Below are 70,648 nucleotides of genomic sequence, written 5' to 3'. Positions count from 1 at the left end.
CAAAGTGAACACATTCTCCAAACATTCCACAAAGACGAAAGTTCAGACTTACAGTCTGTTCAGAGGTGAAGAAGAAGAATCTCCACTCCACAGATGGACACACAGTCCACAGAAACACTTGACCCAGTCCACAGAAACACTTACCACACAGGTGAGCTGTACTCTGCAATAAGTAAGTTTTCTACCTGTTGTGGGGGATGGACAGGTAGGAGGAGCAAAATCAAACCTTCCTTCTCTCTTGAACAGCAGTTTGCAGCCTCATCTGAACACTGATAATGATTTACAGTCAGTTTTACAGTGTCAAACAAAACTAAAATTGTGTCAAATTAGTTATTGAACTTTTAGTGGCTCAGGGTTTGAAAATGTGACTTTTTTCAGGACTGACTTGCACATGCATGTGTATGGTGTATGATGTATGACACGGCCATTGTGGGGTGGGTGGGGAGTACAGGAAGTTAGTCAACTTCTATGGGAAGTGGTGAGGGCAGAACCACTTACAACTGAATATAGTGAAGACATAAGAGATGGTGGTGGACTTTAAGTAAGAAGAACAAGCCCCTAACCTCTCCTGTCTGCACTGGGGGTGACAGATGTGGATCTTGTGGACTCATACAAGTACCTGGATTTAATTTTGGACAATAAACAAGACTGGTTCACCAACACAGAGGCCATCTACAAGAAATGCATGAGCTGGTTTTTCTTCCTGAGGAGGCTCAGGTTGTTTTATGTCTGCAAAAAACAAAAAAAATGGTGCAGATCAGTCTGTTGTGGAAAGCACCATCTTTTATGCTGTGGTGTCCTGGGGTGTGAGCATCAAAGCAAAGGATGCAAACACTGAACAAATTGATCAGGAAGGCACAATCTGTTGTTGGCTCTAAACACCCTGGAATAGGTGGTAGAGGAGAGGATGATGGCAACACTGCTGACAATTAGACAATCTTTCTCACCCCTCCACAATAAACTGAACAAGCTAAACAGCAGCTTCAGTAACAGACTCATTGAACACCACTGGTCAAAGGAACAGTACAGGAAATTCTTCCTACCTTCTGTAACCAGACTTTAAAACTCCTCTACCTCTGTCAGAATCACCATGACACACCTGGTCTAACTCTGTCACTTTTTGCACATACCCATCACATTGCAGTTGATGTGTCTTTGCACATGCTAAATATATATAGATAATGTATATATAGGAAAAATGTATATGTGTGTGTATATATTATTATGCTCTTTATAACTATTAATATTGTTATTATTAATAGTAATAAAATGATTACTTCTGTAAACATTATTGCTGTTACCTTGCGTGTGTTACCTTGTGTTACTATCATTAAGTCTGGGCGCTAATTTGTATTGTGTATAAATTTTGAACTGTACCAGGATTGGGATCTAACACATCTATCACAATAAAAATGTGGAGCCTAAAGGCAAGACACGTTTTTTAAATCATATGTTATGTAGAAAAAGGTGGTGAGATGTAAAACCAATAAAAAGTACATAAGAAACAAAATTTTAACAAAAAAGAAATAAAAGAAATGAAATATAAACAGAACAAGTTAAAACAGAATCAGGTCAAATTAAAAATAAAAAGAAGCTCCGGTGTGAAGAATTAACAGGTCTAATTAAAGTAGGCAAATATTGATTTTTTTTTTTTTTTTAACCTGATTTCAAGCAACAGGGTTTTAGCAGACTTGCAGGTTTATCAAAGTTTGCTCCCCAAACTGAACACTTCCTCTCCCTGTTTAGTCCCAACTTTGGGAACAAGAAGTGGATATGACCCTGATGACCTGAGGGTTCTGGTTGCTTCATAAGAAATCAGAAAATCCTGATTTTGGTCCTAAATTGTAGCCATCCAGCTTAGTCCTAGAAGGCCGCAATTCTGCAGGTTTTAGTTATCTCGCTGATCCAAAAACCAGTGGATTTAAATTAAACAGATCTCTTCAACAGCTTTTGTCAAAGTTAGTTCAGGTGTACTTCAGCAGGAAACATCCAAGAACTGCAGAACAGCGGCCTTCCAGGTCTTACTTTGGACACACTTGACCTAAATCAACCAGTGCAGACCAGGAGTAAAGATCCCTTAATAAAGATAGTGAAGTTAAGTTCTACGATACACTTTCCTAATCAGGACTGGATCATCAGGGTTCTGCACTAACTGCAGATGTCCGGGGAACTTTAGGTAGACTTGAAAGGACGGCGATCTCGTAGTCAAGTCTGCAAAAGATAAATGCATAAGTCTGCTGAGTCATCTGTCCTTTAATACTCAACAAGTCCTTTGAATGTAGGAGCCATAAATTTAGTTTTGATGGGGAATTATCACTGGGTGGATGGTTCGCGTTACATTGTTGTCATGGTGATGTGGAGTGGGGTCATGTGGATGGGAATCAGTGCAAGTCTGACTAGTTAAAAAGGCGTTGTCAGCCACTCACTGCAGTTTTTTTCTGAAGAGGGGGGCTGGGTAGCTGTAGTGTTTGTTAACCGTCCTAGTTCATAAATGTTATACTCTCTAAATTACATCTCACCTAGAACGTCAGGCAGTGGATGTACTTCAGATAGTCAATAAATGAGCCTACAAAATATGTGGCCTATGTGCGTCATTTGCAGAACTAACAGCACATCAAGCAAGACTGGACCCAGTCGTTTCCTCATTAGCTACTGTGGAAGTCGCTACATTAAGTGATAAAAGGCGATTTCACCTCTGTCTCAAAGGTATAGTTGTTAATCTTGCTTAGAGACATTTTTTTTTACTCTGGGTGAAGTGGTAGGAGTCGATACATTGTGTAATCACAAACAATAAGAAATATAGTTAGACCCCTCAGTTTCCTGTAAATCTGTAAAAACTCTGACCAATCAAAACGTTCGGGCCAAATTGAAGTTGTTAATTTCTTATATTTCGTAAGCTTCTTCTCCATCCTGTGATTTGGATCTGAATCAAACTCTTTGACTACTCTGGCTTTTTCAACATGGCTGTTTCTTTTGTTATGGATTCAGGATATGGATCTTGCTTTGAACTGTGGCTTACTGGATACTTCCCATCTCCCCTACACCATCATTAGTCATTATCTTCCACTTCTGACTGACTACATTACTCACCATCCCCTGTGCCTGCTCGCATCTGGAGTAAACTCCTACCTGCTCTAGCTACAACATCACAACCCTGCTGTTGCAGCTTCTTATATCATATGCTTAGTTCTTCACAAATCATCTTTAAAAGCGAGTCCCTGCTAGACATTCTTGTGTAATGAAGAGGCTTTCTTTACTGCATCTCAGTTCTTAGATATCAGCCACCACCCAGTAGGTTTCTAAACCAATTAAAACCTTTTCCTTTTCATTATCATTGGCCCTTTTCTGAGTCCAGCAAATGCAATTGTTATATAAGTGAATAAATAACTAAAAATTAAATAAATAAAACTGAATGCACCAAAGTCATTTACACAAAGAGTAAAAGTGTGAAAATGTATCCTAGTTGAGTATCTTAGTCACAGTTTAGTGTTGAAAGGATTAAATGTCTCTAGACTGGGTCCCTCTTTTTTTAAACTTTATAAAAAGCTGAACCTGAGATTTTGGGCTAGAAAATTACTCTTGCCAGCACAAATAAATCCACACCTCGTTTCTCGATGAAATCATAACATAGTCAAAACTGCACATACTGTGGTCCGACAGTCCTTATGATTGACTATTTCACCGGTTGCTGTCAGTAGCAGAGTGGCGCAGCGGAAGCGTGCTGGGCCCATAACCCAGAGGTCGATGGATCGAAACCATCCTCTGCTATGAGTTTTTGGCGCCCCCTTTTTTTCTTTTGTCTTGAATATGGTAATAACAAAATTAACATATGATAAAATATATATGGTACTAATTATAATGCAAGTTAAATAACTTATCACTTTGGAGGAAATGAGCTACAAGTTAAAACCTTCCCTAAACTACATGAAGCCACAATCTTTGCAATCATAGATGACTTTATTATGAAAACGTTATTTTAAATGATTTACATAAACTTTGAAATTATTCTGAAAGAAAAAAACAGGACTAAACCCCGGACATTTTCCTATTAAGCCGCTAGATGGCACTGTGACACTACAGACAGTAAATATTACATTCTGAGACATCTCACCGTAATGAGGGACATTGTGGTAATAATGTATAAAGCACTAGTTCATTCAATTACAGTTTCCTCAGTCTAACCATCACATTGTGTGTTTCAGAATGCCAACTGCGATAATGTAAAAGTTTCACAACATCAAGATATAAACAGTAAAGTGAGACTTTTTAAAAAGTTTTCCTCAGTAAGACTTCCATAGACGTAGCAGTTTTTCCTGGTCTTAGTGGAACAAGACACAGGCACCTTTTCCAGAATCTTATCTTCATTATCCAATATTTAATGGTCAGATTTTTAATGACAATTAAGTTGCCAAGCAATACAAAAAGCCTCCTACCATCTCTTTTCTCATGGATGGACATAAACTAAGAATGCAGGTGATTTTTATTAAATAAAACATTTAGAAAATACCTGTACTGGAGGCAGCTAGGTGGCTCTGGTGTTTTGTTTTAGCATTAGCATCTCCAACAACACAAAACGCTCACGAGTTGGAATAAATCAACTATGGTAGCTTTAGCACAAGAATGCATAGCAAAGCAATATAACTAAAGCATGACAGCCCCATAACCTAAATGTTTATGTCCTGAAGGCAAACAACTGCTGGAGTATTCAGCTTAAAAAGGGTAACCTATTTATTTTAACCCCAAATTATTTAATTCTACTGAACACAGATCAAAACACAGAGGAGATGATGTAAAGAGACAGCAGTGTCTTTATAACCCTACTAAATACAACACTATGTCTTTAAGGATGCAACAAAGTCTTTTGTAATCCTAACAGAGGGAAATGCAACTAGAAATTAAAAAGAAAAAAGTCCTTATTGAGCCTTATGCATGTTAGCTACAGATGACCTGTGATGGGTCAAGTTATTGAGGACACAACTGTTTGTCAGTATTGAAAGCTTAGAGTTCAGAGTCTCTTTACTCCTTTCCCAATAGTAGTCTCCTCCTTGATCTATATTTTCCTCCCCTGCTTTATACTCCTCCTCCTCTTCAGCTTCACTTTCTTCATCACTGCGTTCATCTTTTTCCAGCTGCAGGAAGAAAACATGCAAATAGTTTAAACCGAATGACAAACGACAGGAGCTGGTGGACTCTTGGATGATGAGTCTAAATGAGAAGTAAACAAACCAGATTTGGCTCAATCCCAGATGCAATTTGGTTAAATTAGACTCACTGCTCCTTTTAATTTCACCTCATAGATATGTTGATGCTTTGTTCTGTGGTTGTTATTGTTATTGGATGAGCTATGATGAATTTGAAATGTTCACAAGAAAAATGAGAAATAGGATTTTGGCTTATAATGAAAAAAAAAAAAAAACAAAGCTGAAAAGAAATTAAACGAGTGTCCATTTCTCACTCACCTTGCCTTTCAAGAATTTATAAACCATGCGCAGAATTAAGCCTGCCCAGAAGATGTGGAGAGCTTGCAGCACCATCAACAGGATGTTAAAAAAGTAGTAGCCAGCAAAGGGCTCAAACACCTCCATGGACAGAAGCAGGGTGGTACGAATGATTCTGTAAGTAATCAAAGAGCTGGAGTCAAGCTTCCTACAACAGGCCCACAAGTTCCTTAGGTGAAATATTAAACAGTTTATTGATTAAAAAAAGAAAAAGAAAGAAAGGTGAAAGAAAAAAAAAGGAAAAGCGTTCTTACTTGCTGGGAAAAATCACCAGTCGAGTCACAAGGAAGACCACAGCGAACACAACAAACAACGAGTCACATGTCTTCCTCCAGCCAGCGCCGTAGTTAAACATCTTGGCAGACTGCAGAATTAATTAGGATTAATGCAATGCAAGTATCAATGATTATTTAGTTCCTCATGAGCATTCGGTCTAAGCTTTTTGTAAAAAAAGAAAAAAAAGTAAACAGCTCCATGGCCATGGAGGATTAGGGAAGAATCAACACTGAAAAATAAACATGAGCCCTTCAATGTAACAGGTGCACAAATACATAGTTCAGACCAGTGCAACATTGGTTTATTTTTACCTTATATTTTCATATCTATAATTCAAGTACTGGTCAGATTTGGATGTTTACTATACAAGCATTCCTTTTGTAAAGGAAAACAAAAGGTCACATCACAGTGCTTTGTAGACATCAGGATCACAAGATCCTTCTGTGGAAGTGAGTCCTGAGGGTAAATGAGTTTTCTTAGAAAAGCCTGCAGTGCTGTTTGAACCTCTCACTTTGGTAAGACTGCAGAGGCAGCAAACTAGCTGACATGCAGAGGAAATCTGTAATGAGTCGCTGTAAAGAGGCATATTGTGTTTAGAAAGCCGTTACCTCCAGCAGGATGTCAGAGGAGTCATGAAGCAGCATGACCAAGGTGCCGATGCGAATGTAGTTGGCACAGTAGGAGAAACTGAGCAGGAAGATGGTAGCCAAATGATGAATCACTTGTTCCTTAAAATCCTGCCAAAGCAAACATATATGTTATGTGTATCTAAGATGTGAAACAAAACTAACCTTTACATGTCAGCAGAAGAATTTTAGTCTTCTAGTCACTCATTAACGTTTGGCTGAAGTTTTCCATTAAAGCAGAAGTGAAGTGAGTGAAGCATGAAATATGACCACGCTGAAGCAAACACAATTCTTTTCAAGCACTTCTCTAAAAGGGCAAACGTAACATTCATCACATGGAGGAATGTTGACAGCTTCACCTTCCTTTTGATGTCCACAGAGATCCGAAGCAGCAGAGAGCCATAAAACCCCAGCTCCAGCATGTAGTACCAGAAATGAGCTCTTTCCATGGGCTGAGGAGGAAATCAGGAGCAAAAACCCGTCAGCTGATACATAAAGGGCCGTCTAGTTTTAAAAGCAGAGGAGCAGGTCTTATAGTTTGTAGGAGTGGGTCATTCTTTCAATTCATATTTGTAATTTAATCTGTATAGAAAGTACTTTTATATAAAAGAAGGGCAGACAATATATAATAAAGCTGGAAGCTGAAAGTCAAAAGGCAGAAAGCAAAGAGATATACGGATGATTGTCTAAAACTTAAAGCAATAAAACCATAATCTTCCAATTCATTGACATTAAGCTAAATATATTAATTCTATGTTGATCAGCCCAAATTAGAGATCTGAAGATTTTCTAAACTCTAAAATACGTTGTTTTTTTTTTACATTACTCTTGTGGATTGTAACTACACAGGTAGTCCACACTGCGATAGCAACATCAGCCAGATGCTGAACATGAATCTTTCTCCTCCCCTGCAGCTGCAGCAGCCCCAGTGGCCTCATGGATAACCTCACAGCCTTTGTGGATAAGAGGGGATTGGTGCTAGATTGGATCAGCTTCGCCATCTGACCCAACCTGCTGTGACCCAAAAAATTGCAGCCTCCGTGAGTGATTGTGCTGGACTCCCTCCAAATGTAGGAATCAGACTGAAAGTTCCAGGACACATAACCATCCAGACTGATGGACTGAAACTCAGCTCGGATACGACTAAAAATGTATGTCTACAGGTTTTTGTAAAAGGAATTTTATTATATAAAGCTCATAAACACCATCTCTTTCACCTAACAGTCTGTATACAAAAAAAAGTAAGGCATGAAGCTAACAGGGAAGTTATATGTACTAGTAAATGTTTTCACCTGAACTGGATACTGCCTCCAACACTCCCTGTGGTCCCAGAACCAGGGTCTCTGACCAGACAAGGACAGAAAGATTCAACAGGAAACCACAACAAGTTGAAATGTACAAAAAGGACAACAATAATGTCCAATTTTCAGACTGCATATTTGCTTTGATTGACTCACAAATCATGTTTTTATTGTTTTGATAATCTGTGCTCACATCAATTAGGCTGGTCAATCCAGCTGTGAACGCTGTGAGGTAAAAGAAGAATCTCCATCTGGAAAACAACACGGTGTCAGACCAAACAAAGACACTTCTCTAAGTGTCTTTGCCTTTGTAGCCATAACACGTGCAACATCACCATCATTCTCATGAGGACTTCCGGTTCTGTCTGTGGATTTTGAGGTAAACCGGAAAGCTTTAGAGAAAGAAAACACTCACGCGGCTTCTCCAAACTTCTTGGTTTGACTGGGTCTGTCCTGATTCCTGCGGAGTCTGAACCAGGTCTCGATCTGTCTCTGCGTTTTGCCGCACGACATAATCAAACTTACAATTTCACTCTGGAACAAGAAGAAAAGGAGTGAATGAGAGAGGAAGAGACGGATCTCAGTTATGTCGGCAAAGTCTTTGGAAACAAGAAAGACAGGAAAGAGAAGATGATAGACAAAGGCTGTTTCCATCAGATATCACCACACCACTCTGCTGGTGTTTTTGATGTAATTTTATGTTTATTAAAACTTTGCAAACAGAAAAGAGAAATCAGAAATTAGTCTTGTGGAATCAGAAATTGAAGTAAATCCAAATGCTTTGTGATGTGATGATATACATCAGCATGGATGACTGCAGTTCATGTATTCAGATTTAGATATTCAGATATCCAAATTCAGATTAGAGAAGGGTGAAAACAATGGAGCGGAATCCGGTCCATCAGCTTTGTTTATTTGGAAAACAGAAAAAAAGATATTTGAAACATATTTTTCAGCTTTTTAATCATAACATGTCAGTACCAAGTTGTTGCAGGTCACTGAGACAGAACTGATGTAACACTGAAGGGTTATGACATTATTAAAATAAAATTCCTTTAAATAAAATATTTACTATTTTCATGAAGTATTACAGTATTAAAAAAGTTTTTTTTCCACACGTTGCAGGTTTTCTATGTTTTTATTGTTGTGAAGCACTTTGTGACCTTGTGTCTATGAAAAGCACTATATAAATAAAGTTTATCTTATCTTATCATATCGTAAAAAATTATGTGATTTCAAAAAATGTTCAGTCACTGAAGACCTAAAATACAAAAAGGTTTTTTATACTCACAAACAAAAATACAAACACAAAGTTCCTCCGTATCTTAGTATTATCTAAAAATATTCATGTGTATTTATTTCTGAGGATATTTTAAATAACTTACTAACATTTCAGGAAAAGGACTGAGTTTGTCTGGTTTCAAACACCATGTTGACGTGCAGTCAGAGACCTTTTCAGACTCACCTGCGTTGGCTGCCTGCTCCTCTGGGTGTAAAATGACTCCAGCTGCGGGGAGGGGGCAGCGATCACTTGCAATCTATTCTTCACCCCTAGACATCTGCCCATGGGTGGAGCCAAAAACCTGGGGAGTGAAAAGAAAATAGACATTTCACACAAATGATGTGGGCCGGTGTGAGTAAATGCTTTTTTTAAGCTGTAAATACTTTGCACATCAATCCAAATGACAGCTGCTTGAGTTTGTGCTCATGTATTTATTTCTTAAAAAGACATTAGACCATGTTATAACACATCACCATAAAGTACGAAACAACATTAATAACAGTTATATGACCTTCAAGCTAATCCAATGAGTTACTGGATCATGGTGATTTTTTCCTTCCTGATATTGCTACAACACAAATATTGTGAGGATGTTTTAAGTCATCACAAAGTGTGAGTAAGTGTTAGTGCAAATGATTGTGAGGTTTATTGTGCACTTGTCTGTGCTTCATTGATATATGATAAAAAGTAAAGTAAGGATTAATGCATGAACTCTCTTCCTTCATGTCTGTCTTTCTCTCCCTCACTCCCAAAGGTTTTATGTTCTGATGAAAACCATTTCTGTTCCGCTGTCCCAGTTATCTGATGATATCCCCTTACAAAGCCCTCCATGAACTGCTGTATGGCATTGCTGTCACCCACAATGTATTATCTGCTTCAGTGAAGATAAACTTTCACTTTTATCATTTCATAAACTGGCCTTTTTCCAACTGAGACGACAACAGATCCCCCACTGTAAGGCCTGCGCCCCAACCCTGACTCTCCTAAGGTTTCCAGACCAAAGAGTTCAGGTGCACTGTACCTCTCAAAGACATAGCGCAGGGCGACAAAGCCCAGAGCGAGGGGCAGAGCTATGAAGAGGTCCTGAGGTAGTGGGCGCTCAGAGTTGGCCAGCTGCTCCATGTCTTTCCAGGTCACACCAGGAGGAAGCCAGTAGTCCTGCCTCCAAAAGTCTGGCAGCAGGTCCATTTTTTTTCTGAGGATGGACAAAGACAAGGGATGAAGGAGTGAAAGTGCTGAGCAGCAACAGAAGTCAGCCTGGCACGCGCAACCTGGAGGCTGGTTTGCTTTGATAGGAGGTATCAGAGGCCACCTCTCCTGCGCACAAGCTCAGGTAGGGTGTCACGTGTGGGGACAGGAACAATGCTGTTATGGCACATTAGAAACATGCTGACAAGTTTATCCACAACTGTTTTTTGACATTTACTAGAAATAGCAGCTTTCTCCATCTCAAATGCAAAATGTCATCCAAAAACCAATCTCAGAGATTTACTCCCATCCCACAGTGATCAAAAGGCAGCCTTGAAAACACAAGCAATAAATGATAAATAACAGCATACACAAGGATTTGGCATATTCTAAACAAAGTGCGGCGGAGCTGCTGGACTAGAGTGGATTCATCTCCTCCGCGAGGAGGCACGAGCCCTGCAGCAGAAACATACCTCTCAACAGCTCTGAGGCAACGATGTTGTGGTCAATCCGACGAACAGAGGCGCAGAAATACGCTAAAAACAGAGGAAAGGCTGCGAGGATGCGCCTGCGTGCCGCTGTATCCTGACGACGACAGCAGGAGCGCCGAGCCGCGCGAGAGCACCAGTTAAGCTGGGCAACGTAACCGGAAGTTGTTTGCACAGTTTCCAACATAAAGCAGCAGATGACTTGAGTGATTCGTGTCAGTTTTACCGTCCACAAATTTCCTAATGAAGTGAGACTACAGCAACATGTGAAGCAGGAAATATCTGGAAGAGTTAGAGATATTCAAGCCATGTTTCTTCAGCAGCTAAAGCACAGTGATGCTTTATTATGAAGACTTCCGGTGAGGGCCGTCCTTCATCTAATTTCTGTTACATTTCTGTAATGGGCTTTGGGTTGCATTTTATGTTATTGGATCATTTTATCAGAAAATTTCAAGTATATATTTACATAATTTATCAATAATTTTTTTTATTAATTGGGTGGTCAATGGGATGTTCACTTTTTAGTGGTACTGCTACTAATTCATGTATATTTTAAACATGACCCCTGCTACTCAGGACTTTTATTTATATATAAATTTGAATCTATACATTAGAAGCCAAAACTATTGAAAACTATCAGTTACACATGTTGTATTTCATTCCCTTATCAATTGCAGATTATCCTCATAACAAAACTTCTCTGGATTACTACTTTCTAGAAAAGCAGCTCAAAGTGTCCAGGTAGACACGCCTCTTTCACTGTTTACATAGTCTACCTGTGAAACCTCCTATCCCAAAAAAATATGTCTGCTATCCCTGAATGATCTGCTTTAATACAACTTTAATTGTCACACACAGCTTTAAAACACTGACTTGCTTCTTCCTCACTCAGACAATACACAGATTGACTCATCCCTTATACCTCCACTCTCATTCAGCTGACAACAATTAACCTGCTTATCTTCCTGGGCTAATAGATAACATCACTTCTTTTATTTGACTGGGCTCATCTTTTCAGTCTTGGATGTTAGTGTTACACAGCTGTGGGTGCTATGTGTCAAGATGAGGTGTAAATTCTGCTCACATGACTGTCTGTTCTTGGGAACTGTAAAACAAGTTAAGATTTTAAGACAAACAATGATTTACATATATCTGGGTGTGAACTGCACTGTGCCTGTGTGTATACTTGCATTTCTCATGTTGTAGAAAAACATTTGCTCACAGACTGTTCGAGTAAGCTTGCATCTTCAGGAAGATGCTTTTATTGTGGCCATTAGAACAGCAGTATTTGACCTTGATTTTGTCCACCCCGAAGAGAAAGAGCACAGGTGATTCGCTGCTGAGATATCAGATGTCAAATATATGAAAATCAGTCACTCATATCAACTGAGCCTTCAGCTCGTCTGAGGTCATGTTTTTTTTTTTTTTTTTCTGTGATCCAGCTTTATTTGCATATGTGTGTGCATGCTTTTGTGTGCACACAGCATGTGAAGAGCTGAAAGGAACTGAATGTCTTTTGTGTTGTGTTGTCAGGGAAGTAACTAGTCAGCACTCAGTGAAGCAAAATTTGTCCTATTAAATGGCAGACTAATGAGGAGGGGGTGCTATGCTGTGCTTCCAACCATCCAACGAACTGTGAGCTGTGGAGGGGTGATTTAGTGCAGTTAATGGAGTCTGGCTGCTCGCTTTGTGTAAACTGTGGCCTCATACATACTTCTATATAGATGTCTTCAGTCACCACTTATTATTTTAATATATGAGCAGGAAAACGGAAAATAGGTGCATCTATTTATTGAAACGTGCAAATAGAAGTGGAAACACACTACAGAAAGGCTTTTTTTTTGTTTTGTTTTTTTTGTTATTCCTGGAATTAGTCTTCAGAAAAAGGTTTCCAGGCTTTTTCAAAGCTGCTTTAATAAAATAGACATTTGGGTCTTGGGGAGAATTCATTACTTCATGAAACTTGTTGCTACTGATTTTCAGTCTTTTTTTTGGTCCTTTTCCTAACCTCACCTTTTTTCCCCTGTTCCCTTTTTCTTAACAATGGCTTCTATATCTGCACAGATATCTCAGGTCCATCACAGAGAGACAAACAACCATGCACACTCACAATCCCTCCAAAGGGACTATTTAAAATAACCAGGTAACCTAACATGCATGTCTTTGGAAGGAAGCTGGAGTACGTGGATAAAAACCACGCATACATGAGTAGAACATGCCAACTGCACACAGGAAGGTTACTGCTTGAGCCAGCGACCTTCTTGCTGTAAGGCCACAGTAATAACCATCCTCTCATTTTAGCAGATTAATTTCTGATACTGGAAAACAACATGAACATGAGCATCTTGATTTATTCACTTTTTCAGCCATGATGTTTACACACGTCCTGTAACAAGTTAGTCCTGGTCACAGTTAACTTATTAACAAAAGTACAATAATGACGTCTGCACATGGAGCGTGAAGACCAACGCTATCACTCTGATTTGCATGGATGTCTGCACCAAAGCCAGTTGTCACTCCTCAGGTTAAGATATTGATATTAAGCTTAATATGGATGTTTAACTTTATTATATTCTCTCATGATGGATGAGAGGAAACCTTGGGTACCCAATCTTTCATCACAATGATCCATCCCCTGAGCAACAGATCTGTCTTCCCCAAATTTCCCAACGTGGTTGTATTTTAAATGTTTTTTTGTTTTTTTTTGTTGTTTTTTTTTTTTATATGAATTTCCTGTAATTACAGAAACTGAATAAAACATCAATTTCCTCCATTGTTCACTTATCAGTCAGTTAATTTTTCGTAATTGTAATAAAATCCTCTCACTAGTGGATTAAATGTGTTTTGCCCCAAACCCTTTTCTAATATGAATCATCATGAGGAAGAAGCACACTTGAGTACTTGTTGTTCTCAAAGTTTCCAGAAGAGGTCGCAGTGATTCATATAGAAAAAGAGGGATTTCTGAATTCTGAATGAATAAGAGCTGAAATGAAGAAATATGGAGGCAAACTTACACTCTTCCAAGCTGCTGCGTACATGTTTGTCATCCTGTTAAGTGGAGTGTATGGCAGAATCTGGGGTTTCACATTGTGGGAGCTGACCCTCATAAATTACCTTAAAGTGTTTCTTTAAGAGCCCCCAGTTGATCGTTTGTCTTATCGGAATTGATCTGAATCTTGCTACTATTGATTGTCGGACAGTAGTGAGCGTCACCATGTGCATTAGCAGAGATGTGTTTGTGTGAGTTTTAGCAGGGATGCTCTGCAGGTCAATAAATTCATTAGATTTTCTGAACACAGGAGAAGAAAAAGCATTTATTCAATAAAAACAGAAAGCTGTTTGAAAAACATATTAGGAAAATATCTACTTTTTTTATGCATGCAAGTTTACTTTTGTCAGGTTGGATCACCAAGCAGCAGAATATCAATGCTAGTGTCTAAAAGTTTCCTTTCAGTCGTACTCTAAAGGACTTTACAATGATAATAAGAGCAGAAGCACTAAAAGAGGTTACAACCAGAGCAGAAACATTATTAGTATGGAATAAAAACCAGATTCACTCATTTTCTTGCAGGCACTGCAAAACAGATTTGGCTGGTGCACTGAATGGAGCTTAAAGGCCAAGCAGATTAAGGGGAAGGCATTGGTGTACACTCAGTACATAATCGTAAGTTAATGTGGTTGGTTCACTTTCAGAGCTATGGCCCTCCACATGAAGCCACCTAAGCCTCTTAAAGGGACATTGACATATAATACCCCCCAAACTGAATATGCTTTAATAGCGGTTATGCTTTGTAAAAAAAAAAAAAGACACAAATCACTGAAGTTCAATTTGTAGGATAGCTAGATCACATTACAAACCACATAAATTTTAATCAAAATCACATTAAGAACACATGAAAAACATCACTTTCTGTGAAATGATATATTTATATGTGTGTTATTGAATAGTCTAATATCCTTGAGAATGACCTGTAACAGTGTTTCCTGCAGAGGAGGCAGCAGCTGTTCCTCTGTTGCTTCAGGAATCTGTGGAGTTCAACAGCTTAACTCTCTTCTACAGGTCTCAGAGTTTCCAGTCCTGCCCAGCACTGGATCCCTTTTTAACCAGTGATTAAAAGGGCTGAATAAAACAGCAGAGACTTTGGTTATCTTATAATTAGTTCAGCTGAGGATTATCTCAGAGGTTTCATTCATACCAAACAATAAGCTCTAGGATTTACATGAGAACCCCATTTTTCTAAAATCTGGTTTTAGGTTTTATTTGAGTTATGAAATCTGTCTAATGTGCTTCAAGGCAAACCAACCCGACCAAGAACTGACAAATTATAAATGATGTCTTTACATTTTAACAGTGAAACAGCAGCTGAAGTCTGAGGTCTTGTCTCTTAATCAGCTGTTACGAAGGGCATTAGTTCTCTAAATGGCTGCCCTTAACTCACTTAATTTTTCTATGATCTAATAAAGACATCTCTCACAGCAGATCTCCTTTTCCTTAATCAGTCCTGGGGTCTTTAAATTATTATAATAGAATTATAAAATGAGATCATGTAGAAAAATAATAATGTAACGATATGGATCATTCTCATTCTCGATTTTGCAAACTACAAGCCTAATTTGTGCCTTCTTATATGTCCATACTTACATGTTTGGGACAGTTACTATTGAGTGATTTCATAGTATCATTTTTTATGAAAATGAACAACTTGATTTTTGTCTCTTTTACAAAACAAACAACAGTCATGCTTAACATTGCCGCTGGTTTTATTATCAGAGACGGATCATCTAAGGAGAGAATATCACAAAAATGAATAAATAAATGGTCTAAAGTCCTGCAGGAGAGCCTCTCCTCTAATCTTTAGATCAATATTCCTCATTTTCATTAGTCGCCTGTTCTCCTTACACCATTGCATAATCAAACTGTCCTTTGTCCAGACCATCCTTATGACTCATCCATGATGTTGATGGCATACTGCTGTAAGGATCTAACAAAATACGGACGCAGCGGACCACAAGAAAGAGCAAAAGTAGCACGAGGAGGCCCACGAAACACAGGGCTGTTCCTTGTTCTGGGTGTGCTGTGATGGGCTGCAGCGCCGTCTGGCCCTTGGGGAACCCAGGTGGAGCAGTAGAGGAGATATCATAGTCCGCAACCCAGTAGGTTGTGTCACTCATTTTGCAAGGGAGGGAAATCTTGCAGCTGTTTTGTTTTAAGTGCAGTGTTTCCCTGTTAACCACAAGGCAAACTGAAATGATGTGGTACAAATTAATGGTGGAAATGATTAAGCCCTTTGGTAACCTGAGCAGCAAGCTGAAACATGCTCACTGAGGTTTAATTAGATGTCACCGTTTGGTGCTAGGTGCTCCTCTGTGTCTCTTCTCCAACACATACTCCGGTGATCTCAGATGGACTTAAAAATACTCTATCTTTCAACTTCTCTGTTTCTTTAGTGTCACTGAACAGAAGGGATAGGAACGCCTTGACTGCAGTTACAAAGTGAAGTGTAAATCTTTATTGAATGACTCAAGGTGTTCCACATAAAGCCCTGTTTTTGCAGCTGTAAATAATCCAACTTGTAGCACTTTGAAGGAGGTTTTTATATTGAGATCATTACAGTGCTCTGGTCACTGAGTTGTTGATTTCCTGAAAAGATTCAATTTTTGCTTCCTCTTCTTCAACCTGAGTCACCAGTAAAATCTTCATTTCAGGACTTAGTCATCAGGAAACCTAAGAATGAGGGGAAAAAAAGAGAGGAGAAAAGTCAAGATAAGCATCAGAATGAAAGGTTTTAGTATTCAGAGTTGTGGAATAGATAGGAAAGGGTTGGAGATGTTCACAGTTTTAATTTCGTCATTACTGGACATAGGGATCCACCCAGAACTCATTGAGCAAATAGCAAAACTTGTGTGACGTCTCCTGTTTCATTTCATCGTTCTGCAGGTGAGAAAATATAACTGACACAAGGCAGAGGCACGGCTTTTCTCCTGAACTCAGGTACAACACAGTAAAAGATAAATGAATCAGTCTGATGACAGGGTAGAAAAATGTCAAGAAAACCCTTGGATAGCTCCTTCCCCACTCAGAAACTCTCTGCATGGCCTCTTTAATAGGCTGTGGAGTGGAAATACATTTCCTGTGGAAGGTGGTGGTTTCCCCAGTCAGCATTTTCTATTCCAGGAGACTTCACCTCCCTCCTTAACACTCTGCTGATCCTTGCAAAGACATGTTATACCTCTCTTGCTCTCGCTTGTGATGGGACTAAGAAGCCGACTGAAGCTTTGATAGGGAAATTAAAGGCGTAATGAAAGAAAGTGCCTGCATCAGTATCAATTATCAAATGGCCTGTGGTTACATCAGGGCTGGACTCTACACATGGCTCTATGTCAGGAAGCTAAATAAAATAAACACAGATGACAATCTACAGTCTATTAAATAATCTCCAGGACCTATATGCAGTCTATGACATAAAGAGGGAATAAAGTTTACACAACAGGACAATACACTGTTAATACAGAGGAAAACAAAAATAAACAAAATAAAGCCTGGCAGTGGTTTTTCCTGCACATTGAATAAGTTTATTATATTTGTTTACTGTGAAGCCAAACTGAGTGTTTCTCCTTTTAGAATAAATCAAGACAAACCTTTAGCATGTCATCGTCTCTGTTTTACTTATCAAACTTTTTTTTAATTGAAAAACACTTACAGATCAGACTGTCACAGTAACAACGTGACTAAATTATTTGAGTACCTTTTTTGTACTGAATGGGGGAAAAAACTTTTATTTTGATGTTCTGACAGCTTCACTGACATAAATACTTGCTTTTGAGAAATTAACTATCAATTTTTAGCAAGTGACTTGCTTTGTATCCATAGGTTCTGCAGTTTGGACTCTTTTGACAAACACACTAAGTGTTGTGCAAACGTTAATTCTGTTGTGAGAAATGCACCAAAGCAACTGAGAAAAACTGTAAAAACCTCCACAGTGGAAAACACTGATGTTGATTCATTTTACTTATCATTTCATCAAACCTCAAGTGTTACAGCAATGTTTGGTGGATTATTGTTGCAGCTTTCAAACACTGACCAGGGAAGTCAAAAAAATGTGTTTTGAGGTCACTCATCAGCTTTTCAGATCACGAAGACTGAGGATGTCACAAAACAAACAATAGATGCGGCTGAGTGAAAAGACTAATGAACCTGGGTTCAGTTGCATAACTTTATATAATCACTTTTAATTTATCCTGTTTAAATAAAACTACAACAAAATTAAATTAGATGTGGATGAAAGTCTCAGGAATACATTTTTTTTCAGAAAAAGAAAGAAAAGAAACAATAACAAAGTGGGGTCGAAGAAAAGTAAGCAAATATTAACAAGCAACCAAACCAATGAATGTCACATGTAGTGACATGTGGCATCCCTCATGCCCATAATACCTGTAGTACTTTTCATTTATTATTGAGGATTATATGTCAGCAGCTGTCAAACTGTCAAGGACTTCAATAATAAAGGAAGCGGTGTCTGAAAAGTCAAATAAAACCAAACAGTATGTTATGAAATAGAATAAATATACAGAATTTATACAATTCAGTGAATTCAGCTGTTGAATTACAACTAATTAGTTCATATTTTAAAGATAAATTCAGATATAAATTGATCTGTATTCTAGACAACCAGACTGCAGAAACTCTGGATTTAGTTAATAAAAACTGTCTCAGAGCCGAGAATAAATACAAGTTTCTGTACAAAAGCACGTGACATTAATGTCAATAATATGGAGCGTTTATGTCATATATTGACAAGGCACCTGAAGGCTCGTCACCTTTTCCCCTCACGTGAAGTATCCAGTAGTTTGCAAGTTGTGAGACTGATAAAGTTACATACAACACGATTCCAACTAAAGTTCACGTGCAGCTAACACACTGTCACATCATTCCAATGTCAAATAAGAAGAAGAGCCGACTGGATCTAAACTTACCCTCGGCTGGTGTGACAGGTGAGGACATGTCATCTGGAGCACGGTGCGGGGATTATCCTGCAGCGGCGGCGCTCAGCACCTCGGAAAGCTCCGGCGTCCCTCCCTCCGCTGCTCTGAACGTCCCGCAGCTCTTCTGCTGCTTTCACGCAGCCTTTAAAGTCTTCTCACTTTGCGGGATCCGCCCCACATCTCTCCATCCCTCCAACCGTGTGTAGCTTTTCCATTGTGCAAGAGAGCTGCGTGGGGCAGTGACAGTATGGGTGGGGAGATGGGAAACAAATACGCCAACTTAGGTGGTCAACCAGTCTTCTGGGGAGGTTTTACCAGTTACTCTCCCAACTTACGATACAGGCTGATGAGAGATCAGTGATCCCTCTCTGCTTCCATCCATACTCTAATAACTGGATGTGTGACAGCTAAAACACTGATAACAGATCATGTAAAGTATGCAGATCAGGTAAAACATGAACTGGCTGCATTCTTTCTTATATTTAGAGCTTAAGTGCATACACGTGGATTTTTTTTATTTTTATTTTTTTACAAATATCACACATTCTATTTTTTCTTTACTGTGTAGAATATATAGACAAATAAGTACAGTATATAAATGACCTTTTTGTGTTGAAAAAAGTAATGATCCCATTTTCACTTCCAGTTTTTGTTTGATCTATCTGTCATAGTACAAGTACAGTATTAAGAAAATGTTGGGGAGGACTTATTGAGTTACTTTACATACATAAAAAAGTCACTTTACATACATTATATGTAAAGTTACTTTGTGGACAAGAAAACCTATAAAGTTTCATTTCTGCAATGTAGTTTTAGATTTGAGATGTTTTAAGAACAATTACAAAGCTATATGAAACTAATGGGTTATAACGCAGTTCAATTAAGTCTGGAGATTTTAGCAAGCTTGAAAATGAGGGGAAAAAATAATAGCAGAAGTGGGTTTCTCTCACGAAAGAATGAATAAAATATAATATAGTACACCAGTTAATTTTGCGGGTCAGGAAACCATGAAAATGAGGGGCATTTTCAGCAGTGTTTTGCTGCTCTTAGGAAAACCATCCTGAGACCTTTAATCATGAATATACATTTACTGTTTCTGACAGCTTCTATTGACTTAAAAAAGAAAGAAAAAAGCAAGCTGTGTTTCAAACTGTTACAGCAACATAATTATATCACAGACCCCAAGTGACCTCCTCTCCAATCTTAGGTCCTTTTCTCTTTTTAATACTGAAAGGTAGATCTGAAAATATATTCGATTTTTAGATGGCGACATGACTAAAGTAATGAACTATAGAGTCACCAGGTTGTCAGAAAGTGAGCTGATCATTAAACGCCTAGAAGACCTGATTACAGTTACAAGTTTTGCTGAACTGCAAATATTATGTGATAAACGTGCTGCAAAACAAGGCTACCTGAATGCACCTGTGGCTTAGCTCCAGATACTCACTGTGAGATGTAATTAATTGGCACAATTAAAAATCTACACTGGGACAGACTGCAGTCCATACACATCCACATCTCCCCTGCCTGAGGCGGCGTGGGCTCTCCCAGTTGGTTTAATTAATAGTGAGTGGATTGTAGCACTGCCCTGAAGACTTCATAACAAAACCCCTCTGAAGGTGTCCTCCTGCGAGCCGCCCACTGTGGCCATAATTGATAAGAGTCTCCAGCCTCCATGGTTATGAATTCATTGTTTTCACTCTCATCCTTGTTTTAATGTACGACGCAGTCTGGGGTCGGGCTGTGGCTCAGTGACATAGATCTCTGCAGGAGGATTCTTGTGACCTATGAGTCTGAGTTGGGCTTGAGTCGTGTGCACATACTGACTTCTTCACAACAGAATACCTTCTCCTAAATCACCCATGATCTGAACCAAATCATTATTGATAAAAAAAAAAAAATAAAATAATTGAGGAAAATAGCTGCATGGCCTGCAGTTCCCTGAAATACCAGACATGCTTATTTTTGAGCAAAAGTTTATTTATATATATATATATATATATATATATATATATATATATATATATATATATTGAGCCTCAGGACCACCTAAGGACTAACTGAGCCTTTTTAATTCTGTTGAATTTGGAAATTTGACAGTGAACTCATTTTTTTAAACAAATGTGCAGCATTTCATAAACGAAATAAGGGACATCTCTAAATAAGCAACTCTAATAGCATATTTGCTATGTAAAACATCTGTTTACATAATGACCTTACTCCTCTCCACTCACCGCCGTACCATGAAAAAAAAAAAAAAAGTTCTTATGTAGGCTAAAGCACAGCTTGGTGTTTGCATGGCTGTGCTACTGTGAACACCGTCAGACAAAATGCCGCTGTGGCTCCAGCACCCTCACTGCACAGTTGTCACTTTGCCGCTGTTATTTTGAACTCTTTGCTAAATGATCTGAAGGACCATTCCCAGTTGGATCGTCTACAAGATTTAAATCAGTCCAATTGTGATGCAAATAAAAAGAAAGCGAACATTATATAAAGTTTTTTAAACGCCTGATACCATTAATTTGCATTGCATAGTCTGTTCAGAGTGATGCACAGTCTCTCAGCGGGCCTCGGGAGGAGGAAGCGCACCAGTTGAAGGTTAGCTAGTTCAGGAACAACCCTGGTCATTCATCACAGCAGACAGGTGCAAGATGAGATCAGCAGTATGGGGTGTGTGTGAATCTAACAACCTTATGTAACCTAATCTGTTGGTTTATCAACCAGCATCAAGTCATGGGTGTGAGCTTTTATCAAGGCCTGCCAGCTCTGAGATGAGAGACCAAGCAACACACACACACACACACAGGATCCAGTTTTTTATTTCCTCTTGCAAGTACAGACATACAGTGCATTCAGAGCTTCTGATTTGAAGAAAGCAGACACAAAGCTACTCATAATGCAGCTCCTTTATTCCGCCAACTGGCACGTTACAGTGTTGTAATAGAAAAACATATCGGTATCCTTTATGGGTTTGTTGTCACCTATGAAGCAGCCTGCTGCAACTCAAAGAACTTGTTCTTGTCCTTTGTTAATACAATAGAAAGAATAACATAACATACATTCTGTACATTTACAAGCAAGCACAACTCTTCAATGGCTGGAGCACACAAGATACAAGACGTGGACTGTAGGGATGAACCAGTAGCACCAGAAAGCTGTACTGGTCCTAACAGCTGTAGAACTGCTGCATAGAACAAACACAGATGTAATTTGTTGAGCTTTTACAAGCAGTGGGACAAAAGTTTCCAGTTTGTTGTCAGAGCAGAGGCTATTTGAACCAAATTATCAGAAAAAACTTCTCAGTAATTTTATCATCACTCTTCATCATGAAAACGGTCAGCTTAGTCTACGAATCATCTATTCATAGTTGAAATTGCACTTTTTTTTTGGTGAATGCTTCCCACATTGGTAGATTTGAATGAATTACACTTCATAAACATACACTCAGGACTCCTGACAAAGAGAACTCATGGTGTGATGATCAGTGAAACTTGTGACTTTTCCTGTCATCAATGACAAACCATCTCATATTGGATATTAATAGCAATACAACCGGGCCGTCAGCACAATGAAAACTCATTCATTCCAGCTTTCATCTTCTCCGTTTCACACCTGAAAAGCCACATTCATAAAAGTAAACTAAAACACAGTTCAATAAGACAAACAGGTGAACAGGAAATAAATGGTCCCCAGATAATTAAGCTGTCTCTAAGATGGAAAGCTGGATGTGGTCCCATGTGGGCTTACAAAGAAACTACGCTATACATCTGATTTATATGCAAGTTTTAGGCTTAAAAAAACATGCAGATTTAAACCAGACTGATGGTAGAGGGCAAATGCTCCATGTCAATATGCAACAAAACAAAGAAGTAAACACTGTAATTGTTCACACTGCAAGTTTCATATTATAAACAAGAGACTACATACACTGATCTTTACTTTCTGTTGTTAACATTTGTTTTCAACAATCTTTTTTCTGTTTATTACACCTCTGATGAGACCAAAAGTGAGCTAAGCTTATCCCTTTACTTCTCTCATCTCCCTCTTCATGGTGACTAAAAGGGTTGTTGAATGAGACTCCTCAAATAACTTTCACATTTCTCATTCAACACTATTAGCTGCAAATCTAAACTGGAGTAACTCAGTCCAGTTCGGTAGTCATCTTCCTCACATGGGAATAGGCTTGTAAGATCGCAGTTTAGAATTCAAGTTAAAATCAGACGCTCCTAGAGAAAGTAGCACATGAAGTAGATGTACCTCCACTGCTTTCCACTTCCACTGATAGGTTTATTTTGAATCTTGCAGCATGTGGATTGTGGATGAGCTGTACTGCTAGACAATGACAGCTCCTGACAGCTGTAATAAAGATGGGCTCCATCCATTAAAAAAAAAAAAATGTATAAGTGCTATATTCATACACCAGTCAATCCAAACCCTGTGCCGATCAGTGTGAGAGACGTCACCTCAGAACAGGATGCAGATTTTAGTGAATAATTCATATGGATGGTGTCCGTTGGCATGTTTTGTATATGCATGTGCCAGAGAGTGTTCAAATTTGTGCTGCTGCACAGAAATCTTCTGGGCACTGATGGGAATGTGTGCAAACACAGTCACAAAGGAGCAGGGTTTCTCTTCAGATAATGTAAAGTACACAGCATGAGCTGCTAATCCACACACGTTTGGATCTTCTGCCCTTCTTCTCAGTTTGTGTCCCGGATCATTCCCTCCACCCGTCTATTTCCTCTTCATATTCCTCCTCTTAGAGGGCCTGCTCGGTGCTGGAGGCGGAGATGTCCAGGAGCCTCCAGGCTGCATTTGGGTTCAGCTCCTCCTGGTCACGACACAAGGCCCAAACATACATCATCCTCATCACCTTATCCTGTTGAAAGAAGAGCAGAGCGTCAGTTCTGCTTACACAGAGTATGATTGGAGAGCTCCACCATTTCACATCTACAACACTGAATCAAGAAAACGAATGTAATTCTTGGTTTTCTTACGGGACCATAGCTGAATGGTCCAATTTGCTTTACTAACCACATTTCTTTCTTTTTTTTTTTAATTTAGAGGCACTTTATTAGACATTTACTTGATAATTACATGAGTTTGGATCCTACTGCTGCATCAAACTTGCATTATTGACCTCTGATCTAATTTCAGCCGTTTGAGTTGTTTACTTGTTTTGTTGTGGCAACTCTGATCATATCTACTAAATTCCGTCTTCAGAAGCAGTAATTACAAGCTGACTGACCGGATCTCCCTCCACAATATCTCCTTTGGGGCTGCGGATCACCATGACGACTTGAGCCTGGAAGGTGATGATCAGCACAGGTCCTTGGTCCATCATCTTACCCATCGCCAGCTGAGAGAAAAAAGGAAGAGACAATGAACAAATGAACAATGCCGCCTTTGTTTTTGCTTGTGGGCGTTAAAATCCGGCAGGTTTTTGTTGTTTGCTTCTATCAACACAGCTGATTCAAATCAAAAAGATCCAGCAGCTTCTTGTCAACATATTTATGGATTTCGGTCAGGTGTGTTGGAGCATGGAGACAACAAAAACCAGCTGGATACCGGCCCTCGAGGACTGGAGTTTGACACCCCTGCCATATACTATATTTTTTTAAAGTACAAAAAAATAACTATTTATGCCTGTTAAAAGCACAGGTTGAGTGAGACTGTTTGTGTGTATGAATAAAACAACTTACATCTAGGTTATCAATGTCAAGGACTTTAGACTGGAAGAGAAGGCCGAGACCCCTGGCCTGCTGGATGGGGTGGGCTAGCTGACTGTATGTCTGAGAGGAAGCACACAGGAACACAGTAGAATGAGACATTACACTTTCCACATGCTACATCAAAGCTAAACTGGTCACATCAATATAGATTTAAGCTGACTGTGCATATAAACTTTATTTAAAATAAGAGTGAAATGCTATTGTATCTTCAATGTGCGAAGCGTCATACAAACATTGCCAGCTGCTTATGGACAGCTATACATTTTGTTGTCTTCCAGTCAAATTCAAGACCTTTCTCTATCCCTAGTATCTTCTATGCATACAAGACTTAATCCACTGACCATGTGGGGCCTGCATCAATCCTGGAGTGGATAAGGGCTTAAGAACGGATCAAATATACATGCCGAGGTGATGGTGTGTAACTTACAGCTTCATAGCACCAATCCTTTAATACATCCAGTTCTCCCCGGATCATAGCCTGTAGAAAGGAAATCACAACACATCCCAGAGGTATTTTATCAGTGACTTAGGGCACTATGTCACAATTATTTAATCAAATTCTGTTTACTGTAGCAACTTTCACTCATGCAATGTAAATAACGATGTAAATGCAAAGAAGTCAGATGTTATCCTTCACACTAAATCAGCAGATTTCACTATATAAATCAACATCATGTCAATTTAGAAGATTCTTTCCAACTTGATCTGAAGCTCCATCACAACTTTAGATTACTAAAAGTAAATGGAGGGCACACACACTGTTCTGAATTTTGTAAACTGAATTTTGAGTTGAATTGTTTTAGTTCTACAGACATCTGACAGGTCACAAAATAATTTACAGAATCTGATCCAAGTTGAAAAAAGGGGGGGAAATGTGTAATGAAGCGAAACTTTAATTAATAATTATGCTCTGAACATCCATTGTAAAAATATCTTGCTGCAGAATTTAAAGAGAAGAGTGTGAAAGTGAATGAAGCAAAGTAAATGCAACACTGACAGAGAAGTCGGAGGCTCCCAGCTTACCTCCAGGATGTTGGGGATTATATCTTTCTCACACTGTTTGAGAAAAGAATCTTTGTCAAAGTTAGGGTCGGCCTTTAGGATCTCTGTTAAAACTTCAGACATTTCTGTCTTGGAAAAAAGACCACCTGGAAACACATGTCAACGCCATCAGCTACAGTCAGACTGGAATAGGATCTGTTATCTAAAACAATCACAACACATATATTTTAATGTTTACTTAACAATTTACTTACACTATGAAATACACGTAACATGAATAAGAATGGCAATCAAATGTTTTAAATGTATATTAAATATGACGCAGAATTACCTAAAAAGTCTGTGACTCTGTCAGTGACAGCTCTGGATGCTCTGATGAGGGCATTGTCACTTTCATCATATTTCATCTTCATTTCAAAGAATCCTGAAGGAAACAACATGGAAATACTGATGTAAATGCATGGATATAGTCACCACCAAAGCAGCAGGCACATCAATTACTGCACGGATAAACTATTAGTATTGTAGCATATGTCACTGCAAACACTCTGCTGCCACCTGCTGCCTGTACATGAGATTACACATGTGCTTACAGTACAGTAGGATAACTGTAAAATGCTTCACTTACTGTTAAAAACTACATTATTGTCCTTGAAGTCCTTCCACTGCTGGAACCACTTTGAATCTTTATGGAGAACAACACCCATAGCATCTCTATTTCACAAGAGGAGAAAAAAAGCCCAGTTAGAGCTAAACATAACAGCTGAAGCTGTTGACTTGTTGGGGATGCAGCGTGAAAGAAATGTGCTACTTGTAATCTCAGGATTTAGCCCTTTTTTTTCTACAACAGAAGCAAGGGAGTAAAAATCAGTCTACTCACTCATTTGCCTCAAAAATTCTGGTGCTGCTGTCTGCTCCTTTAGATGAGAAATCGCTCCTCATCCTCAGCTGAGCAGGAGCCCTGTAGGGCCCGGCATCCCCGACATCTATCTCCTTTTTCATTGTTTCCACACTCTACACAGAACACACACATACTTCATTCATGGGATTTTTTTTTTTAAACCAAACATAATTTAAGTCAAATCACAATCTTTGTGTAAATTCAGGCTCAACACCACTAATATTTGGCAGCATGATGACAGCTGGCAAGGCCGTGATTGTTGACCCACTACCCCCCCTGCAGCTCATGTTGATGGTAGGGATAAACCAACACTATATTTTGGTAAACTAAATTCAAGTACAGGTGCCTACATTTGAGTACTTGATGATACTGAGTAGCGACATGAATACTAATAAATCCCATTACAGTTCACCTGTAAGGAGTGACTGTGATGTATCACATGGGTCATCCTGCAGCCATTCTCTAAATGGAAGGCTTGAAAACTATCAGAATCATCATGAATAAGGAGGATGAAGTAGCGTTTGATGAATTTGATCTACTGCTGTGACAAAGCACCTGCTTCTCACTCAGAGATAATGCCAAATTCACATTTTGTCACCACTGGAATTGGACTTCTGTAATACTGAAACGCTTTGAGGTGAAAATCAAACGAGAAGCACAGGAAAGACAAGGCGTAGAAAAGGAGAATTCTTAAGTAAGCACAAAATTATTTTGCTAAACTTTTCAGCTGAGGGGTCTTTCGTAGTGTTGAGGAAGAAAATGTTGAAACTGTATGAAAATCTTATGTTCCTTACTGACCTGTGAGATGGTCTTGAATGCAGAGGTCCTGCCAAGTTTTTCTCCTCCTTTAGAGACAGACTCTGCAGAATGCATGGCCGTCCTGGCCGCTTCTTCCAAGCCCTCTTTCATCTTCCTCCCGATGTCGGTACGACTCACTTCGTCAAGACCCTTTTTCCACAAAAGCAGTACAAATGCAAATTCAGAAAAGTCTACAGTCACTAATTTGACACAAATTCTATTTTTTCTGATTAAAAGGCTTTTTGTAAATCATCACAAGATAGCTTGTCAAGCTACCTGAGACACAGATCAGATCAGACAAAATTTCCATGAGGGAAATGGTCATCAATGCAGACAAGTGTTTTCTCCTCTGGTCCTACCTCTTTGACAGTCTCTGACAGAGAGCCCAAAGTCTTCTTAAACACCTCTGATGTCTTCACAGTCTCAGCCTCAATAGATTTCTAAAGTAATTAAAAAATAAATTAATTAATTTTTAAAAACTCTAGCTATGGCTGCTAATTAACCAAAAAAAATCTCACACACTACTATAAGTTAAAATATGAAGTACAAACATAAATTTGATCCTAGTTAAATAGAAACTAAAATAAAAACAAACAGTATTCATACATATTTCCTGCGGGCCTGCTGAAGGGCATCAGACTCCTCAAGCCTTTTGGCTTCCTCTCTGAACTTTTTAATGTTTTCCTTCATTTCCTGATTCTTGCTGAACTCCTGACGGAGATTATCAACAAACTCTCCCAGAAACCCTTTACGTCCAGAAGCATATCGGATCTAGAGAGACAAGTAGAACATTAGATTTTAGCTTAACGTACAGAGACACTGATTAAGAAGTTAACAACAAAATTCAAGCTGTATAATCCTTCTTCGTCTGCCCACAACATTAAACAAAAAAAAAAAAAAAAAACCCATCATCAATGTACTATCACATTTCATACAATAAAAACAACTGAACAAAAGAAATCAGATGAGTAAAACCTACTTTTTATAATATATATATATATATATATATATATATATATATATATATATATACACACATATACATATATATATATATACATAGTTATACTGAATTGTGAACCATTTTAAAGATTTAATCAATAAAGAGTTAGAAGATAAAAGGGGCATTTCCGTACCTGGACAGCTGCAGCCGGCATCCTGTGTAATCTGTACGCATCTCCTCTCCACGCTGCAGCCACCAGCGACCGAGAGCAGAGTGCCATGGCATTTCTGCCCATCAACTGCAGCGGAGCAACAGGTCAGACACACACAGTAAGATTAAACACAAATGCAACTGTGGATAAATAATGGGTCATATATGTGAGGAAAAGCAAACATTAAATGTGTTAATGTCATGCTGATCTTCTCCAAACCATCAGACGATGTAGTAATTGGGATTTTTTTTTTCTACCAATAGCAAAATTATTTTAGTCATTCCTTCAGTGAGTGTTGTTATAATGGAGGTACAAGGTATTAATATGTCTGCCATTCATAACATACTGAAAAAAATCTTAACAGAGATCTAGTGACTGAGAGTCATTGTGTATGAATCAGTCAGTGTGTCCTACTGACCAATGAACTCAGCCAAAATAAAACTTCCTTAAGAACGACATGATGAAATCCCAAGCAGACAAAGGCGTAAAATGTTTGGTATGTTTGCAGAATTTTCCTAACATATTAGCTAAAGGACCCTCCAATATCCCAGGTGTGTTTTTTTTTAAAGTAGCAGATTCTTAAAGTGAAAACATTTCTATGACTTTGTCAGCTGATATTGCTCCAATACCTGTTATCTACCCGATTCTTACACATCTGATACTGCTTCTTTTTCTCATGTTCAATGTCAACCATTACGGCATCCATCAATGGTCGTGTTATAACAAGTTCCTCAGTTGGTAACTGGGTACAAGACACGACATACATAGGACATACATAGTCTACATACATAGGACTTCCAGCAGACTCGCTTGTAAACCAGTTCTTACCCGAACTGAGCACAGGTACTATAGCCTTTAAACCTGGTTTATATTTCCAAACATTAACACCAACCATCTGTGCTGTGATTATGATGCAACAAGGCCTCTTCTAGCAGACACATCCTGCTGAATCAGAGTAGATAACTAAACATATAAACTGCGTAGACGTAACACGACATGACAAGCCTGGCTTCATATAGGTCATAGCTCGCATCTTGTAGTAAATGACCTCCCCAGCCTCTGGAAACTGGTATGAAAAATTGGAATAATAGACTAACCTCATAACACCGACACACGGTGGCTGCCATCTTGATCTTGAAATGCGCCGGGGAAGCACGTGCGTCCTTACTGCGGCAGCTGACGTCCTACCTGCCCAATAGGAGCACAGAAGGGGAGGGGCGATGGGCACTGGGCGGGGCCAGCTGTCACCACGACAACCTCCCTCGAAACAAATTGACATGTTTCCTTACTGTACTGTAGCTACAATGTCCAACATTATACGTTTCTCGTAAAAAGAGTAATATCTGATACCTGAAGGGTTCAAATACTGACACCGCCAGGAAATTTTCACAGACTTTACTTACTTAGATAAAATATAATAAATGTTTTTATTTGATATTTTTTTAATGTTAATATTTTAATGAATTTCCCTTTGGGGATAAATAAAGTATTTTTCATTTCATTTTATGGTGCAAGTCAAAAAGTTATTTATTTGTTTATGTAATGGTTTGCATAAAAAAAGGGGAAAAAAATCACTTCTACTGCTTCTTTTCACTTCACCAGAAATAAAAAAGGAGCAGGCTGAAGTAAACTTATGAACACCCGCCCCTCTCTATAGATTACCTTCTCTTTGGTGCCAGAAATAACACCGCTAACATTCACATAAAATAGAAGAAAATAATAAAAGGAAATCACAAAGAACATACAAGTTAAAATTTGTAGTAATCTTCTAAAACATAGCAACTCATTTTATCCTTTTTTAAACATTTTCTTAAACAAAACAATAGTTGTACAACCTTTCAGGTTAAGATTCAATAAATTCCTCAATTGAACGCCTGCAGGAGAAATATACAAATTTGTTTTTATGGTGACTCGATTTGGGTTTGAAATCTAGCCCTCGTCCCTCCCTTTCTAATTCAAATAGTTTCTTTAATTGTTCATTGCAATTGTGCAAAACCAGTTGTACATGTACATTGCCATCATTATTGTTATTATCGTTTATTTGCACTTTAATAGTATAAGTTTCTAATAACTCATTACTCAGATGGAAATGACTGGACTGAGAAGGCTCTTGGCATGTTTAACATGGCATCTGTTGGCATGCCGGGTGTAGCACCCCCATGTGGAAGGTATGCGAAGCGCAGGGACTCCTCCCCTCCCGCTGCAGGGCTGAGAGCTCTCCTTCTGCGGCCAGCTCGCCTTGACAGCCGACACTGGCGCAGAGTCTGGGCTCAAACCTTTACCATATTTTTTCTGGCCTATAGCGACAATTCACACCCATACTTTCCACTCATCCTCTTCCGGAGACCAGCGGCGGAGCGGCCTCGTCTAGAATGGGGAACCGAGACGACGAGTACGATTTCTTGTTCAAAGGTAAAAAAAAAAAAAAAAAAAAAGAGAGAGAGGCGAAAGATTTATATAGAAGAAAAAAGAAAAGGAAAATAAAAGAAAGGCAAAAGGGGAAAAGAAACACAAGATGACTGCATTCCCCTTTGTGCCGGCTCACCCCAACAAAGCGATGCTTTCCAGTTGTGTGTGAGAATCTGTGTGTCGTTTCTGCCGAGCAGTTGTGTGCATTTTCAAAGGGAACAGGCTTTTTCTCTCAGAGGCTGTCCGGATGATAATCGGTTGTTACTATTACAGCACAACGCTGTAACGTTACTACGCCTGCAGGTATATTTATAGTTAAAAGCATGCGACATCCAATCCATGCTCAGCTTTTATCAAACTTTCATCAACTCATAAAACAGGATAAAATGTTTCAAGTGAACAGTTTACTCTCTCATTAAGCCATGTTTGATGTTTCTACACCACTCCTCTTGTGAAGGTTGATTAAAGGCCTATTAGCCTCTGCTGATCAATGGGATTCATTCCCACACGATTATAGCACTGGTGTATATATTTTACACGCAGCAACTGAAAACAACTATATGAGTCCTTTTTGGACATCAGTAGGCCTTAGAGGTTGTGAATGAGATGGTACCAGACCCAGGTTTATGTTTGGATCCAGAATGCCTTCTTTGATCTCAGCTCCTGTGGCACATTAACATCCCAGGCCTGTATAAGCCAAAAGGCCATTTAGATGTAACAAAGTATCCTCTGTGGGATGAATGGGGCATCTGCCGGAGGCGAGGGATCTTTGCCTCCCTCCCTCCTTCCCTCCCTCTGTGCTTCTCTCTGCCCGAGCCATAGTCTGTGTACCCATCCGAAACAGGAAGGGCAAGGCGGCCTGAAACTGTCGATTCAGGTTTTGATGAAGTGAGTTATCAGTTTCCTGCAGTCCAGGGCTCCTGATGCCGACTGGGAGGACAAAGTTCTGCTCCGTTTCCTTTTTGTGGAGGGAGAAGGGAAACAAAAAAGGCTCCACCTCTACTGCTGTGCTGTGAACAGCAGCTCAACCCCCAACAACCACTTTCTTTCCCGCAGACTCTTTTACAGCTAACTTAGAAGAATGTGTGAACAACAGGACCTGTTAATGATCAATATTTTCATCACTTTATATGAAGAAAATAGTTAAATGTCCACAAAAATGGGCTCTTTACTGGAGCCCATTAAATGCCATGATCTGTTTGTTCTTATTCTTGCATCTCTTTAGTTTTTCCTTGAAGCTCTCCTTTGTAATTTAAACAATAGGATGGCTTATACTTAAGAACTTGAAGATTTCAGGTGTGTGTGTTGCTATAAATTGGTGTATTGAAACTGCTACTACTACTGTTGACACCAACTTTTCAGGGCATTGCTACGTGCATCAGGATCTCTCCTACAAACACACACTCATCTCCTCTCCTTTCTCTCCACAGTTGTGTTAATTGGAGACTCAGGCGTTGGGAAGAGTAACCTGCTCTCTCGATTCACGCGAAATGAGTTTAATCTCGAAAGCAAAAGTACCATTGGGGTGGAGTTTGCTACACGCAGCATTCAGGTGGATGGCAAGACGATAAAGGCTCAGATCTGGGATACAGCAGGACAGGAGCGCTACAGAGCCATCACCTCAGCGTGAGTCTGACCTTGTGCTGAGCAGATAAATCCCCTCCTGCAAACTGACACCGCACATTGTGAGGAGATGCTACAGCAGTGCAGCAACCACTGACTCTCCATCCTTATACAGCATCACTTACACCATGCAGATGATGAATGTTTTCTTAAACAGTTTAAGTGGAAGGTGGAGCTTAGGTTCACTCTGCAGCTTCAAATCCTGTTGAGCAAGAAATTCATCCTACTTAATGCCCTAAAATAGATGAGAATATTTGATAAACTGCAAATGTAAAATGTGAGTATGCCTACATCTTTCTGTTGCAGATCAGCTTTTTGTCACCTACTAATGATCTTAAGTCAATCTTCTAAGTAAAATAACGCCAAGCAAACAGAAGCAAACCAAAGAGAAGACGTGCCCTTCAAAAATAAAAATAAAAAAAATCCTCAGGATTGGGTAATGGATCAAATAACAGCAGATGCAGAAACAGAACGGATGGCTCTGGACACTAAAGGGCTTCCACGTAGGATTTTATGTGCAGCAATGTTTCAAGCACCAGGATGGTTGTTTTTTTTTGGAAAATTCAGTACAAATGTCTTAAATGGGATGCTTTGGTGTACTGATCCATCTATTTTCACCACTTTAAAGCAGAGTAACTATGAAATATGAAGCTGAAACAGTGCTGGGGAAGTTAACATCAGGAGCTAAAGTCAGAAAATGCTTGTGGTGAATGTGAAACAAACCAACATGTATAAACACACATCACCAGACCAGCAACTTCAATAAGATAACTTCTATGTTATTTCTAGATCACTTTTTTGATAATAATAATGCAGCATTCACTGTTTTATCAGCGGCTTATACGGGCAATGCGTCCATTCAGATTGTTTACATTTTAAAAAGAAGATGTTAATGTCTGAATACCACTAAATGGAATGGTTGTGCTAAATGGACCTGCAGGTAAAGGTTGTATTTGGTTGTTTTACAGGTACTACAGAGGAGCTGTGGGAGCACTGTTAGTGTATGACATAGCCAAACACCTGACCTATGAGAATGTAGAGCGCTGGCTGAAGGAGCTGAGAGATCACGCTGACAACAACATTGTCATCATGCTGGTTGGCAACAAAAGCGACCTGCGCCACCTCCGGGCTGTGCCCACAGATGAAGCCCGGGCCTTTGCAGGTAGAGAAAACTCGCAAAAAAACTTATATTTTGACCTAAAATATAATTAGAGAATATCATACTGCGCTTTGGCCCTATCTTCTGTTTCCTTTTTTTACCTGATTTCATAAAAATCAACCAAAAATGATTGTTATTTAAAGAAAAAAGGAGAGCTTTGTACATAAGTAGTTTATGAAGTGCTAATAGTTTATAAGTTTCTATGATCATTCCTATGTCGTCTTGTTTTACACTCAAACTGACACCAGTGTTCACTCTCTGCAGGCAGGCTTTATTTCAGTGTGTGTATCATGAACAGTAATGTTTTTGTTTGTCCACAGAGAAGAACAATCTGTCATTCATAGAAACCTCAGCCTTGGACTCAACAAATGTAGAAGAAGCCTTCAAAAACATCCTCACAGGTATGCTTGTGAACAGAGGAAGTACTGTACGCTGGAAAGATAAATATATTCAGTCAGGGATGGATTCTTTTAAGCAGATTTGGCAAAAAACTTATAATTTGAGGGAAATATTGGGTTTTCTACCCCAGAAAGGCAGGTGGTAACTATGGCAACTGATACTGTAAATCCAGCACTCAGAGTTTCCGACTCCTGCAGAGCTTGAAGCATCTGCCTCACGCAGTCTCAGTCCCTCATTCACACTCAAAGCATCACAGCTCCCATTAGAACATATTTGTTTGCAGAAATTTGATAACTAAGAGAAAGTTAAACTCCAGTTTAAATGCCAGTAATATAGCAAGACAGGCAATCACAAATCATTCATCATGTTGTGATCAGTCACACTGATGTTACATTCCTGTCATAGCTGGAATATTCTGTTAAAGATAATGTGAAAACTTCAAGGTGAAGAGTTGAAATTTAGTTAAAAGTGAGTCTGGATTATAAATTACATTTGTTTGAAAAAAAAAACAACAAAAACCTTAAATCTATTTCAACTCAAAATGACAGATTTGTTTTCTTAAATAGATCTATGATTTGGTAATCTGACCACAGATAGAAACTATTTATCAGCTCAATTAGTCTCAGTTGTTGTCACCTGCATTTTTTTCCTCTCTTGTTAAAGTTGAATAAAGATCTAAAACATGCAGTAATCAAATTTCATCATCGATTAAAAGAAATTTAACAATAATGTAATTACTAAAGAAGTCAATAAAACGAAAGTCCTAATTGAATGTTTCCTTTCTTCGTTCTTGTCTTTTAAGACAAACATCATCTGCATTGGAAAAATAACTCCAGTGGAGCTGATGCTCCTCATTTTCCTGCCATCTGTTGCCATGGTGAATCTGTGTCAGAGTTCTAGTAATGATGTGTCTTTTTTTATTTAGTTCCCAGCATTCCAACAGATCAACAAATTGATCTGTTTTACAGCTAAAAAGTTGAGTTTTCCATCTGAGAATTCATTGTTACTCCTGTATTCTGTCAAACCTGGTCTTTATCAATTATTTGTGCCCCGGGAGAATTTAAAAGTAAATATTGATAATAACTGCAATTGCAACACCTTTTGCCTTTGTGACTTCCTCCTGGAGTCAGTTCCCTTTACAGCTGCATAGCTTCAGTTTTAGGTACCCCACATAAGTTGGAAAGGTAATCCTGTGAAGTATAAGGAAACCAAGAAAGAGCATTTTGAGTAAACGCCCATATTTTCTTATCATTCCCTTTGAAAAACAGAAATATACCGCATCGTATCGCAGAAACAGATTGCAGAGCGATCTGCCCATGACGAGTCCCCGGGAAACAACGTGGTGGACATCAGCGTCCCACCGACTACGGACGGCCAGAGGGGGAGCAAACTGCAGTGCTGTCAGAACCTGTAACCCATGGCAACTATCCCTCCTCACCTGGGTCAATTATTAATTGAAATCCACAGTGTTAATGTGCTTCCATCTGCCCCAGGTGCAATGTTGTCTCAATCTGCACTTTTTAGATGAGTGGAATCAGTTCCATTTTGCCACAACGATCAATCCCACAGAGAAGAGTTTGATTTCTAATCTGACCCAGGTTCAGTCAGCTACATTCTGCTGACAAAAAACAGGACTGATGGTACGATACAAGCAGCTATCACAGTTAATCAGCAATGACAGTGTAGCAGAACTGCCTTGCCTGAGACCGTGTTTCCCCAGACATAGCTGTGGGTAGATGGTTATTGTCACAGACTGGGGGCCTGTTTCCTTCGTATCAGCAGTCCTGTTTGTGGGCTTCTCTCCTCTTCCTTCAGTCATCATCTCAAAAGTGGTCGTGATGCTGCTGACGCTTACTTCATTTTGTGTAAAATATATTTCTTTTTGTTTGTTTTGATTTTTGATAGCTTTTCTGCTCACATACATTATGTTAATGCCATGAAATTAAATTTTACAATATTGTCAGTGTCCTTTTTTTAAGCAATACACACAAACCGCACCACATTATGATTCCCAAACATTACAGCGTCAAATTGCTGATGCATTAAAACACAAGTAGGATGCATACAGTAGGTGTTGGACAGAAACAAAGTGCTCACTTTGACAAATTTGCATTCATTTTTTGGACATTTTTGGTTTTTTACCACTCTTGAGCTTCAAGCTGTTATTTAAATAAAACCCATCTGCAAAAGGTAAAGAGAAAGCAACTTTAAATGTGACAATATACCTCCTTTGTAAGGGATCACATAGCAAAATGATTAACCCTACAACACTAACATGGAGAAGCTGTTCAAGACCAATGTAGCATGGGTAAAATTCCCCCAACCTTCGTGATCAAGGGTTAAGAATCATAGGTTTGACCTTTTAAATATGCAATGTGCTTTATCAGCCTATCTCACTGCATGCTTTTTTTTTTATCCCATTATGAACCTGCAGTTTGCTGCATCGCAAAGGTAGGCTTAGCATCTGACTTGTAGTTGTGGAAAAAAAGTTAGTATATAAAGGATATAAGCCTCCACTCCTACACAACTACTGAAAAAATGTGCTTTTTTATTAGCCACACTGTGATCTCTGATACTTAAGAAACTGGTCTAAAAATAATTAGACAGAATTGTAAATTCCTAGAGAAGAACTCCTGCACTGACTGATCACTACACACATTTCAAAGCTTTAACATCTAAAAACAACCAAGCAGATCAGAGTCCACACAGAGCCTGGGAGTCCCTCATGTTTTATTGCACAATAACCCAACTTTCCAGGGGATGAAGCAGGAAGACTACAATAACACAAAATACTTTGTTTTAGCATATGCTGCAAACACCAACTGACATCTCAAAACACATTTTTCTTATGCACCTTAACCAAGCACCAGCCTGCTCTAATACATGGGGTTGTATTATGTCAGTCAAGAGCTGTCATCTCATCTTTCCAACACGGTTTCTTCCTCTAAAACCAAGTGATGCAAAACATTACTACTGGTCATTGCTAGGCAGCTCAGTCAATGAATGAATTACAAGTGGAGCAGGCCTGTATGCTAATGCACTTTTATGACAACAGAAGAGACATCGTCCAATTAGAATGAAAACACTTTTTCACACTTCAAATACCATTTTCCTTGTACATCACCACACTGCAGTTCCACACTAAGTGTTATCCCGTATACTACAATTGTTAAAGTGTGATTAATACATGGTGCCTCTACTGCTGCCCAAACAGGAAGATGATTTGAGTTTCGCTCTGCAGACAGCAACGTAAAAGCTTTACCTGGGAAATTAAATGAGCTCAGATTATAGACAAGGACACTGGTAAGTGACTGTTGGCCTGTAGTTGTGAAACAAAGGGAAAAAAAGTAGTATTCACAGCTAGATTTCATCAATCTTGGTTTTTTTTAGATTACTATTCCTCTGCAGGGTTATTGTTTTCCCATTGTTCAAAACCAGCTAAATACATTGTGAAAGGGGCATAGGGGATTACAGGTAGTGAATATGTTTCATATTATACTGTAGTAGCATGCTGAGTCAGTTTTATATCCTGCTACATTAGCTTGTGTCTTATTATCTTGTAAGTTTGTGTCACTGACATAAAAAGTCAGGCTGGTTAGTCCATTGTCCACGCGTCCACTCATCAGTTCCCAGCACTTACTGATGGTGACAACTGGATTTTCATCTACAGTGACTCTGGAATGAGTTCCTCCCACAAACCACTTTTGTGGTCAGCCAATACCGTGGCAGTTTTCATCAAGTGCTTCAACAAGCATGAGGAGAAAGCAGCTCTTCCGAATGGTCCATATGAAGTGCAAAAGTTCATTTTCATGATTAGTTTTCTTTTTAGAGAGTGCTTGGGTGAGCTTCCATTTAAATATTCCTCTTGCCACCACTCCGCACTCATACGATGGTCTCGTCTGTCATTTTCTTGGTCGACTTGGTCGGCACCGAGCGTTGGGTGGTGTGCCCTCCTTTCATGTCGGGCATGAGCAGACGCACTTTCTGATTGGTCCTCCTCCACTCCGAGTACAACTGACAGTGATACCGAAACGACACCTGAGATTGCATGAGGTGAAAGTGGGAGACGGGAGTAACAAAAACACAAGTGAGAAAAATGCAGACATCAATAAAACCGACACAAAAGATATTTAAGACCGAGTAGTATGACTGTAGTTGTTGACAGTTTGGACTTGTTTTAATGGTCTGGACCCGTTTTTTAACAACTTGGAGCAGATTTCAACAGTTTCAACCAGGCTGACAGAATAGTAGCAAGGCTAATCTTTCAACATATCTGTAATCTTAAGCAAAAGCATAATGAAAGAACTGTTTTTCTTAGTTTTATATTATTTTAGATCAACAATACTTTAGAAGATTACGCAATGAAGTAAAAGTGCAGGATGAAGTTCATGATTTTCAATAAGCCCTGCATGTCTGTGCAGGTATGCAGCGTCTCCAACTTACAGCTATGTACATGTTTTTCAAAGTGAAAAGTATTACAAAGATCTGTAGAAAACCATCCACTCTATGCCAGCCTGAACCTCTGAAACTGGTTTTACTCTGGTTGGGAAGTCAGCAGAGAAACAATGTAGTAATGCGTTAGTTACCAGAGTCCAGAGGATGTAGATAGTGAAGAGGGCAATGGTGAGGGCAATGAGGCCAACAGCCTCGAGTCTGCTCTTCAGTTGCAGGTGGTCCTGGGCTCCCCTCAGACACAGCCACCCAGAGATGGCTGCCAGAGGTGTAATGAGGAGGAAGCAGGCCATGTCGCACAGCAATGTGCGCTTCTCACTGCGAGGCCCAGGATCTTTCAGCCACTGAAGCAGCAAAATGAAGAGGTCACTGGTGTAATCCAGTAAACTCAAGGGAATTATGTGATGTTGTTTACAAATGTGCAGGAAGAGCTTTAAAGAGGTAGAAACTGTCTGCATGTACTAAACAACATGTTGCTAACATCTGAGGAGTCTGAGCTCATCATGCAGTCAGCAAAGCTACCGATGTCAACATCATCTCGTATAATAAAAGCTGCTTCTTGTCGCAATTATTCTTATGTTTTAATGTCACAATGCAAGTTTAGAGCAATGCTAGAAAATCAATATAGTCCCCTGTTTTAGACAAATGTATGCTCCTTTTCATCCCTTTCATACAAAGAAAGCAGGAAAAACTTTTGACATGGTAAATAAATAGTGAAACTTCTCAAACCTGTGTGAGTGGTTGTGGTCGCCGTTCAATAGTGAACTCTGTGTGACAAAGTTCACAGTAGCTGGTGTTGGAGGATGACAGCCACTTCTCCAAGCAGCTTTTGTGCACTTTGCCCAGCGTGCCAGTGCAGTCACAAGGTGAGAGCAGCGTCTCCCCTCCAGCTCCCTCGTGACAAATTCGACACATGCCCACATCGCTGAGCAGAGCAACAGGACAGCACAGAAGACAAAAATGTGATGGTTACGCAAGTCGTCTTCATTTAAATTATATTTTTTGGGACACCCAAGTGAGTTTAACGCCAACATACCTCTGCAAGCTCACAGCTTTGACAACAGTGGAGAGTGGGCGGCCATCTTTAGCCGTAACCTTGGCAACGAACTGGGCCTGCGTGGTGGAGTCTGACTCCTCTGAATCTTTGGAGGCATCCGATTCTGCATTTCCAGAATAATCACAAAGGGAGCCAGGTAGCTGGCAGCACCCCGAAGACGACATGGCTCATCTGAGGTTGACAATTCTGAAGACTGTGGAGGCGGCAACTTGAAAAGATCTGATCCAAAACCAGAAGCCCTTCTCCACTTCTCTCCAGCTGCAGAGCAAATACCTGGTGGATGCTAAACAAAAGACAAACAGGACACAAATATGGGTCATGCGGACAACATTTGTACAATGTATTGTTTTGCTATTGCTGTTGTAGAGTAATGTTGTGTAAAGCACTGAAAAACTGTGATTGTGAAAATGTGCTTCATAAATAAACTTGATTTTATTGTTACTGGGACCAGTTTAACTGATCATACGCCAATGTTTCTTTATTTGATACATTCTTTTGTTTAAAATAAATGTACTGAGGACACAATGCAGGATACATCTACTTGTGCAGACAAGGATAAAGCAAACAATAGTTTTAAGGTCAGCCTAAAGTAAATTACAGAGAAAACAGTTATATGCATGTGTAAAAAGTTACTGGAAGAATGCTAAAAGAACAGAAACGCTGTATGTCAAACTATGGAGTTGCAGATTTTAACTGCTTTTCATCCATTTTTTTGCACAAGATATTTTAGAGCAGATCTATAAATCATAGTTCCTTAAGTCATGAGGAGATGATGTGACCAGAAGCTGACCCCACCATAAAACCAGGACATTATAAATGGGATTGGTACTACATATTTGCCTCAGACCACCAACAAGCCAGTTAACTTCTATGCCTTCAAAACCAAAATGTATCTTCTCTAGATGACAGATTTGTCAGAACTTAAGTCTTCCACATAATCTGCAGAGGAATAATGAGAAACAGAAGGAACTAAGTTTGAAGAGAAGCTGAGACACAGCATTGACACGGATCTGGCAACCCATCAAATGAGAGGAGAATCACATTTATGCTCAGTGGATTGAAGGGCCAAGCTAAAAATCTTGTATCACGGTTATTATGGACTGTATGTGCATGTACTTACTGGAGCTAAACTCCATGGATTAGTTTAGAAAGGAGCCACCAGTTCAACACAGATGTTTAGAGACTGCACAGTTACTCAAAAACCAAAGTTTTAGGGGTAAGTATGATCAGTAAACACACATCTGTAACCCATTAATGTGGCAGAAACATTGTGATGAGTTCAGAACGACAAACTAAACTGGCTTCCTTTTTAACTTGATAGTTTTACAAACTTTTACCAGAGATAACCAGTATCAACAGAAACAGCAATGTACTGCTGCAAAAGGCAGACTGAATCTGTCCTCCTGCTGCACTGATGTATCCTCCCTGAATCAAGCACGTATTAAAACACAAGCGTTGCACTTTCACAGTGTTAAAGAATGTCACATCCCAGTGTTCTGAGGCTAATTTGATCTCTGTCAGTTCAGTTCTTCAGTAGACGCGCCCTCAGCATCTCAAAATAGAGAGCACTGCTTATTTTCTCATGAATCTGAGACTGTGCTGTTTATGTGGAATTGATTTTAACAATCGAAATTTAGCAGAGAGGCTGATAACACATTAGTCTGCGATTTAATAAACTCAGAAAGTAGATTTATGTTAGCCTACTCAGGGTTTAAGAAAATGCTTTCCCAAGTGTGGACATTTTACACCCATTAAATGTTGATTTTTTTTTTTGTATTTTAGATGCTAAATGGCACAACAACATACTATTGGCAATAAAAATCAACAGTACTGCTGTATTTAAAGAACCAGTAATGACCAGTGAAAAATCCAACTGACTACCAGTTCATACATGAGAGGGACGGAGCAAATGTAGGTAAATTGAGTAATTTCCATGTCCTAGCTTAAAAATAGCTGGAAAACGCTGCCAAAAAAGGGACAACAACTTTCAAAAAAGTACTGAAGCAAAGCACTTAATCCTTTAAACTGCTCACCCACTACGTAATCCACTGGTATATATACACAAGTTATACTTGAGCACTTTAGAAACTGGTTAAAATTTTGATATTGTGATTTCCAAAGATGCCAAACACACCATGGGGTATTACAAGAAAATAAAACAATCTAAATGCAGTTTGTGCTTTTTAAACAAGGAATGGTATTAAAAGCACGATTTTTTTTTTTTTTTTTTTTTCTAAATAAAAAGCTAAATATAAATAATGAATGGATGTTGTTTGGCTTCAACATACTAGTGATAAGCTGCACATTATGAATGCAGCTCAGTGCTTGTTTAAGCATTTGTTTTTCAGGTAGACCTTGAAGACACTGGGGGTGATTTAAGGTGGTACTGACAGGAACAATCTGTCAACCCCCCCACCTGTGTCTGCAACATAATCCAGAAAGATACTGTCGACAGCGCAATGTTAAATAAACTTTGTTAAAAACCTGGCATGTTCACAACTTGTATGGCACCGCATCTCTGTCTTTCAAGCTAAATAAACTCAGCTTGCTGATGGTACTGCAGTAAAAAGCAACGTACTTTTAAAACCCAAGAAGATTACCCTGTTATCACCGCATTACACGCCAATAAAAACATAAGCATGAACAGTAGGTGTGTGTTAATGGTGTATATGCACAGTCTATAACCTTAGCAGTCGAATGGATGTTACAAATATCACAGTTTATGTTCATTATGCTCCTATCTACATGTCTGGTACAGTAACAATACACAGCAACAACAGTTAACATGACGACCAGTAGTAACATAATGTACAGTACACTGGTTGCTTACAATAACCGAGCTAAAATATAATCATTACATAGAAAACACCGTTTACAAGATGGAGAGAAAAAAAAACAGACGCTATTGTAAATATACTCACCCGATGGCCTGTCTTTTTTTTTTTTTTTTTTTTTTTCGCTTGGCCTTGGCCAGGCACAAGCTAGCGAAGCTAACTAGACAGATTTAGCTACAAATCATGACATTGACATCTAAGCAAAAGATGGCGATGCGATGGTATACTAGAAACAACCATAAGTGCTGTATCCTCTCCATGGTTCGCTGTATATGTCTCTCTGATGGTTCGGTTTAAAACAACGAGGGGAGAAAAGCAGCTACTTCCACCCGAGCTGCTATACACAGCTAACGGGGGCTAACGGGGCAAGCCTGCCTCGGCATCCCTCAGCTGTGCGCTGGTCACGTGACCCAATGCTGCTTTCATAGTCATCAGAGATGGCGAGAAACTCAGTGAACTAGCTTTCCATACAGCAAAGGGACTCAGAGCAGATTTAAGAAAAAAGGTTTAAGGAAATTAGGAAACATAGAAGTCTAATGAGATCTTACAATATAACCTTGTTTTAAAGTTTCTAAAAGCCACAGTAAAGTATCCAAGATTTTTATATGGAAAATCGACCCGTTCATTATGAAAAATCTATGTTGTTTTTATGTCTATGAGCAGTGACATAAGCACCAAAACAAATTGTTTGCGGCAGCAGATTATGAAAAGTCCCTAATGCAGTAGGCCCTGAAGTACTTTGTCATGACATAATAAAGCCGCTAGGTGGAGCAATTAGCCTGAATGATTCTTGGTTTAAATCCGGTCATCCCAGCAGCTTCTGATAACCTGCTGTTCCACATGTGAAGTCTTCTACAGTCTATGAGTGAAGAGCTGAGACACTGAAAAGGGCAAGTAAAGTCTTTGATGAGGTGTCCCCCCCCCCCCCCCTCTATTGTATTTATATTTCTCAGTCTACTAGATACTTTAAGTTCAGGAACACGCAAGATTTGCAGTTGTTGAAGGTGCAGATCATTTATTCGTTTTGTGTAAATAAATATCTTATACACTAATAATAATTTAATTAAATAGTAAATACAATGTATTGGGTTTTTTTTCTAAATTATTTTTAGAATTTTATCAAACATACTTTTAAAGCATGAAAAGATATAAAGTACTTTATTCCATGGCTTTAGACATATCAATTTTCATATTCATAGTATTAATTTATCTTTTTTTAACCTAAACCACCAAAAACAACACCGACATGAAACATGTTGAAACATGGTCATTAGACATAGATTTTGAAATGTACTGCAGCTAATGCTAAAATGTAGAAAATGGTACTATACCAACAAAATATCCCCATTTTACAGTTTACATTTTACATGATAATTCATGATAGTGATACATTGACAACTTTTGAAATTTATCCCACTGAGAGTATCAATATGTGTGTTTTGATGAAACCAACAATAGAAATGTTTATATCTAATTTTTAACCATTAGTTAAACAGTCTCTATTTTTGTTACATTGCCCCAACTTATACAGCCCCCTTATGTTTTCCTTTTCCATCCCTTTGAACCCAAACACTGATAAAGAAGAGGTCCAGTTGAGGTGAGTCTGATCTTTGCACGTTACTGTGACATGGGAACACTAAGAGACACACATGCACACTTGCAAACGCCCCTCAGAGCATGCTCTCTTTAGTTAGCTCACCTATCACATTGGGTCAAAGTCCAATACAAATCATGAGATTCTGCATCCCCACATGCAGGCAATGTCATGAGACATGTGTTAGTGGACTTTAACTGAGACCACCACACAAATGCACCCGCCAATGATTAACATGACACAGCTTAGATTCTGAAGCTGTAATTAACTTCACATACAAGATACCCGGGAACTTGTGGTAAAATTATATTCATTGGATGTTTTTTGTTGGATATGTAATTACAAAAAAAGAGATAAATAACATTTCAAAAATGCACAATAAATATGTTGTTTTATTCTGAGGTTTACAAAGGTTATAGGATTTCTAATCTTTATTTTTTTTCATCACAAAGGAAGCATGTCTGAAACTTCCCGTTGTTTCAGATCATCTTGAGCGACTTGAGTGTTAGTTGCAGATATTTCTCTGAATATTGTCATTTTAAAGTGGCTTTTGAAAACATTGTTGCCCATTAGATTTTTTCTTATTTAAGAAATTGAAATTAAAATAGATATTTTGGGGTTATTTTACACAATATTTACATTTGTAGAGGCAAAATTCTTGTTACTGTAAGGCAAAATATAGAAATGAAATACAAGAAAGGAAACCTTAAGTCTGCAAAATGATTCACACATCCCTGCGGCCCTCGTAAGTACAAAAAGTAGCCTTGGTATTTACAAATCTGAAACACTGAAGAGTGAAATGAGGAAAGAGTGACAGAGACAGATTGCATAACTTATTCACAGCGTTTTGCTTTCAATAATAGTAATTCAGGTGCTGCATTTCCATCTCGTGATCGCTTAAGAGGTTTGCATGAGTCCTCGTGAGTACCCGTGGAAATCAGTAATTCAGTTTCTTTAATTTTCTGATGTTCTAGAGAGACTGTGCTCTTTCTCTGTGTAAAATGAAAATCACTATAATTACAATAGAAATCAATAAGTCAAACATTTATGTTCTTTTTTGCCATTTTGGTGACAAATCTGCTGACCATTCAGAATTCTGGTGATATTGAGAATAAATACATGGCATCACTCACAACAATGTTGAAATGAACGTCTGCAAATAACATCACTAATTCTATTGAGTTATTGGGGTTGTTTAGGGAAATTTTGAGGTTGTACTAATGTATGTGACCTCTCCTTTTTTTAAACTAATGTAATCATGCAACAATCATAACTACACTAAAATTGAATGGAATTCTACTAAATTAGATTTCATGGAATTTTTCTGTACAAGCCTGTGTTTATTTATTCATCAGAGTGCTTTTGATGTGTTGGACTTTGACCATTCACCAGTCATATTGATTTAAAGGCCCAAACAGTCTCACAGGGGGGAAAAAAAGCAAACCGCAAACCTGATAGCAGGATCAGCCAAAATATTATTTTGTACAACCCACGCAAAAGATCAAGAATAAATGTTCGTTTTATATACATATGTATATCTATCTACATATTTATATGGCTCCAAAAAAAAAAAAAAAATCTATCTATTTATATATATATATATATATATATATATATATATATATATATATATATATATATATATATATATATATATATATATATATAAATGAATGAATGGATGACAATATTAATATATATATATATATATTAATATATATATATATATATATATATATATATATATATATATATATATATATATATATATATATATATATATATATATATATATATATATATATATATATATATTAATATTGTCATCCATTCATTCATTTTCCTAACCGCTCAGTCCAATTAAGGGTCGCGTGGAAGCTGGAGCCTATCCCAGCAGTCCTTGGGCGAAAGGCAGGGTACACCCTGGACAGTTCGCCAGTCCATCACGGCATTAATATTATACAATGGAATTATTATTATTATTATAACATTATTACATACATATACATATTTCCAGTACTTTTGGGGTTCCTGTAGTGTTTTTGGGGCCTGATCGTAGAAGAGAGGGCTGTAATTGCCAGTGTGGAATCAGTGAAAAAGATTACCGAACTCTTTCAAGAAAGGGATTCAATCAAAATAGGCTGAAAGAAATTGGATTAACATAAGAAAGGCATACAATCGCATCATGTAAATCATCAGTAACATCTAAAAGGAAGAAACTAAGATCACAGTGAGCTAAGGAGGAGCAGCTATAGACTATGAATGAACTGATGCAAGTCATAATTTCTTTCTTTATTCTGACTTTAGGTCCATTAAAAAACAAAAATAGAAAGTACTGACATACAAACATATATTCACTGATAAATCAAGGATTTGCATTGCGCACACAGAGGAAAGTTAACTAATGCTTGGAATAAGTCTGATGAAGCATATACAGCTGAGTGCCTAAAGGAAACAACCATGTGATTGATTCAATTCAGTTCAATTTATATTTTGTTGCATAGCTGCAATTCACAGTAAAGCCATCTTGAGGCCTTTTTAGGATGCAGTTCAGTTCAGTCCAGTTCATTGTATTCCAATGATAAATCAGTTCAAACAAATCCATTATATGATCCACATTAGCGCAATTTCAAACTACCTTGGGAAAAATATTGGCCTTGCTAAGAAAATCAGAAGATTGCATCAAATGTTCTCTTCAATTAAAGAGAACAGGGTGGAAGAATCTCAGAACCAGACTTGGGAAGGGTGACCTCCTGCCTTGACCCATTGGAGGTGGGAAGGACACGAAAGAGGGGTCAACAAGCACCATAACTCTAGACCAGGAACATCTGAATAATAGAACAATTTAAATAATTAAGGTGAGTTGGTTCATGAATGCCAACACGATCCTGCTGCTGCAGCCATGTTTCTTTTCTGCAAAATAAAACAATATAATGATCCCCAGTCACTGACTAACAGAACAATCTGTTGACAATCTAATATTCAGAAAACCTACATTTAATAGTTTTATCTATGTATTGTTCTGTTAAATGTTTTTGTTTTCATTTTTATGAGGTTTTTATGATTTGCTTCACTTATGTCTTATTTATCAAATTTGAGTGCTTGGGGGACAGACATGATGGGCTTTTGGGAGGATGGAACCAAATGGGGAGCAGAAGTAGTTTATAAGACTGCAACTCTGTGTCTGGGTTTTAACCCTTATTTGTCAGGTTTATATTACTAATGAATGTGTTCATATGTGTATGAAATATGCCCCATCCAGATGGATGCTATATCTATTCTTTTAATCTCCAGTTTGCCAGTTATCTACTGTATGTAGCCCACAGTGTTTGCTGGACATCACCTAGACAACAAGGAGTAATGAGAGATGAGATGAGATGAGATGAGATGAGATGAGATGAGATGAGATGAGATGAGATGAGATGAGATGAGATGAGATGAGATGAGATGAGATGAGATGAGATGAGCCTAAACATAAATATAATAGAAAACTAGTGAAAAATAGTTTTGGAAAAGTTACGCACAAATTTGACATTAATTTTGGTGACCACAGATGGGCATAACAATTGTCATTTCCATTGACATGAGTAACTGTTGACTTTTTTATGCTCATCCACAACAACCAGTTGGATTCCATTTGCTTTGGGTCGTGGAACATATTTATTATGGTTGCTGGAGTTTCTAATACTAGGTTTCTGACTATCCTCCTGACTACCAGGAAAAAAAAAAGTGTAATTACATATGTCCACTATTGTGGTAAAATATAGTTATATTTATCTAAGAAATGATTTAATGTGTTTATAAGATATTCAATGAAAATATAACTACAAAATTTCAAGTAAAAATCAGCACAAAGAAAAGTATTATGCACTTTTGCTCTTCCCATAAAACATGCTTGTTGCAATGGAGGCCATTTTTCTTGAAGAGAGAAAGACAGTTCACAAAGCCCCACCCCCACAAATGAGGTACCATTTAAAAGCACTAAATGTCCTCTTTAAAGACCAAAAGGTGTTAGCTCAGTAGCATTCAAGGAGATGAAAATATTTAGGTTTACAAAGGTCCTCCACAGAGGACAAATTTGAACTACTGGTAGTCAGGAGGATATGGAACTCTCAGTTACCAAGGTAACCAAGGGAACCAAGGTATCTCCTCCTATTCGCCAATTAGCCAGCTTAGGGTCTTGGCTCAACAGAAGCTGCTAGCTACTTAGGTGGCTTCACTTTGGCTACAGGGGCCTGAGTTTCCAGTTAACAGAGCCTTGCTTCCCAAGCTACAAACACTGTATTTGTTGCATCTTCCCTCATCACTTAATAAGGTTGAGTAGTAGCTAAACATGTGACATTCAAACCAAGTGAGGACAGCAGACAGAGCAACAAAGCTAACAGTAATACTAATGAGTCGTACAAACCGATCAAATTGTAGAAAGTAGTAAATAAACTGACCACACAGGAAAAAAAAGTTTTATAATAAATTCGGTAGAAAGTCTCAATAAACAGCCTTCAGGTAGGGTATTTACGTATTTTTGCCAGTTTAATATAATTGTATGAAGTAAATAATCAAAGTAAAACCAAACCAAGTCTACTGGTGTGTAAATCATGAGGCTTCTTAAAAAGTAATTTATTAATGAAAATAATTTATTAAACTTTCTTTGTTATAACTGCAAACAGCTTTTTCCATAAATATTTTCTTTAAAAAATTTCCATCTTCAGTAATGATGTGAGGCACAACTGCCTTTTTTTATTGTCTAAACTGGTTATTCGGTATTCATCCAACATCTTAGTATCACGAGACCTTGCTAATGCAGGACATTACATTATTGGTTTTGATGGAGCAAATGTGAAGAGTGAAACCATGCGCATGACTCCAACTTGTCATACGGTCATGTGATAAATTAAGTACACCCTGTGGAAAATGGTGGCTTTTTATGAGATTTAGATTTTCAAACATTTGACCGTTTTTGAAACCGTACCTGCTAATTAAGGTGGTACACTGTGTTGGAGAAGAACAATGGGAAAATTAAAACATTTTTTATAAATATATTCATCAAAAATAATAGATTTAATGTTCTTCTGTGAAAAAGGTCAGTATACGCCTCACCTCAAGAAGCAAGAATTTTACATCTTAGCAGAAATACGACTTCTTGCAGGCATTTTGCAAAACTGTCCACCAGTTTCTGATACTGGCTTGAGAAAGTTTGGATCACTCCTATGTCCATATCCAACCGTTCTGTCACAAAAAGCAGAATTTATTGCTTGATAAATTCTTGCAAATTATCTTGCAAACCTTAATCCATAACATTTCCCCCTTCATGTTCCACAGCTGGGATGTCTTTTCATCCAGAAAAGATGTCTTTGATTTGCATTAAGCATGTTGAGTGTGGCCAAATGACATCAAGATTTGTTTGACTAGTAAACATTATTCCAAACGGCTTGACTTCTTTAGGTAGTTTTGCTTAAATGTTCTCAATAGAAATGAAAGGGTCTTTGTTGCAAGTCCCACATTCAGGTCAAATTTCTGCCATCGCTTTCTGATTGTTTCATGTACTTTTTACTTTTTCTTTTTGCCTTAAATATTTTGTTTTTGGACATACAGTAATTTGGGTAATCAATACTGGATAAATTTGTATGATTTAAAAAGTACAGGGAAATGACTTCTTTGAAATAATTTGGAGATCTATTTTAAATCATTTGCCCAACATCTGAAGATCCACAATTAGGTTTCCGTGAGGTTTAGACAGTCATTTAGATAAAGATACGCCATTGTACACATAAGTAACAAAAATATAATTAAACATTTTTTTATGTTATAATTGACACTGAAATAGGAACCCCTGAATTTAAAGGGTAATCAAGGAGTAAGAGTGGACTGACTTTTGTCAAATGACTGTGAATGTTGTGAACATTATGACAAAATGTGAGTTTTCTGTTGTTTCTTTGACCTTTATCAATGCCACATTTCCAAAGAAGATCAAGTATTTGCCTCTTTGGACAGGTAAAAAAAAGGTCAAATATGCCCATGGAATATAGGCTACAAGACTTAATTTTTCACATGACTGTACTTTGCAGACAATTACAAAAGTGTGTGGATTCCATAAGCTCCATTATTGAATCACCACCTGGTGACTGAGTATGGTCAGCTGACAAGTTTTAAAAAAAGAAAAAAATAATAAGTTTTCATCAAAAGTGCTTGAAAGATGACTTAAATACTTAAATTTACACAGAATTGCTGTGTGTGACTTTGAGTAGCAGCCGCATGAATGTGTGTCATACATTTGCAAGTATTCACCACCTTGGATTAGTATTCATTTCTAGTTTGATCAGTTTTCAGGGATTTTTAGTGTTTACTCAAATAGATTAAGTTAATGTAAAATTGATGTACTAGAGTCTCACCAAAAAGTTGAATGAGTCATTTAGCTTGCTAGCCTTAAAGCAGACCAGAAGTGATATGCTCCAGCTCCCTTCAACCCTGAATAAGAATAAGTGGTAAAAAAAAAAAAAAGAGTGAATGAATGAAAGAATGAATGAATGAACTCAGTTGGTAAATTGAAAAAAAAAAAGTCAGTCTGTTGATTAAATAACCACATAAAGCTGATTCAGTTTACCAGCTAGTAGTATGCAAAGTGATCAATAATGGTTTAATTTTATACATCATGCAAAATATAGAAAATTAATAGTATAGTATTGCTATTTTTCACAAGGAGAAAAAACACAAATATGCAAATGAAACAACTAAAAACATTAAACATATAATATTCTTGACGTTTACATACCGAATAGCCAAGATGATCTCTACATTTGACATAAAGCTGTCCTGATTCATTCAATGCAGAGCATGTGAACGCTGCATGATCAGGGCGGACACAACGTGACGTCAGCAGCCGTTTGACCAATAGCAGAGCACTTTTCCAGCCTATGGCCGTACAGTAAATACTATGAGCTCTGCCTCCTTCTCTCTTGCTGCAGCGATGAAAGCAGGAGACATTCAAGTCAGCCCAGTGGATGTGATATAAAACCGTTTGTCAACCCGAGTTATTTTAGTACCAATACTCTGCTTGGTGAGCTCGCAGTTCTACATTGGTTTTGATCGAAGACAAAGGTTCTGGCGTCCAGGGGAAAGCAGAGCAAGCTGAGATACACAGAAGGGGGTTTGTCGGCCCACTGCAGTCTGAATCACCAGACTCGCCCTGCCACTGAATAGTCATCGACGTCGTTTGTCTATCGACGTGCCTGTCCGCTCGGAGGCAGAAATCCACGGGAAGGGAAGGAACCGACCCCGTGTTTCACTCTCTGCCGCAGCCCGAGGCGCGCTGCTTGGCAGAGCATGCTAAATAATGAGCCAAAGGGACACACTGGTTCATTTATTTGCTGGAGGGTGAGTCAGACAATGAATTTTAACAATGTGTTATTTGGTATTTTTTCTCTCAAATTTTGTTATGCTTTTAAATACAAGTAGTTGTCTAATATATTAATTTAACAAAATAATAATAATAAAAAAGGATATGTCAACGCAGCGCGTGCATATCCGTGAATCCTGGCAGTTATGCGCGCGTTCATCACGTTAAAGTCGAATTTAACTTCCGGTCAGTCTTTAATAAACATGTCCGTAAATATTCAAATTATTAACACGAACATTATTCATGCAACACGTGATTTTAAAAGTGAATCACATTATATTTACATATATTTAGTAGCTATATTGTATGTTTTGAGTGTTTACGCCAATGGATATTTTTATTTTGATGACATGCATTTCATTTCCGGTCTCTCTGCTTCGATTTGGCGATGACCTACAGAACAGCTCTGCAGCCCCATTTAGTGCGATTTGATTTATTAAGATATTTAAAACGCCGACAAGTCGGTATAAACTACCTTCTTTATTGTTAAGTGACTGAACTAGTTAAATATTTAAATCGCCGTTTGTGTAGATTTTAATTTCAGGGGTTTTGCACCACTTTTTAATGACAGGCCTGTGAAAGGTTTGTGTTATTATCAGGTTACAAATGAACAGCTACTTAGCATTACAACTCAACCTTAAACGCCCTAATCGCTCATTAGATGAACAATCATCTCATTCCGTCTATGAGAAGGGTTGTCGACGTGCTCTGTACGGAAAATGTCAACAATGTCAAAATGTGTCTATGTTGAAGCCATTGTATTCGTTTATTTGCGTCTTTTTACATTGTTACCAAACTGCCGTCATTTTGATAAGTGATCTAATCAATAACACATTACTATTGTTGTCTCTGTTGTCAGGTATTTAAAACCTGAGTAATCGAAATGTATTACATTCTCGAATAGATAGTTTCTTCCCTCAAAAAGGCCTCAGCTTTGCTGTGTTGCCTCCTTCAGCCACTTTGAGACTTGCACATGCAGCAGCAACATAGCCCTGAAAGTAGGCCAAAGGTCAGCACCAGCTGTAAGCATGAATGTGAGTTGGTATTTTAAAAAGGTAAATATAGCTGATGCTACTCCAAAGAGACTTGTAAGATGAGAACTTCACTGTTAGGATGTTAGCATATTGACTTAAAGCTACTGCTCTTATACTTTAATCAACCTGTTCAATAACTGCATCTGTCTGATGTCTCTGAAAGGGTTTTCAATAGTTTTCCAGTTTGTTTACACAATCCATATTGTGTTAAGCACAGGAGTCAATGGACATCCATGTGTGCAAGGAGGGAAAAAAAGACATTGTTTACAGATGACATCTGGTAGCCTTGGGCTTATCAGACAAATGTGCTAATATATATCATATCAGTGGAAAAGATACAGCAGTATTTATTGAAATAAATGCAGTGATCCTTAGGTGTTTAGAATTAGATTAGCTTTTGTTTGTTTAAAGGCTGATTAGTTCACGATCACAAATTTTTTGCTTCACTGGTAGGGAGCCAGATTCATACGTATTGTGTGCGTGTGCTTGAGTTCAAATTTTCACCTTTTAATGTGGCAGATTATAAAAAAAACTTGCTGAGATTAGGTATGTAAGCAAATGTAGATGACACTCTGTTCATTTAGCTATAACTTTTCAGTATAGTCATAAACAGTCCTTTCTTTTTCCCCATCCATAAATATACTCTTTTTCTTTCTTTTTTTCCTTTTCACCCTTCCCATCCCAGATGTGGTGGGACAGTGGGCGCCATTTTGACTTGTCCTCTGGAAGTGGTGAAGACCAGACTACAGTCCTCCTCCATCACGCTCTACATATCTGAAGTTCAGCTCAGCACTGTCAACGGAGCCAGCGTTGCCCGTGTTTCTCCTCCAGGACCCCTGCACTGTCTCAAGTAAGAAAAACGTTGCCAGATGTTTGGTTTAGGCTGGCTTGGGGATACTTTAAAAAATGGCGATCCTACCAAGATGTGTCTACAAATGTAAAACCCCCATATATATATATATATATATATATATATATATATATATATATATATATATATATATATATATATATATATATATATATATATATATATATATGAATCAAGTTTGGAAGTATATATTAATACATTTATCAGTTTAAAAAAATCAGTATCTAAAAATGAATGATGTGTTGAAATGATCAGTACTGTCATGAGGCTTCAGTCTGTTGGTTTTTTTTTTTCAGTGTTATACTAGCTTTTACAAATTATTGCGATTGTTTTCTGTGTGGGTGTGTGTAAATGGGTGCATCATCTCATGTTATTTTTTATTTATTTATTATTTTTTTTACAAACTAAACTTGATGCCCGATTGTAAATATGTGGTCTGCAGCATGTAAGAATAATTTCCATTCACTGTTGTAAAAACTGGTTAAAATTTAGAGAAGTAATAAACAACCATAAAACTGAATATGATATATCACTATCAGGGTTGAAGAGTTCTTGTAATAATCTTCACAGGACAAATATAAGTGTTAACAAACATTTCATACTCATAACATCCCTAATTACAGTCACCATATTCTCATATTTTTCAAAATTTTCATTTCCCCCTTGTTGTCCCATTTTTTTCTCAGGGTGATGAACTTTTAACACTTGACTGTCTGCATTTTGATAAACAAATGTTGACATATTGGTAGATTTATTTACAAAGCCAACAGCAACAGCAAGACTTTTTGTACCTTTTTTTTTTTCCTTCTGAAACATCATGGATAAGGAGAGTCTAGGAACCTGAAGGGTACTTGTTGGACTTGTAGCACAAAGGTGGCAGTCAGAAGTGCAAATATTAGTCTTAAAACTGTAGCGTCATAAAATAAACAGGGTTGCCTTTCATTTTATGACATTATTACTTCTTTTACTCGGCAGTTTTAAGAGAATAAGAGAAAGTACAGGTAACTCAGTTGAAGATCTCAACAGATAAACATTTTGGCTTTAGATTTCTTTTCTTACCACTGGCATTCACAGACAGAATAACCTTGCGACTTTTTCAACAACTAGGAAATACAACTACTTGAAAAGCACAAAAGTTAACATGAAAGAGTTTCCCCTTTTTGGAAGCATGATTAGTAATTCCTTTCATCTTTAAAACAATGGAAGGTTTTCTGAAACACGAAGTGAGAGTGTAGGGAAATTCAGGTGTGTTTACATATCACTTGAACTACAGAAGGCTGCTCTGGCAGAATCTTTATATTTATAGTTAATGCTCATCACGTTGGAATTACCAGTTTTGAAGTAAATATTGAGTGCAGCTTAGCTACAAAGCTCTACTTTTGATTTTTGGCAGACTCCTTCAGTGGGTGTCATTGAGCATGCCGCATAGTGTTAAACATATTCATAATTCACAAGCTGCTGTGTGGAATTTTCCACACAGTGCCTAAAAATTACATTTTGTGCAAATAAAGAATCTGTTGCAAGTTGATGCTACATGCAAAAAAAAAAAAGAAGCTTTTTATTAGAGTTTACATTTACTTATGCTTAAAGGAGGCCTCGTCTCTTAATGGGTTAAAATAAAATCCAGATTTGACAGAGGATATTAACGAAATGCGGAAGTTGCATTCTGATAGTTAGAAAGACACCGGATTTGTCACCACGATGATTAACTGGAATTAGCTTGAATTAACTAGAATTTTACATTATCCCGACCAAAAAAGACATGTTCGTTCAAATGAAGTTGACTGATTAGTCCGTTTGCTCTGTTGGTTAGTGTTTTCTTCAGGATTTTATTTGATAAGACGCCCAGTTTTGAGAAATTTTGTGTTTAATCTGGCCTTGTTTATGTGCGTAACACTGGTTTTGTGCCAACATGAGCCAATACCTTGTGTCATCTTTGAGATGAGCAGCTAGGAGCAGAAATGAAGTGCTATGAAAGAGTAGAGCAGGGCAGTGGAGGAAGGAGATCAAGGAAAGAAAAGGAGATAACTGACACACAAGCCAAAGTGGGTCAGCATGCAGTGAGATTCAGACCTAGATTCTTGCTAGAGCAGAGGTGAATGATTTGAGTTTGGCGACTGTGGATAACACCTACATTCTTCACATGTGCATCATCTAGATGTTTAAACAACAAAACACTGTTCTATAACTTTTCCAAGAGAAATCAGAGCTACTTTCATTCGTATAATTAGAACTGGACTTCCATTATTAAAGAGTTTAATGAAACTTAAGAAACACTATTACTATCCAACAAAAAGTACAGTTTTTGTGTAATTTGGATGTCTTATTTACTTTCAGAATGACGTCTTTCTTCTCTTTGACGCTGTAACTGGATCGTTTTCTTCATGAAAATACACAACGTGAAGTCATTCTGATAAATCTGGGTATTGGGATTAGTTCAGATACAAAGAACAATCTTTAAACTCACTCAGGAAGCAACACATGAGCTGCCCTGATAACATCACTGTAAACACAGGCAGGGTGAGGACACGTGTCAACCCATTTATTTTGGGTCTTGCAGTTATGGTAAGTCATGTCAAATGTCAGGATCTGGCAGTATGCCTAATAGTGTCTGGTGTGCCCATCTGGCTTGGGCTTCTACGCTGCATATAGTAAATAAAACCACTCAAAGGAAACTTTTGCAATATTAAAACTGTCGTTGCTACTTGTAAGGTTCTTTTTACTATTTCCTTTTTTTTTTTTTTTTTTTACTTTATTTCCAATTTAAATAAAACAACCATCTAAAGTGTCAGCGGTGTGTTTTTAGTTTAGTTTAAAAAGAAACACCCACATTCTGGAGACATTATGGTATTTTCACCATATACTGTTGCATAACAATGCCATTACTCTGTGCAATATTTACGATAACCATTCCTTGCTAAAAAGCTAAATGTTTATGATTTGGCAACGTAGCAGGAAACGTATCATGGCTTTTTTTTTTCTTTTTCTTTTTTAAGCGGCTCTCCTCTTGTCTTAGAATATTGAGTGCAGCTCTTATTGAAATAACAGTGAGGATCACCGTCCATAGAGCTTATCAGGTTTTTTTTTTTCATTATGTTGATGAGTAAACATGAACAGAGACTAATCATTTACATAAACATTTGGCCAATGGTCATTGGGTGGAAGGATTGTCTTCCTGCTGTTTATTATTAGAGATGAGTATAAATGGAAATGCGTGCTTTCTTTGCAGGCTAATTCTAGAAAGAGAGGGACCCCGTTCACTGTTCAGAGGACTGGGTCCCAACCTTGTGGGTGTGGCACCGTCCAGGTATGTAAAGGATCATCTGCAGTCTTTTTGGGTGTGGTGTGACTTCTCTTATCTGTTTTGAAACTTTGTTATGTTAAACCAGAGATTTTAAAGGGATTAGCAGGCCTCCTGAGCAACACTCAAATTAGTTTCAGGGTTGAAAATGGACAAAAGTGTTACATTATTTGCAACTAAAAGTCCATGCAGAATATTCTTAAATGCATGTTAAACTTTGCAATTAAACATAAAAAAAAAAAAACTTTTTTTTTTTTTTTTTTTTTTTTTTTTTTTTAGTGATGACAACCATCTCAAGATGTATGACAAAAATGTCCCAAAAAGTCTGAAATGTATTAATCAAAATAACATATTTTTACACATATCCCACATCATAACCAATACACAAAAGTAGGTCACTACAATCTCTTATGTATACACAATACAGATTCAGCTTGAACTCATTTTTATCTGCACAAATATGACCTGATAACCAAGTGCAATAACATCTCTGCGTCATTTACGTACCATGTTGCTTCAAACCTGCTTTTTTTCTGTTTAGGAATGTCTTAACCAGAAGGTTTTCTTAGGCTTCTTGCTCAATCAGAAGTTGGATATGTTGGCAGAAAAACATGCCAGGGTGCAAGAACAGAATAAGCTGTGAAACTCATAGCAGCACAACAAAAATCTGTGCGTCAGGTCTGAGTGGAAATGAACGGGTTGTCTGATTCTCAGCTTATCTGGGCAGCTTGGACTCAGTCAATCAAAAGCTGAATGAAGCAGCATCAGGCACCGGCCAGCTGTGGCAGTTTAGTCACGTGACAGTTGCTGCCCGTGTTTATAAATAGTCTCAATATTAAGGCAGTTGCTTTTGTGTTTAATTCCCCTCTATGACCCGTCTACTTCTCCCTAGCTACCAGTGGATCACATGACCATTTGCTGTCCTCTTCTCATTGGTTATTTGTGGTCTCTTTCTTTCTTTATAAGCCATAACTTCCACCGTTTTGCTCTGTGAGTGGCGAGGCCCCTGGCTCCTCCTGTCCAGATGTCCAACTGTTCTTGAGCTAGATATTGAATCTCTCTTTGCTTCAGATGTTTTTGCTGTGTGTGAATGTGTATTAGGTAAATCCATTCATTGTGCTGACTCACACTGCCTTTTACTCTTGCTCAGATGGGTGAAAGATGCCCTTTAGCTTGTGTTTGTGTGTTTAATCCAGTGGTATAATTACATAGCTGTTGAACTGACTGATCACAGCAGCTATAGCGCCCTGCTATATATGCTTGGTGTTACATGGCAAGTGAACTTTATGAATTTGCCAGTACTGTCATAATGCATAGGCATGCTTCCTGTCTCTGATTGTTAATCTCTCCATGTGCATTAAGTGATTGGTTTAAGTTCCGAGTCCATGGCTTTACAGCTACATCACATTTAAAATGGCGAGCCTGCATTATAATTTGGGATGTTTTAAATATTACATGTTGAATACAGTTTGCAAGAAATTACTGCACTTTGTGCATAATTATTTGAATGTAAAACAGACCAAAAAAATCTTATACATTTACACACATTACTGGGAAAACATCCATTAAATGCCAGTTTAATATCCTCTTTGGTTCATATTTAAGCTTTTTAGATGGGTAGTTAAAGCTGAGTTGCTATTATTTATTAATGTATCATCAATGTTTGCACAATCAATTACTACTTGAATGTTATATAACTTTATAAAATAAAAGTTTTGCTACTTAATGTGGGCAGATTGAGTTTTGGTTTGCTTGACTACATAGTTATTTTCCTTTCTTATAATTAGTCAGCAGCACTCTGATGCTCGAAAGCTATTAAAAAAATCCATCTGATGCTAATGAGAGCACAATCCACCAGGCTTGCTGCTGGCATTCATTAGCAGCACACAAATAAACTGTGATGGCAGCTTTCACTAGCAGCATCTTTTATTATGTGAAGCATGCACGCACACACACATGTGTGTATGACTAAACTGTACATGTATGTTATTCCATTCAGAATTAGAGTGGAAAGTAGAGGTCATTGGGTTTAATTCCCGTCTGTGGACGTGTTGACTAAATCCTGGGATTTATTATTTTTTGAATGAAGAGCAGCTAATGTCATAGGAGTTAAATCTTTTATTAAAGTGTGCTGCAAGATTTTCTTTCTTTGCCTCTGACACACACACACACACACACACACACACACACACACACACACACAATTCCATTCAGTGACCTCCTTTTCCATAACCTCTAAGCTTATCTTACCTCTATTGTCTGTCTTGGTGTGTAATAAGGCTAAATTTAATTTTTGTGTCCGTTTTTGTAATTATTGTGCATTTCATATTGGTTCCTCTGACATTTCTTTTTTTTTTTTTTAAATTCTTGCTCTGGCTTATTGGCTTTTTATTGGATAAAATGTTAAATATCAGTTTCTTTTCCTATTTTAGAGCTCTAGTAGCCTTTATTTGACAGCCTAATAGCAGGAAAGGGATCAGAAAGAGTCGGGTAACATGCAGTATGTGGATCCCGGTAGGAATTCTAACCTGGACTGGCTCCATTGATGAGCTGTAACGTCTGTACGTGGAATGGCTGCTCAGACACTTGACCTACATGGCGCCCCAATTTTAGCTTCTTGGCGCTCTGATAATTTTGCCTGCCCAACATTTTGGAATAGTATCAAAGTAAGGATGATATCTGCAATAATATTAACTAAAAAGTCAATCCTGATTAGTTCTCATTTGATTGACAGATAATCAAATGCCTTCACATCAGAAATCTGATTCTTATAGCCCGTCTGATTCTTTGCCACTGTGGATATTTTCAGGTCACCACATTTGGCTGGTGTTAATTTAGAGCCCTGACTAATAGTGTCCTCTGTGTTCCTTTTTTCCTGCAGGGCGATCTATTTTGCTGCTTATTCAACAGCTAAAGAGAAGCTGAATGGAGTGCTGGAGCCGGACTCGACCCAGGTGCACATGGTGTCTGCTGGGATGGCAGGTAATGATGGCTCTCTTTCCTCCTCCTCCCTTTGGTCTGTCTGTTAGGATCTGTTTGATCTGCCTGTTTGACAGTCCGTCAGTCTGCCTGGGCAGTGTATCTCACTGATGGGTTTTATTTCAACACGTGTTTGAAGATTTGTCTCGTTGTCTTCATCAGACAGACTTCTCTTTTCTTTATCTTTTCCTAGTTTACTTTGACATTTTGAATTACCACCAGGCACAGCCCTTCCCTCACACCTTGAAGCATGCTAAAGTTAATAATAATGTCTGTTATAATTAGGCATTATCTAGCTGTTTCATGTGTAGAAATATTAAATATAAAAAAATAATGGATTTATCAGAAAGCACAATTTAAGACTCTCAGGATCAAACTCAGTTGAAAAGAGCCGCACTTTGTTTATGAGCACACATACGAGTTTCATTACTCAGACCTCACCAAATTTTCCAAACACTCCTAAATGACACAGCATCTTATTGGTCTACCTGACCGTTAAAATATAAGAACATATAATAGAGGGGACACATCCTAATATCAGCAGTGTTACATTTTCATCCAATTAAACCAGATAAGATGCAACACTCAGGCTAGAATTTCTTACTGCTGCAGTTTATAACCATAAACACTGTTCATTATGCAACATTATATATTTATCTGTTATTGGGTGACAAAACAAAAATAAAATAAAATAAACTTGTGGTCCTCAAAGTTTAGGTTGTGCTTTCCTTTTTCCCAGCCTCATTGTCCATGATATCCTCTCAATTTACCCCCTTCCTTGCCCTGTTTTTCATTTTTTACTCTTTTATTTTTTTATTTGGAGACCTCTCCAGAGGACTCTGTAAATGGTTTAACATCCCAGTTGTGACTTAAACAGTGTGGTCTGGGCCCCCTTCTTTGCTCTGTGTGTATAGAGAAGAGAACACGGCCCACAAAGGTCAACCGGGGCCCCTGGCACTCGGGCGGACGCGTCAGGTAGCACCCCATTTCTTTACACTGGTATGATGAAACCCATGGTGATTTTTATGAATATTAGAAAGTTCATAATGGTTACCCATTTAAAATGATATTACCATTGCTTATGGTATCGTGCTTTTTGCTGGTATGTTAGTTTTAGGTCCTCATAATAAGGTTTTGTTACTGCTTAGTCATGCCACAAATCTCCTTACCCCCCCCTTAGCTTTTTCCATTAACAGTAAAATAATGATAAACTCTTGTGTGGATTTTTTATTTTTTTGGTCAGTACAACAGAAATGCTAACCTTGTCACTGCCACAGACGGCTGCACTTGGTGTTTCATTTTTGTCTTGTCACCATTCATCATCACCACTCGTGCTACAGACATGTTTTCAGTTGATATTAAGCTGGAGGACTGGTAATAATTATGAGACTTCTTCCAGATATATTTGACTAAGAAGACGACACAATGTTATTATTCCGAATCCTCCAACAACATAAAGACGGCAATTTGTGAATAGTTTTACCCAAGCTTTCTCTTCATGTTGGCACATATCTTTATTTGCATAGAAGTTGCATGGATTTAGTGTGTCGCAATGATTTATCCCCTGACACACAACTCATCATAAACTCTAGATAGTCTTTTCTGTCTTTTATAGCATCTTAAGACACACATGTGTGTAATTGTACTAACCAAAAGAGGCACAATGTTATTCCATTGGCAAACATAATCCCTGTCTATTGTATGCACGTTAGCCACAGTGTCCTCAAGCTTGTCAGCGCTGATCATCAACTGAGTGAATTGTACGGCTGAATTTAACCCTGATGCAAGATAATTGCTTCCAGTTTTATAAACTAACTTTGTGGCGCCCTGCCCACATACCCTCCCCTGCTTTCAATTCTGGGCGTCCTTGCAATTGGAGGAGAAAGACTGGTCCCACTTCATTTTGTCAGTGAACCAAGTTTCTGTCTCTGAATGTAGGTCAAACCCCTCTGGAACAGTTGCGCAAACATTATGCGTCTATAGAAAGATCATAATACACAGCGTGCAGCAGCATGTCCAGATACAGATACTAGTCTTCGCTAAAGTTCTGCTCAAACTGAAGAACAGAAGACTGCTTTGTGTTTGGATGAAGTGTGTGTAGCTACGCTGTGATTAATTTATTGAATTTACAGCAAGGTCTGTGTCGTGTAGTTTGATGGACTTTCTGTCCTCTTGAGCATATATGATACAAACATACGCGCACTTAGATGTAAATATCTGTATAAAGCAAACTTAGTAGTTTAAGGGCATTTTTATGCATTTAGTTTTTTTTTTAAAGTTAATCATGTATTTTCAGGATTGTATCCTGTTAAGTGGAACTGTGTAAGAAGGAAAAACACAAGGTCAACATTTTGTTGTTTTCATTACTAAAATAATTCAGTATTTGCCCAATAAACACAGAATTTCTACGTTAAACATGCTGGAACAAACAGAGTCTTTTACTATTTCTCCTTCTACATGCAACATTTTGTCACTTTTTTTTCCCTCCAGTTCAGTCTGTTGATGGAGGCAGGTATATGTGGCTCACAGTTGTCATCATTGTTCCATCTTCATTAGTTCATTGTTCAGTTCATTGGTCTATTTTTCATATTTACCATCATTATCCAATGTTTTTTCCACACATAAAGGCAAGGTTAGCATTTCCACCAGCCTCACTGCATTTGTAGAGTTTGATCTCCACCTTGCTCTGCTAAATAGATAAAAAAAAATAAGATACTGGCACAATGATTGTAAAGAATACCTCTTCAGTTTTGTGCCTTTTTGTGTTTTGTTTTTCTGTTTTCACCTCGAGCTTGAGAGACAGAGCTGGAGTTTTGGATGAGTCGGCTTCTCTTCATTTTCCTTTTATCCAGCAGATAAAAGTTAAATGTTTACAGCATTTAAGGGCATTTAATAAAACATGTAGGAGTAAGTAGAATGTGCGGGGTATAGATTTGGGGTTTTACTTTAAAGAAAGATGGGTGGAGGGGGCTCACTCCCTCACCTCCCATCTCTTCTCCATCTTCATGATCAGGAAGTGGGACGGGGAGGGTGGTTGGTGGGGTTTGGGGTGGATGTGACAGCTGCTTGTGTGTGACTGTGGTACAGAAAAGCCTGTGTCTATTTTAGGGCTTTACTGTAAAGCTTTCACCCCTGCGTGATTGGGTGGGAGACCCCCGCCATCTGAGCCCCCCATATCTGCAGGCTTCTAGCTGCAGCGGGGAGGAGCTGGAGGAGCTTTGCCCCTCCCTCGTGAGTACACGCCATAGACGCTACTTCATTCTACTTCCCTCTTTTTTTTCTTCTTCTTCTTTTTTCTTCTTCTCTTCAGCAGACCTGTGTAATCCTTCCATCTTCACGCAGTTGCCTTCACATAGGTCTCTACTGCACTGATACACTAGATGTGTCTGTGTTAGACTCATCCTGGTTGTAGCCATTTCCTGCTGATGGCCATCTTTTATTCCTCACTTGATTTATTTTTTATTTATTTATCAATTTATTGCAAAAAGATAAAGATAAGTTCTCTCATTTCTTAATGAGTCAAAAATATCTTTAATTAGCTTTATACAAAACCGAACTCGTTTGGCATTATTACGTAATCTGTACCTTCTAAACAAAGGAAACGTTACGTAAAGCTAAAAAAGGTAAATACTGTCACCAATCACGCGCACACATTCAGGTGTGTACATTCTGATTGGATCTTCAGGGAACGGATTATTGACAGATTCTTGTTTCATGTTATGCACACAGGAAGTTTAGCAGAAAAATAAATGGTGGTTTTCTTGCCACCATCACTACTAAAAGCTGTGCTACATTCTTATCAAAGACTCTGAGCTTTGAATAATTTAAGAAAATCCTGTGGACACCATTTTGTTTTCTGTGCTTTAGAGGTTGCGCTCGCTGTGCCAGCATGAGGCCCACAGCCTGTCTGTGGAACCTAACCAGTGAACCACTGGTTCGTTGTATGGCATTGAAAGGACACACAGACTAATAATCAGCGTGCATTTAGCTTAACTGTCACATCCAGTTTAAGCAAGACCAGTTGTCCTGGTCAGATGATGTGTTGTGGCAGATTTGGTAGTGATTACTGGTATTTTCTTCTAGACCAGTAGTTCTCATCAACACGAAGAAGATTAAATGTTCAGCAGAGTTAAAAAGAACTAAAATGGAGCTGCTAATAATCTTCCTTTTGTCTTCAGTTTGCAGATTTTTTTTTTAATAAACTAGAAAAAAATGAAAAGCGTAAAGCTTTTGCTCTCATGCACTGTTATTAGGTCAGATACACAAGCAAAAACGCACAACGTTTACATTCATCTGAGTAGTATTTCACATGAAAGAGCATGCATTTTTGTGTCTGTAACTCATTAAAAGATTTTTCCAAATATAAATGTAATAGATATAGATGCTGTCTGCATTAATCTATATCGTCTTTAGCAGAATTGGAAGCAAATAAAAGCCAAAGCAACTTGATCCTGTTTTGTGAAGTGCTTTCTCTCTGTCTTTGCACAGTATTAAATATTTAGTTTAGCTTATTTTGATTATGTTATTCCAAGTGTATAGGTTTCTCTCTAAATCTTTGACTTCCTTTAACTTTCTCAGGGTTCACCGCCATCACGGCCACCAATCCCATCTGGCTGATAAAGACCCGCATGCAGCTAGACTCCAGGTGAGGAAGCTCAGACTGTCATATGTCGAGAAGGAACCATTAAATATGTGTTTGGCTTTTATCAATGAGAATTAAATGGAAAAAAAAAATCCCCCTTTCATTGCAGAAACCGAGGCGAGCGACGCATGAATGCATTTGAGTGTGTGCGGCGGGTGTACCAGATGGACGGCCTACGAGGTTTCTACAGAGGAATGTCAGCCTCGTACGCTGGCATCTCTGAGACTGTTATGCACTTCGTCATCTATGAAAGTATCAAACGTAAACTGCTGGAGTCCAAAGCTCACGCAAGCATGGATGAAGAGGACGAGTCCGTCAAAGACGCTTCAGATTTTGTGGGCATGATGCTGGCAGCAGCAACCTCTAAGACCTGTGCCACCTCTATTGCATATCCTCATGGTAAACCTCTCTCCATATTTTGATTAAATGATAATATTTTCCCTCAGTGGTATATTTTTCACACTCTTCTTTCTCCTCCAAAATTTGCAGAAGTTATTCGCACACGACTACGAGAAGAAGGCAGCAAGTACCGCTCCTTCTTTCAAACTCTACTGACGGTACCCAAAGAGGAGGGATACCGGGCCCTGTACCGCGGCCTAACCACCCACCTCGTCAGACAGATTCCTAACACTGCTATCATGATGTGCACCTATGAGGTGGTGGTCTACCTGCTTGGTCGTTAGCCAGCCACGAACGTCTCCTTTCTGTTTAAAGAAGGAGGCGTTCAGTAAAGAACTGCAAAAAGATGCCCTTTGGCTTGAAATGATGGGGATGACATGTCAAAGATGAAGACCAAAGGAAACCTGAAGATACTCTAGCGGACCAGAAAAGATGAAGAAAATAGAAGGCCGACGAGCTATTTGGTACATATCAGCATCATCTCCTCCAGTTTGCCGTGTCGGGTTACTGGAGCACGCGGTGGGTGTCTTAGCTCAAAGGATAGATAATGTGGTTGAGAGAAAGAGACAGGAGGAGGAGGCACTGACAGGATACACTAAAGAGTTAGGGATCCAGTGAGGAAAAAACCGATAAACCAATTTCAGTGGCCTTAAAAGGGTTTAGTTTGCATAGATCTATGATTTTTTTAAGTGAGGCTTAAACATTAAAGGGGTGGAGAGGATGTTGGAGGAAACTAAACTGGACAAGACAAACGAGAGCTTGATGCACGTCCATTTCAGTCCAATACACGCTGCTTGGCATCATTTGTCTGGTCCAGCCTGGTCTTGCCTCAGTGCTGTGAGATTACTGTGAGATCTAAGGAATGTTCTGTAAAGGTGGAATGTCGGAGGGGAACTTGCATTTAAGACGAAGATGTATATTTTTCCAGTCACCTGACCTGCTCTTCTTTGCACTACAGAAAGTGTTACTTCAAGCATTCTCCTCTGAACACTGCAGTCAGACACACGGATGGCTGGCAGTGTGTTCACTGGTGGAATACTATGAAATACAGCGAGCTTGTGATGGCCTTGCCTCAAATAGCTGGTCTCCCACCAGTATTTTATTTCTCTGTGCCTGGCAGTGACGTGGTTTGGCTGAAGTTGGCCTTCGGATTGAAATAAGATGGCTGCTGAGGCCAGCTTCCGCTTAGCCGACGGTCACCGCTCAGGAGTTAGAAATCATTTGTAAAAACACGAGACCAGCGTGTCTTCTAGGATGTGAAGTGTTTCTCGCCTACAGCCCGTTTTTATGTGCGTGTGTGTATGTGGTTTAACAAGTTGGATGATGTAGCTGCGTTGAGGAATGTGTGTGTTTGTTTGTGTGCCTGCATGTATAATAAATATCTACTCCAGATTTCCATCCACTAACTGTTGCAAGAAACTGCAGTTCAGAGTGTGAGGAGGCTCCAGTGCGATACTGGGAGCTCTGACTCCCCACTCTCATGCTTGTCCTCCCTTTCAATGGTTTCCAACAGATAACATGCACTTTTGTGGCCTTTGGGGGCTTGTGCTTTGCTTTTTTTTGTGTGGACAGATTAAACTTGTACATTGTAAAAGGAACAAAAAAAAAAAAACAACAATTATTACTGTATTTTAAAATTGTATTTTGTGTAACTGTTCTTAGAGCAGATATCTGTACAGTTTAGAGTTTGCAGTTGTGAAGGATGTTCACGTTTTGTAAATAATATAGTGTATAGCCATATAAATGTGTTTTTTTCCTGAGTCTCACTTCTCATCATGCTGTAAGTTTCCATTTTGTGCAATTGAACATTGGTTTTGACAGATTATTAACAGGAATATTGGCATTGCTTGATGAATTTAAATGTCTCAGCAGGCTGTCATGCAAACATGAACGTTAACAAACGCTGCTGATCAAATACATAAATAGAAGCATTTAAATGAACATTGGTTAGACTATTAACAAGGTTCGATACAAGTAACCCATTCTGCAGGGTTTGAATGTTTCTTTCTTTTGGGATTTATCAGTCATTACCTGGTGTCAACATTTCTTCAGCTCTCTTTACAGCTTGTTTTAAAGATTTCAGATGTGTCTCAATTTGAGAGTTCAAGATCTGGAAGCATGTTTCAGACCCTACAGAGGACATCAGTTGTTTTTAAATGAAAAAAAAATAAATAAAAAACCTGTCACGTTATCTTTTCAAGAAGTTCATGTTGTATACCGAATTATCTTTTTGAGAAAATTTTGTGTATAAGTGTTTGTTTTTTTTTTCCTCAAAAATTGAGTCCTCCCTTTCTAATTTCTCGGTCCAGCAGACATTCTGTTCATGAAAAGATTCAAAGGATATACATTTTTATAAAAATGAAGTTAATTCAGTGACTGAAAAGTGTTTTCTTCCTGAATTTTCTCCTTTCCTTCTGTGTTTCTGTCATTTCTTTGGGAAAATAAATTGTAACTTCAAGCTTTGTGCCCAACACTTTTGCCAAAAAAAGTTTTAAAAAAAAAAAGAAAAAAAAGAAGGAAAGTTGTTCTCTCATTTAACTTTTGCTGTAAAACACTAAAAGCTTTTATGTATGTCTTCAAATGATCTGTTTCAGTATTACTTGAGTTCAGATAAATGTGACATGAACGGAGAACTGGACAAACGGTGCAAACATTTCAATTTACCTTTCATCTCAGTGTCTCAGTCGCCGTCTTTGCACCGCACATTTTGGAAAGCTTGCAGCTTAGAACAGGTTGAATGATGAATACTTGTTTTTGCCAGCTTACTCAATGATGTACTTGTTCTGTTTGTTTTTTTAATCAAAAAATAAATTAAAAATGCAACTAAAACTGATCATTTGTGCTTTTTATGTCAAGTTGCTGGAATATAAATGTTTTTGCCAGCTTACTCAATGATGTACTTGTTCTGTTTGTTTTTTTAATCAAAAAATAAATTAAAAATGCAACTAAAACTGATCATTTGTGCTTTTTATGTCAAGTTGCTGGAATATAAATGATTGAAAACTAAATTGAATTATATAAGGTTTTAGATTAAAAGTTTCTTATAGTGTAAAAAGACTAAAAATATTTTGAACAACAGAAATATTTGATTACTGTTGTCAAACTCTTCTATAGTTTCAGTAAATCTGGAATTGTGGATGGGTTGATATATGTCCCCAAACAAGAATCCTGAGAAATATCAAGTTTCTAAGACCGAAGAATTAAAAGATGAGATAAGAACAGTTTTTCGCTAAAAATTTTCTTAAATCCATAAAATGATTAATATGCAGTGATGAACAGCAAAACAGAAGAAACAAAGTAGAACTTATGAAGCTTGTAGGGACAGTTTAACAAAATCTGATAATTTTTTAAATAATTAAAAATGACGGAAAATTATCAAGATTTATTTCTTCATGAGCACTTTGCAGTTATGAGAACAAAACATGTACAATCGTGAAAACATCGGAGCCAAGGAGCGACGTGTAATTACCAGCAACCACCTCCAGATGGAGACAAATCCTCAAACATTTTCATCAACACGCCGTCTTAAATCCAAATGGTTTATTATGAAGTAGTTTGTTCTCTGAAATTTACTTAAGTACAAATTCCATGCTTACCATCTTCTCCTTTCTTTTGTATTTCTGCAATAAACATCTTATTTTCAGTTCTGCTCCAACACAAATTAGTCGATCACTGCCCCACTGCAATGGTCTGAGAGCTGAGAAGTTACTTATTACATGCATTCACTTCTATCATTCATAGTTTTATTTCAGCAAAACGATATATATATATATATATATATGTATATATATATATATATATATATATATATATATATATATATATATATATATATAGAGAGAGAGAGAGAGAGAGAGAGAGAGAGAGAGAGAGAGAGAGAGAGAGAGAGAGAGAGAGAGAGAGAGAGAAATTCCATAACATCGCAGCCATTTGTTAGTGTTGATTCTGCAGTACAATTGCTTCTGATGTTTAGAACAAATAACACATTACACATGGCCACTGTTAGGATGAAATGTAATCAATCAATTTTCTCTGTTTTATTCACAAAGAATAGCCAGAACTGCAGCCAAGCAATTCGCGGTTAAATATGCAATGGACTTTGCGTTAATAGCCTGCTGATTGGTTCAGTAATAAAGATTCAACTAGAAACCACAATCTGGGATGAAAAACACACACTCAGCATGGGGACGACGATGCCTTCAGGTGCTGCTGGAATCCTTGAGACAATATTTCCTCGATTCGAGTTCAGCTTGCAAGTTACTTTTGATAATGCTGACTTCATTATCAGATATTAATAATATTTTAAGTATTTATTTTGTCAATATAACAGCAGGATATACACCGACAAGGGAAATTTAGTCAACCAATTTGGTGTCTGTGTAACAGCTGAAAGTGGCAGTGGTTGTATGTTTGGTGAAAGGTGATCTAAAAGAAGCTGAAGTTGCAGAAGTAGCAGATAAAGGTGGGGAGTCAGATTACATGCTGAGTGGAAAATTGACATAAAACTGACACCTCAGAATAGATTTAACTGTAGCTGTAAAGTGATACATGAGGCTGTGTCAGCTGTTGCAAAAACAGCAAAACCGTCCACCACTTTCCTTCATTCATAACATTTATCATAGGAAATACATTAAAATGCATTAGAATTATTATAATACATGTACATTTTATTTTATACACATACCCTAAAATTGAGATTTAAGAGTTCTTTTTCGAAATTATGGTGTTTAGTGGTGACTTTCGTTTAAGTGGATGTTAAGTGAAGATGTAGATTTTACTGATAAAGATTTATTAATAAAGCACACTCCTGTTAACTTCATCCTGTAAATAACTGCAAGCCAGTTTTGAAAGAGAATTCAAGGTTGTTTTCTAAAGGCATCTTTGGTAATAAAGCTATGATATAGGCTACTACTGCAATGAAGAGTTAAGATAAGAAGCAGAATACAAATTAAATTAACTACTATAATCAAGGATGGGTTATTGTGCAGACTAAACACTTTGCTTTTATTCCAATTGAATGTGGTAATGTTTTATAGTTAAAATTAAGTGTTAAACAGAAAATTGACCAGAAGTAGAGAAAAACAGGTATCACATCAGTTGGGGTGGATTATGTTTCTTGAAAAATATACGTCTGGAGAAAAGTCCAAAGGTCCAACATAAGTATAAACAGAATAAAGAGAATGCATGTCTTTTTCCATGAAAAGTCATAATCATTCCTATAAAACGACAGCATTACCACTCAGAACTTGCAACTCTGGAAGGGAAATATGTGAGAAGTACTTGAACGCACCATCGTGGTCTGAACCAATAGCGTCAGGGCAGAACGCTGCGAGGTGCTGGAATCAACCAATCAGCAGTCGCTCTGCGGAGTCCACGGACACGCAGCATCGGCTCCCTGGTTGCCTGGATGTTTCGAGCTGCGGCGTCCTGCAACACAAAGAAAACGTCGCTACGTCGGTGAAATATTTGTAACAGGGTGACAATCACAGTGTTGTCACCCGTAGAAAAGGAGAGAGGTGTTGACTCTGGTTATCTCAAAGAGGAACCCTTTAAGCGAAGTGTCGTTTGTGGACGAGGAGAGTTTCTGTTCGGTAAGTGTTTCTGTGTTTACACTGGATGAGCAGCCTAGGCGTTCAGCGCTCTGCGCTGTGTTGCTGAATGCACTGTCTTCCTCTAAAACAAAGTATTCCCAGTTGACTTTGGAGCACTGTATGTGTTTACATTTCACACCGAGGAAATATTCACTCGCAACAGGAGTTTTCTTCCAGTTTGGCACCTCTTGGCTTGTTGCAAAAGTCGGCCAAAGTTTGTGCAGCTAACATACTTTTGCAGCTCATAGGACAATGATACGCGAGCGTGCACGAGTTCACGTGCTCACCTGCATCAGGTCATAGTCTAGTGATGATGTCATCGCATCTGTCATCAAAGTGTGAGCACAGAATATCTATCTATCTATCTATCTATCTATCTATCTATCTATCTATCTATCTATCTATCTGGCTTCTTATTTCTTTGAGAAAAGTTAAACGTGTTTGTGTTTTTAAAGTAACTTTTTCTTTATTTTGAGCTCTGTTTATAGCTACACCTTGACATTAACTGGGCTTAGATGGGTGACAAGGACATGCAAGATGGGGAGAGATTGGGGGGAACAAGAGTAGATGAGGTGTGAAAAGAAAGCAAAACGGATGCTGGTTAAGGAGAGAGGAGAAGGATCTGTTCAGTTCACAGGGGGAGAGTGTGATGAGAATGGCACATGTCTGATGCAGCATCTCT

The 70,648-nt window shown here is 38.2% G+C and overlaps 5 protein-coding genes across 5 annotated transcripts; 2 read left to right on the top strand and 3 right to left on the bottom strand.

Annotated features, from left to right (window-relative positions):
* Nucleotides 1-4,913: 4,913 nt before the first annotated feature.
* LOC306758774 (ceramide synthase 2-like) lies at nucleotides 4,914-10,171 on the bottom strand (the record flags this gene model as incomplete). The annotated part of the gene is made up of 10 exons (XM_079244161.1): nucleotides 4,914-5,129; nucleotides 5,460-5,613; nucleotides 5,753-5,862; nucleotides 6,383-6,511; nucleotides 6,760-6,852; nucleotides 7,693-7,743; nucleotides 7,895-7,952; nucleotides 8,117-8,235; nucleotides 9,167-9,284; nucleotides 10,005-10,171. 10 exons carry the CDS (start codon nucleotides 10,169-10,171, stop codon nucleotides 4,914-4,916), a joined length of 1,215 nt encoding a protein of 404 aa, XP_079100287.1.
* An 11,399-nt stretch (nucleotides 10,172-21,570) lies between these two features.
* Nucleotides 21,571-29,356, bottom strand: LOC306758974 (mitochondrial import inner membrane translocase subunit TIM44-like; the record flags this gene model as incomplete). The annotated part of the gene is made up of 13 exons (XM_079244438.1): nucleotides 21,571-23,521; nucleotides 23,891-24,001; nucleotides 24,345-24,434; nucleotides 24,802-24,852; nucleotides 25,398-25,522; nucleotides 25,708-25,800; nucleotides 26,005-26,090; nucleotides 26,257-26,390; nucleotides 27,076-27,225; nucleotides 27,435-27,515; nucleotides 27,682-27,846; nucleotides 28,212-28,316; nucleotides 29,327-29,356. The coding sequence occupies 13 exons, from the start codon at nucleotides 29,354-29,356 to the stop codon at nucleotides 23,402-23,404; spliced, it is 1,341 nt and encodes a 446-aa protein (XP_079100564.1). The 3' UTR covers nucleotides 21,571-23,401.
* Nucleotides 29,357-30,467: 1,111 nt separating this feature from the next.
* LOC306758033 (ras-related protein Rab-11B-like) lies at nucleotides 30,468-35,779 on the top strand. Its single transcript, XM_079243248.1, has 5 exons — nucleotides 30,468-30,641; nucleotides 32,069-32,264; nucleotides 33,230-33,423; nucleotides 33,741-33,821; nucleotides 35,088-35,779. The coding sequence occupies exons 1-5, from the start codon at nucleotides 30,602-30,604 to the stop codon at nucleotides 35,231-35,233; spliced, it is 657 nt and encodes a 218-aa protein (XP_079099374.1). The 5' UTR covers nucleotides 30,468-30,601; the 3' UTR covers nucleotides 35,234-35,779.
* A 766-nt stretch (nucleotides 35,780-36,545) lies between these two features.
* On the bottom strand, nucleotides 36,546-42,504 carry LOC306757910 (E3 ubiquitin-protein ligase MARCHF2-like). Its single transcript, XM_079243097.1, has 5 exons — nucleotides 42,250-42,504; nucleotides 39,308-39,611; nucleotides 39,001-39,196; nucleotides 38,406-38,615; nucleotides 36,546-37,857 (listed from the first exon to the last, which is right to left on the bottom strand). The coding sequence occupies exons 2-5, from the start codon at nucleotides 39,490-39,492 to the stop codon at nucleotides 37,702-37,704; spliced, it is 747 nt and encodes a 248-aa protein (XP_079099223.1). The 5' UTR covers nucleotides 39,493-39,611; nucleotides 42,250-42,504; the 3' UTR covers nucleotides 36,546-37,701.
* Nucleotides 42,505-50,724: 8,220 nt separating this feature from the next.
* LOC306758336 (solute carrier family 25 member 36-A-like) lies at nucleotides 50,725-67,306 on the top strand. The gene is made up of 7 exons (XM_079243643.1): nucleotides 50,725-51,127; nucleotides 52,869-53,033; nucleotides 56,284-56,361; nucleotides 59,237-59,337; nucleotides 63,913-63,979; nucleotides 64,086-64,375; nucleotides 64,466-67,306. Exons 1-7 carry the CDS (start codon nucleotides 51,087-51,089, stop codon nucleotides 64,657-64,659), a joined length of 936 nt encoding a protein of 311 aa, XP_079099769.1. The 5' UTR covers nucleotides 50,725-51,086; the 3' UTR covers nucleotides 64,660-67,306.
* The last annotated feature ends 3,342 nt before the right edge of the window (nucleotides 67,307-70,648 follow it).

This window comes from Telmatherina bonti (genome assembly GCF_933228915.1).
Source record: "Telmatherina bonti genome assembly, chromosome: 7".
NCBI lineage: Eukaryota > Metazoa > Chordata > Actinopteri > Atheriniformes > Telmatherinidae > Telmatherina > Telmatherina bonti.
This window is presented reverse-complemented; position numbering and strand designations above follow the sequence as displayed.

Coding starts and splice junctions, on each gene's coding strand:
- LOC306758033 (XM_079243248.1), top strand. CDS start 30,602: ATGGGGAACCGAGACGACGAGTACGATTTCTTGTTCAAAG. Junction 32,265..33,229: donor TACAGAGCCATCACCTCAGC/GTGAGTCTGACC, acceptor GTTGTTTTACAG/GTACTACAGAGGAGCTGTGG. Junction 33,822..35,087: donor CTTCAAAAACATCCTCACAG/GTATGCTTGTGA, acceptor TTTGAAAAACAG/AAATATACCGCATCGTATCG.
- LOC306757910 (XM_079243097.1), bottom strand. CDS start 39,492: ATGTCGTCTTCGGGGTGCTGCCAGCTACCTGGCTCCCTTTGTGATTAT. Junction 39,197..39,307: donor AAAGCTGTGAGCTTGCAGAG/GTATGTTGGCGT, acceptor TGCTCTGCTCAG/CGATGTGGGCATGTGTCGAA. Junction 37,858..38,405: donor TCTACATCCTCTGGACTCTG/GTAACTAACGCA, acceptor ATGCAATCTCAG/GTGTCGTTTCGGTATCACTG.
- LOC306758336 (XM_079243643.1), top strand. CDS start 51,087: ATGAGCCAAAGGGACACACTGGTTCATTTATTTGCTGGAGG. Junction 53,034..56,283: donor GGACCCCTGCACTGTCTCAA/GTAAGAAAAACG, acceptor CTTTCTTTGCAG/GCTAATTCTAGAAAGAGAGG. Junction 64,376..64,465: donor CTCTATTGCATATCCTCATG/GTAAACCTCTCT, acceptor CAAAATTTGCAG/AAGTTATTCGCACACGACTA.